This window comes from Crotalus tigris, unplaced genomic scaffold (assembly GCF_016545835.1).
Source record: "Crotalus tigris isolate CLP2741 ecotype Arizona unplaced genomic scaffold, ASM1654583v1 scf7180000018485.2372832, whole genome shotgun sequence".
NCBI classification, from domain to species: Eukaryota; Metazoa; Chordata; class Lepidosauria; order Squamata; family Viperidae; genus Crotalus; species Crotalus tigris.
The window spans coordinates 348,626-420,714 of NW_024097033.1; the positions used below are offsets into that span (position 1 = coordinate 348,626).

Consider the following 72,089-nt stretch of genomic DNA (forward strand, 5'->3'; position numbering starts at 1 on the left):
TTAGAAAAAAACGATGAGAATATTGCCATGTGCACAACCAGATAACATTGAATCCTGCTTAAACAGAGAAGTGGCATACATGAAACAATAATTTAGCCTCTTCCCTTCTCCCAAGCATCCAAGCTCTGTTATAATCAAGCCTTTTCATCGCTTCTTTCATTAGTAAATGTGAAAAGCCGTAATGGCAAATTTCAGCAACTACCCAGGTGTAGTGGAAATAAAGCTTGCTTGTATGGATGCTAGCCAACCGCACGTTAATATTATGCCAATATACAAGGCAGCATCCCACTCTGGTTTTGTTAGCGCTGCTGCTGCTGCAGTTGTGCTTAGGGGTTTTCTGTGCCCGTGTGCTGGGATGCAGTGCCAGTGCTAATTAAGCAGTCATGGTCATTAAAGCAACCATAAAGTAACAAACACATTGTTTAATCCTTTATTACCATTGCTATGACATCAGAGCAGAGTAAACTCAATCTGCAATCATATCCAAAACTCCAAATGCTTGATCATTCATTGCAATGGAAGACTGCTTTGGAATAAGCTTTAAGTGCATAATGAAAAAGCAACTTACTTAAAAGCTTGTTTCCCCAGTCACAAGTATTTGGGCAGGAGCTATTTATAATTCAGTTAATCATATAGAAATCATTTCAATCTGTATATAAATGTTTTATTTTAAGATATAGTTCCCATTGTGTATTAGCATTACAAAAGCAAAGCAAAGCAAAATCTGATGCTTTTCAAGTTAATGTTTGAATCTATTTTTAGATTTCCCTGGGTCAGTTAATACTATACCAATGTGTTGGGATGCCTTTCTTCAAGCTTTATTGACAATTGTGTGAAATCACAGTGGTTTGGCATGACAATCATTTTTAATTCCATTTGAGTTAACTCAGGGGTGGACAACTTGTGGTCCTTGGGCCAACTGTAGCACCTGTTTTTTTTTATTTATTTGCTTGTTTGTTTATTTATTTATTTATTCCCATTAAGAATTATTAGAGATTGTGCTATTGAAATTTAGTGGAAATAAGAAAAATTGTTCTTCATTTTTTTAATGGGAAATGTAAGAAATAAGGAGCACAAACTGTTTGCCATACCTAAATAAGAAAAAATACCCTTCCGGAAACTCCATTACTAATGTGACTTACTGTGCTTATAGTGCAGCCATTAGCCACAAAAATGTTAGGCACTTCCATTTAGCAGGTTGCTGTCTTTACATAATCCTTGCAATGTATTGAAGCTACTGTTTTACAGTGAATGAAAGAAGCAGTGGAAAGCCTGGAATGCAATTACTGATATTTCAGGTCAATAATCTCCAAAGTCAGCAGTGAATTTTATCTTTTCTTCCTGACCTGAAAAACACATTGGAATAAATTCTATATGTGATGTGCTCAAATCATCTTTTCCCCCCATATAAAATGGTCCTATAGAATATTTTATGTAATGCCACTTTGTGTTTAAGTATATTGGAGATTAAAATAAATAGGTGCTAGGTTTGGGTTTTGTTTTGGGAGAAGTGGTAACCACATAGATGGTGCCATTCAATATGGCTACAAAGGTTAGTCTGTTGTATTAAGTAAAATCTTTATGTAATTCACAAAACATTGTAATGTGCGATGTGATTTTTTTTTTAAAATCAGACCACACTGGTCCCCAATTATGTACATACGATAAAGCGTTGGGGTAACTTTTTGTTACACTAACAATTTCATAAGAAATATAATTTCTTTTCTAAATTTCTCCTCTGCTGTTCGGTTCTGTATAGATACATTTAAATACACAGATTATGTATAGACTATAAATGACCATACAAATGCAAAGCTCACAGAAATAAATTGTCATGTTTTCAGTGGACCTAGCCTTACATCATCAAACCTGCTAAGGTCTATACTTATTTTATAATCATTCATTTACAATATTTTGTAAAGAACACATGCAACTTAGGTTTTTTTTAAAACACGATATCATTGTAATGGTCTTCAACACAATAAAAAAATCATTTCAGTCACTATATTTTTGTTTCATTGATAGGATTCAACTTGACAGGAAATGTATGGAAATTTTATATTGCTTATATTGATATGCTGCATGATCCCATTGAATTCAACCAATTCTCAGAGAGGAAAGCTCCACTACGCAAATTAACAAGAATATATTCTAGGTGCATGTTAAAATAAATTACATAGAACTGGAGTTATACAAGATTTTCTTTACTATGCAATGATAGGTATTGCACAAACTTAAAATTCAAAGACAAATGTCTGAGGAACTTTACAAAATACTTGAATTATTTTTGATCTAAAAAGCTATCAGTCATTTTCTATTCATTGTTGCTTACGTTATCAATATTCATCTAAAATAGTAATTATTTTTAAGGTGCACAATTTAACAAACTTATTTTGTCTGAAGCTAATATTCATATCTTGTTGGCTGCAGATGAATGGGAATTCAGTTATTGTTTTGCATCTTAGTAAAGTAGTATTAAAGACATCATAAACATGGAAATCGGCTTCTGTATTTTTCTTTCCTGTGCTGTCATTAGATTAAATTTCACATCAGACCTAATTTTCAAGTAAAGGAAAGGTGTTTGGTATTTTTTTTTTATAGAATATTGGGAAAACAGTTTCCAAGTTCACTTTTGTTGCAAATGTGTAATGTTGAATGTGCTTGTGACTGAAAAAAAAAAACCCATTATGAATGTGCAGTTCAGCATACAGTACATGGACCATTACACATCAAATGAATGTCCTATGGATTAATAATACCTTTTGGGAGAATCTGAGGACTCGTAATGATTCAGCCCTTCCAGAAACTGTAATCCTACAACAGGATTATCTGGAAGTAGCCCCATTAAAAGCAATAGTTCTTTAAACGTAAAATATACAGATTGAAGTATGTTTTTAGAAATCAGAAAGGCCCATCTGTTCTGGCACAAATGGGATCATTTATTTGACTCTGCCTGACAGCCTCAGAACTTTTGTGTATGAAGTTGGGTATACATATTGCCACACTATGCTCTTCTTGACCTTTCAGCAGCCTTCGATGCCATCAACTATGATATCCTTTTGGGACATCTGTGGGGCTTGAGGCTGGAAATGCAGTGCAATCTTGCGCTGGTTTGGCTCCTTTCTCCAAGACCGGTCCCAGTTGGTGTTGATAGGGAGTGAGAGGTTCAGCTCACAGCCATCCCTTTGTGGCGTGCCACATGGCTCAGTATTCACTCCACTCCTTTTCAACATCTACATGAAGCTGCTGGGTGAGATCATTCGTCATCGTGGGTTGAGGTATCACCTGAATGCTGATGATACTCAACATCCCTCCTGCAGTGCTTGGAGTGGGGGCCTGGATGGAGACAACAGGATTTCAGCTGAACCTTAGCAAGATCCCATCAGTCACGGAATTTTGACTGGCAGAGACCAGGAGAAAAGCCTTCTCTGCTGTGGCTCCTGCCCTTTGATATATCTTACCCCATGAGGTGAGATAGGCTCCCACCCTTCTGACTTCCTGTAGTAGCCTTAAGACCTGGTCCTGCCAGATGGCTTGGGCCGCAAGGGGGTCACCCCACACTGTAAATGGTTGATTAAGAGCTAATCCCACTCCCTCCCCAGTGCATCCAGCTCCCTCCTCCTTCATTATTTGTTTCTACTGTCATTTTATAGTTGATAATTTTAATATTTTTTATAACTGTAAGCAGCCCAGAGTTGCTTTGAGATAAGATGGGCAGCAAATAAATTTAATAAATAAACAATAAATACCCTAGCTAATTCATAGTGCTAATGCATTGTGGTCGCCTCCTCAGCATTATTACACTGACATAAAAATGTCACCATTTTGACTACATCACTGATATGAGTTGCAGGGATGAAAGCTTTTGGTGAATCATATGGAGAAGGATGATGATGATGGCCAAGGTGATCTGGTGACTGAAGTGAAAAGCATTGTAATCAGGGTGGAATCAGTTATATGGTTACAACTGTAGCAAAACCATATTAGATACTTGTCTCCAGTAGCTGTGATTCTACTCACAAGTTATTCACTCAGCATTTTTGCAAAAGTGCACAGCTGTGCATTTGACTGCCTGATTTAATGCTTTATTGAGCAATATTTTTAAAAAAAACAATGAATCAGCTTTTTAAAAAGCACAGCCTTCCTGCCAAAAGAATGCTTATTTCTTTTTTCCTTCATCACGAGGATAGAAAGCTTAAGGATGCTTTTGGAGCATCTTTAATAGACTCCTTAATACATTTTACTTCTCCTTTGGGGTTTTAGGCTTCTGCCTGTAGATGCTCATAATGGGCTTGGTTATGCTCTGCTAAATATGAACATCAGAGAATGAACTGGAGCAACTTAGGAAATGGGAAACTCAACATTTTTTTTCTACCAGGGGGATATGGGCCAAGGAAATGAAAAAACTGTCCACATAATTTAATATATTGTGAGGAAGAACATTCAGCATAGATACAAAAGAGGTAAACCAGGCCCTTGAGAAATTTGAATGTCGTAAATTTAATTGTGATTCTTTAAAATGGAAGTGTTTCTCAGAAGAATCAATAGCATCCGGAAAGTCAGTGATAAGTAGATGAACAATGAACATAATGAACATGATGCACTTTGTTGTGAGACTCTGTAATAAGATATTGAACGTTAGAATGTATGCATATTAATTAGATGCTAAAGATATCACAACAGCTAGAATTTTAAGGAATGAAGTTGCCTTGATTGGATGTTCAGCTGCCTTCCGGAACGTTTCAGAACAGCAGAATGCTATGGACATGAGGGCATTGGAATTTGTAATTTGTCCAGGTATCCGGATATCCACATGCTTATACTCCAATACAGTTGGCTAAGTCTAAAATAATTCTGGTTGTTTGGCTTCTAATAAATCTACTGAAACAAGATGAATCATAACTTTCATGGAGATGTACTAGGAAATTGCTTGGAATGGAGAAAAATGGAAAAAAGCAGAACCCAATGACCTAATATCACCATTACATTTCCAGAAATTCATAACTAAACTAGTAGCAATAATGAAGTACATGTTCACTATGCAAATGACATTTGGAAGATCCTGAATTTCATTAAAATTAAGTATAAAGTCTCTTTTAAGATTACTGCAAATGGCCAGAATGAGATAATTGCCAGTATCTTTGTCATTATGCTATTTCTAGGAATCTTTGAAAGATGAGAACAGGCCTCATTTATACACAAAAGTTCTACAATCATGATTAGTTCAATTCTCACCAGATCAAGGTTGACTCAGTTTTCCATCCTTCCGATATCGGTAAAAGGGGGAACCTAATTGTTTGGGACAAGATGCTGACATTGTAAACAACTTAGAGAGGGATGTAAAGCACTATGGAGCAGTATATAAGTCTTAAGTGCTATTGTTATGTTTTTGATCGAGACAGTTCATGATTGCATATCACCATGACTAATCAGGTAATTCTGAAGGGAGGCAAAAGTGTATCATTTTCCATATTACATTCTTAAGGAAAGCAACTTTATTTCAATTTGATAACATTAACAGTTGCCTCAAGAATATTATGCAGTGTCTGCACTCTAGTTGAAAGACAAATTCAATAGAAAAACCTGAATACCCTTTTCATTTTGCGTTTAAAAAAATGTTTTCAGGATGCACTAAGCCAGTGCTTTTCAACCTTGACAATTTTAAGGCATGTGGACTTCAACTCCCAGAATTCCACAGCCAGCAATGCTGGCTGTGGAATTCTGGGAGTTGAAGTCCACATGCCTTAAAATTGTCAAGGTTGAGAAACACTGCACTAAGCTAAGAAGCCTGGTTCATGAGTACATTCTTCCATTTTAACCTCCACTCATATACATTTTTGGACCAGAGTCTTAGAAAAGTGTCTGATTGACTCAATTAGGTTTCAGAGAAAGCTTGGGAAATTCCCTGAGGTTCTGCTGCACAATTCATCTGAGGCCTCAGTCAGCCTTTGGCATAGGACAATGATAACGGTTTTGAATTGGAATATGGAAGAAACTGTTGAAAAAAAATCTTCATCGGGGTCCAGTTCAAGCTGGGAATAAACAAAATGGAGATTGCTTTAGAAAGAAGGTTGTAGTTTATTGAAGAGCAGAGCCAGACAGAAGCATGGCTCTGGGAAACCTGACCACATGTTGCTGGGAATTGTGGGTTTTTATACCTTCTGGGGCCCTTGAGGTTGTTTTCTGTTCCTGTTTGAGGCTTTGTATTTCCTGTGTCATGTACTTTGACCTGAGTCTGAGTGTGCCCTTTTGTTATTGATGGTTTAAAACTATTATGTCCCCAAAAGTCATGTCTTTTAAAGTTTGGATGGGGTATGAAGATTTTAGGAGTCTTTGTCTTCCTAATCTCATCAACCTCTAGCTTCCTGGCTCCAACCTTCCTGAATGGATTATTACATCTGCATTTCTAAAAGCTGATTTCTGGTGAGTTTCTGCTTGGGGCTATTAAGAAAAAATGGACTTGCTTTTCTGCCTTTAAGATCTTTTGGGGAAATATATTCTGCCTTTTTAATATTCCCCAAAATATTTCTTTCTCTGGATTTTTCCCACAAAACTAAACTAAGGACTACATCTACTAGAAGCTGTCCAGTTCCAAGTTTATAAGAGCTATTCTTGCAATTCTGAAATACATCATGTATGTTGCCTCGTGGTGAGTGGGCAGGCATATACAATATATTAAATCAATCTCTCTCTCTCTCCCTCCCACTTTCCCTCTCTTTCTCTCTCTCTCCCTCCCCCCCCCTCTCTTATCTACAAAGGCAAGTTAGGGTTTGGATTAAAGTTAACCCTAACCCAAGAGAATTGTGCAAGAAGCAGTATTTATCCCAAACCCAGCATGAAATGTAGGTCAATAATGACGTCAATGCTGACATTAAATATTTAGTATTAGGACAGCAGAATCAAACTTATTTTATTCTTGTAACCATGATTGTTATTGTATGCCATGATGTACAGACATTTAAAGTGCAAAATGATCAGACTGGCAAACTACCTTTTGTCATCATGAGTGGAGGAGAACTGTTAGCTGTGTGCTTCACAACTGCAATCATCCTTATGGACTTTTTTAAGGCAAAAACCCATATGCAAGTGAGATATAATAAACAATTATTTCAAACACATGCATTCCAGAGTGGCTTTGGGCCTCAGAAATATGCCTTACAGCAGAGGTCCTGAACCCCTGGGCCATGGCCCACTACCAGGTCTTGAGCCGTTTGAAACCAGGCCTTGGAAGTGGTGGGCAAGTGCATGCATATGCATCTGTACTTATGAGAGCAGTGGTGAGGGCATGCATACATGCTCCATTTGCACAGGTAGCAGGCGGCATGCCCATTGCTTGTGCAAATGGAGCTGAGCTGTGCACGCACATGCACTTGCCTGCTGCTCATGTGGAACCATCCCCTCTCCCCCACCCCGGTTGGGCTGCAAAGCTGGAAAGGTTAGGGAATTCTGACTTAGAGAAATGAATTAGATTTCACTGAAGACTTCTGGGTTAGACATCATGGCATGATGGGCACAGGAAAACAGGGCTCCATTTTCCACATCCGATTTTGTCCTGCTGGGGACCCTAAAAAGGGTCTAAAGTTGCCCTGGAGAGGTGACAAAAAGAAGGGGACCCTCGCTGATCACAGAGGGCAGTGGCCCTTCCATTTGATCTGAGGAAGCCCTTCAAACTGGCAGAAGAAAGACTGGCTGCATTTATGTAGCCAACCAGAAGCCACTGACAACCCAAGATAAGCACTAACTAGCAATCTCTGAACAACACGGATGGAACAGGGTGAGAATAATTCTCTCTTTATAATTTTAAAACCTCTTCCTGGGAAAAAGAATTCCCAAAGCAAAGAATCCCCCTGATGATAGAGAGAAGGGGAATTTCCACCCCCTCGGGGGGAAATTAGAAAAAACTACAAGATTAATTTGGGTTTAATACAGAGACATAGCTTTAACAAATTTGGGGACTAAAAGTATTTTTAAGACTTTCTTTTTGAAAAGATACTTGCAAAGTTGGTGAAATAGGTTTGGACTTAAAAGCTGGAATCTGGATGTTATTGACATCTAGTGGTGAACCTTGGCATTACAATTTATTATGCTTAAAGAAAATTTGGCACAAAGCCCGGACATAGATAAGGCTCTTTGTTATTCCTGGAAACTTTCGCTTTTGCAGACTGCAGCTGGGAAAAGGAGGAAAAAATTCCTTGGGCTGCTTTATCTGTATGAAGGAGACGATAAACCATTCTAAATAGGCCCATCTGGATTACAAATATTGACTGACTTTTAGTTTCAAGAATTATCAAGAAACATTGAGAAACAATGGGAAAGTGGCTCCTGGACTATTTCTCTTTGGAAGAAACATGGATAATCAACAAGAAAATGTAAATGGACTTCAGAAAGAAATTCTTTCCATGTTGAAATCAATTCAAGAGACGTTTTAAATTATGAGGAGACTAAAAATATCGGATGTTTGAATATCTAATGGATGTTTGAATATGATTAAAAGAATAGACAGTTGTTAGAAATAAAAGACCATTATAAATTAGAGCAGACATGTCAAACACAAGACCCGGGGGCTGGATGCGGCCTGCGAAGTGGTTTCATGTGGCCTGCGAAGCCTTGGCCCAGGCCAGCTGGGAGACAATGTACCATTTTGTGGTGGCTATCTATGCTGAAACTCATTCAGTCCATAAGCCCTCCCCCCACATGGCTGAATAGTGAGGTTCCTCCAGTGGACCATGCCTTGGCACTTGCCCTGGTCCAACCCCCTTCTACTAGAGACCCTCAGATCTATCCCACTCCTGCCCAGGCCCCCACAGGCACCCTTGATGTGAACGATGTAGGGCTGGCCACACCCACCCAGTAGACCACACCCACTCCATCCACGCCCACCCAGTAGGCCACACCCACCCTGGCCACACCCACCCAGCCCCTGAGGGCAACCACAATGCTGATGCGGCCCTCAGGGAAATTCAGTTTGACACCCCTGAATTAGAAGGATGCGATTTGTAATTAGGAAAACATAATTTTCTATAAGATGGGAATATGACAATACTAAGAGGGTCGGTATAAGGCAGTGGTGGCAAACCTATGGCACATGTGCCAGAGGTGGCATTCGAAGCCCTCTCTGTGGGCACACATGCTATTGCCCCAGCCCCACCTCCCCCCTGCAACCTCCTCACCAGCAGCCTGCCCAGAGGAGAGGCTCCCCCAGGCACAGCCCATGCGAGCAGTGCAGCCAAGCACATGGCAGCCAGGCAGCAGGGCAAGACTCTGCCCTTGAGCCCCATCACATGCAGATGATGCTGCGGGGCATGGGCAGAGGGCGTGGCCATGGCACTGCAAGGCTGCCTGGGTGATCTGTGTTGAGTGGCCCTGTGGGCAGGCGGAATGGGGAACAGAGTGGGGGCGGGCTGGGGGGGCAGGCCGGTTTTGAAGCACTCGGTCTCTAAAAGGTTCACCATCACTGGTATAAGGGAAGCTTTTAGTTACCCAAATGTAATTAATTATGCGAAAAATGATAATTGATGTTATTTTGAATATTGATGGGAATTAAAATTGAAAAAAGAGAAAAAAACAGGATACGGATTGAATAAGGGAATTCTGATTGCAAATACATTTGAGATATGTTTTGGCTAGAGAAGATATTAGAAACTGATATATTATTGACACTGTATAACATTAGAAATATGTGATGAAGATGTTTATATTTAATTGTATAAGTATTAATAGAAGTAAGAATTATACTTGCATAATGTGGAAAAATGATCATTATTGGAAGAAGAGACGACCAGGGAAATAGTGATGGTGTAGTATTGGATATTTTGAGTGAAAGTTAATATATACCACTGAATGATAAAGAAACCCAGACACCAAGTTGTTTATTAAGTACTTATGCTTGTAAAACCTGACATTAATAAAATATTTACAAAAAAAATTCATTGAGGGGCAACATAATGAAGAAAAAGTCACATCACTGAAGAAAGAATATTCAGTAGAGACATAGCCTTGCAATAAATAGTTTGCAAATAGATTTACTGGTTTTTTTAAAAATGGGGGTGTTGTATTGCAAGGGGCACAAATTAATATTGTAGCAATGTATTAATCAGAGGGAGACAACATGTGTATATGTATTGGGTTGGTTTCCCCTCCCTTTTTAATGCACTTTTTAAATGTCTTACATGCTTTGTGTCTTTTATTTTTTTTATTTTTTTTACATTTAACAGAAAAGAAAGGAAAAGATATGTCTCTATTAATAACATTTTACTAGAGTTTTCTGGCTGATTCAGCTTCCCAGTAGGAAGACCAGAGCAGAAAGCCAACCACAGGAAGACTAGAACAATGCCTTATTGCAATAGACGGCAGAATTATACACATCTGGATGAGTTTTTTATACCCCATCCGAACAATGTCTTATTTCCCAGGACATAAAAAATGTTTCAGTCCTCTTTGCATTTCTGTCAAAATCAACTCTTTTACTTTCTACAGTGTGCTCTCTGACATCCTGGGTGTTCAGACTAGTTTCACAGGGTGGGCATATATATGCCCTCCCTTATCTGTTCTAGACCCCAGTAGAAAGATGAACTCTGCCACATCTTTCAGACTCTGAAAACCACTCAGGAGGGGCTACAGTAGGGATCTGGGGAAAATGTGTTTTGGTACTTAAGGTGGCTACACACTGGAGGGACTAAATTCAGCTCCTGGGATATCTTCCTTCACATTCAGTTCAGGGGAGGATCCTGACAGCCCTCTGCTGGCTTTGTGAGAACAAGGATCAGACTCAGATCCAATCCGTTAAGAGCTTTTCTGGAGAAAGGAAAGGCTTGTCAATAGGAGGAAAGTTCAGAGCTATAGGAGATGATATTTTTGATCCAGTGGCAGTGGGGTGGGCGGGCTTCATTATACACTGAAAGTAGAGATGCATTATCAGGGCCATTGGAGTTTTATGCACTCCTGGCCTTTTTTCAAGATGTGATTAACAAAATTGTAATGTTCAGGATGACAGAGGGAAAATATTATTAAGAACATAAATGAAGCATGGAAAGAGCTTTGTAGAAACGATTCTTCCTCCCCCCCCCCTATTTCCTCAGCTACAAATTGCTACTTGCATATTTTAATCCTCCTTTAGACATTTTTAACTCATATCTGTTTGGATTATTTTAATAACAATAATAACAATAACAACAACTTTTTGTCACTTTGAATGTACACCAATTGGCATACCTCAAAATGAAATTTCGTTGCATACAGCTCTCAAAGGGCCACCACCTCCGATATACACTCCTTGTTTGTGGCCAGCTCAAGTTTCAGATCATCCATTTTAGTCTCTAGGGAGCGAATGATGGCAAACAGGACAGATGGAAACGGAGCTCCATGTGGATAAGCCCTCAAATTAGCTCGTATTCCTGCACAACAACCTTGCCTCCTTTCTTTTTTCTGATCCTGTCTCTTCCACCTTTTCCTTAAAGAGGCCTCACTCCTTTTTGCCCCTGGAGAATGCTGCAGCCACTACCCACTCCTCCAAAAGCCTCTCTCCCATCCTCTGGGCCTGCCGACAGCCTCATCCAGTTCCTTCGCTCCGTAAGCCCCAGCTCCTGGACCGCTCCTCCTCTGCCTCCTTTGGAAACAGCCCTGATTTGCAATAGAATCCATCGCTGGGCTAACAGTCAGATCTTGCTGCTGGCAGAACAATTTCAAACAGCTCCAACGACTTTTAACGGTCTCACCAACAGTTCTGAAACAGTTAGAAACTTGCCATGCCAGCAAAGATTGTCAGTTGTATGTTACCTTAGTTCCACCACGTTGCTCAAACACATCAAAACCTTATTGATCATGAAAAAGGAAACTTTTCACCTTCAAGAGCTAATGCAGCCGCAGCCAATCCAGGCGCCGCCATCATAGAAGATGGTTATTGTTATTATTACTAGTGAAACAAGTTCCATTGTGTTGGGACTCTCTCTTTTTTCTAAACAGCCCCCCCCATATTGCAATACACTGTATATAAGACAACCAGCCCGACATTTGCTCAACCTCTGCTGTGAATAGAGATCCTCATTTTTTCCATTCCTGCAAATCCTTCAATTCTTGTCTCCCCATCTTGGATGGAGGACAGAATTCCTCTTTTTCATGGCTGAGCCTGAACTGCCAAGAACCAGCTGCTCTGGATGCAGAAACCTTGGAAACTCCACTCAGAGGGCTTTTCAGCGGTTCCAAAAAGGCTCCACACCCATTTGCATCACTCATGTGACCTTGAAGATACAGTGTTGTGGCCTGTCGGCCGCTGGAAGACTCCACAGCCGATTCAAAGAAGGAAGCACAGGGATGGGCATCGGCCCCAGCATCAGAGTCATCTGAAAGCTCCGATGGGGATGAAGGAATGGAGCTGTCACAGTCAGGGACAGAGGTGGAGCCTGGGCCGTCCGCAAGCCCCCTGATGGAAAGGCTGAGACCTCCATGCCTTGAGGCAAGTGATTCAGGAGAAGAGGATCACATGGGGCCAGTGATTGATGTGTGGGCGCAACGGAAGCTGAGAAGAAGCCATGGGCCGGTCTTTGGGGCAGAACAATCACTGCTGCTAACAGAGCCCCACCCTCAGCTGTGGAAAAAGGCAGGAGCGGAGATGAATAGGTGTGGCGGATAACTATTTGTCTCCCTGCCACTCAACTACTTCTATTTGGAACTCCTGACTTTTGTTGGGAAACTTGCCGGAGTTTTTCTCGGATCCTGTGGTGCTGAGAGTTGGAGCGCCTTCTGAGCATATGTGTGTGTGTGTGTGTGTGTGTGCGCGCGCGTTATGTTGGAAAAAACCAGCTTGCCTGAAGGACTCTTGCTGCAAGCGTAGTGAGAGACTGAGATTAACTCTAGGTTTTGGGAGACCCCTGCAGGGGAAAAGAGAGCAAGCTCCGTTGTTTGGAAGCAACTAAAGACTTTGACAGTTGGCTGTGTGAAACTGCTGGCATTTCTGAATAAAAGGAACGTTGGAGATTTATTGATGCATCTGTTGTGTTCAGGGAGTCAGGTCAGAACACACAGGTATACCTTCAAATGGCCTCAATGACTCTCTAAAATAATGCAACTGACCAGCTGTCTGCAAGGAGTATAAATCCTTCCATTCCCCACCATCCAGTCAGAGCTGAAGCAGCTTCTTGGATGAGAAGCAAAATGTCTTCAAAGAAAAACAAGAAAGTCCCGTTGCCTCTTGAAAAAGCACCTTTGGAATTGGAGAGTCCTGCAGGCTGAGCGAGGGAGGTAGGGACAGCCAGCGGACCTGAGCAGACCCTCTTCCCAATGGCAGAGTACACAGAGCAGCTCCTTCCAGCCTCTCCGGCTCCTTTCCCTAGCCGGAGCAAAAGACCAAGGCTGGAAGAGGCCTTCAGGAGTTGCTGCTTTCCCCGAAAAAGAGGCATCTTCTGCTTGGCTCCTGAGTGCCACATTTGCCCACTTCACATTGGAGAACCGGGACCTCCACCCAGCGTGGCACAAGGATGGTCCAAAGCTGCAGCTGCGGCCGGCTCGGCTCCTCGAAGGACGGGGAGTGAAAGGCAGGCGGTGTGCTGCTGTCCCCCCTGCTCCCCCCCCAAGGCAAGGAAAGCTCTGAAGCACGCATCTTCATATTTAGGAGACAGAGACAAGCCTGTGTTAGAAAAGGAATCCAATCACATTCAAAATCAACAAATTCTGCATAGAGATCCATTTCACGTTTCTTGGAATTTCTTTCAGGCATGTATTCTAAACAGCATTTCTGAAGTTCTGAATACAACCAGCAGTTTTCTCTAGGATTAAAACACTGGTTTACCACGGACCTCCTTGTAGCTGCTATTCTACCAGAGCCTATCAAGAGATTTAAAAAGACTCCCAGTGGCTGGATCAAGTGTCACCACGCACTCGGTCCCAGATTGAGCCATCAAATATGGTCATGCACAGATCATATTCTAATTCAGACCATCCCAGAAATAACAATTTACAATATAAAATATGTTTGCCATCAGGGATTGAAACAGAGTATTGTATGCAAAATATGCATTTCTTAAAATATTCTGCTGTACACTCACTTTTCAGAGCAAGCACTCAAAACAATATTCTTTTACTATGCCCTGAAGCTAAACACTTTCCAAAATAAGGTTACAGTTAAATATGTAGGCTCCGATCAGCATTTTAGATCATTTTATAAGTGTATGATGCTCCCTCTCCCCCTTTGACAAAGTTGCTTTGTGAAAAGACCTTCAAAGTAGTCTTTTTTTTTTTTTTTGTCTCCATGTTTAAATAGGTTTTATTTCAAGAAGTCTGTAAATCAGACAACTCTGCTATTTTGATGTTTTGGCTGCAGATTAGGCTGCAGATTTTCACACGCTGTCCAAAATGGTGATGGGGACATGTTGGAAAAAGGAATGAGCCAGGATGTTTACTTTTTTCATGGCAACACAACGAGTTACATCTTTCTCTTAGAAGAGAAGGTAGGAGAAAGAAAAGATGAGAGCGGGAAGAGGAAGAGAAAGGGGAAAAATAGACAGTAGACATCACATTAGCTGTGGTGCAATACTGTATAACAACAAAAGAGAGTAGACAATGGAACCAAGTGTATGATTTTTAATAAGTATGTTGGAAACAAACTATATTCTATACAGAATATAGAATAACAGCATTGGAAGGGAGGCAAGCCATTCCAATGATTAATTGTTCTCAGTGTCAGAAAATGTCTCCTTATTTTAGTTTGGATATCTCTTTTGGATATCACCTTCTCTTCCCTATGACAGCCCCTCGAATATTGGCAGACAGCTATCATGTCACACCTAATCCTTTTTTTTTAGACTAGATGTATCTAATTCACTGAACCGATCGTCATATGACTTAGCCTTCCAGACTCCTAATCATCTTTGTTGCTCTTCTCTGAACTCCTTCTAGACTCTCAACATTTTTTTTAATCAGGGAGATCCAAACAATGTGATCTTTCTAGTGAAGTATAAAGTGTTACTAACACTTCACATGATCTTAATCGTATTTCTCTGTGAATGCTGCCTAGGACTGCATTGGCTTTTGGGGCAGTAGCAGCACACACCAGACTTAAGTGGTCGTCCATTAGGACATCTAGATTCCTGTCACAGTTACTGCTGTTGAACCAACTCCAACCTATTCTTTACTTGTTCATTTGGTTTTTCTTTCTAAATGTAACACTTTACTTTCTCACCACTGAATTGCATTTTGTTGGATAGGGCGCAGTGTTCAAGTCTGTCAAGATCCTTCTGTATCTCGAGTCTGTCTTCTAAACTGTTGGCTGTTCTCCCCAGCTTGGTGTTGTCTCCAAATGTGATGGGTTCCCTTTTATTCCCACTTCCAGATTATTTATGAAGATGTTAAAAGGTAACAAATCCATGTAGTTGTGAGGCTGTCTCTCCCACTACTTGAGGGGCTGACACAGAGAAGAGGAGGTCAAACTATTCTTCAAAGCACCCGAGGGCAGGACCAGAATATTTGTTTCAAATATTCTCTTTTTGTTGGGCTTGATACAGTTGTTATTTCTTTGTAAGGAGAAACATCTTTTCTTCCAGCTGTTGTTGAGCAAAGCTGCCTTTTGCAACTGACCAATCGTGATTTTGGCAATGCCAGTGGTGTCCAAGTGGTGCTCCAATTGTTTTGGGATTGCACCCAAGGTGTCTCTTACTACTGGTACTACCTTTGCCTTCTTTTCTCCAGTTGTTCTATTTCTATTTGCAGGTCTTTGTATTTTGTTATCTTCTTCTGTCTTTCTCTTCTCTTCTACTGTCTCCAGGGATTGCCCCATCAAATGTCTAGACTTTTTTGTCTTTCTTATTGATAATTGGCTTGTTATTGGCAGGTGCCTGTCTGTTGGAATTCTAACGTCCCAGAACACTTTAGCCTCTTTGTTTTCTATGTCTTTATTTTACGGTCCCCCAGTTATTGCTTGCAGGCAAATGGTATTTCTTGCAGATCTTGCAATGCACCTGTGTTGCTTCTTTATCATGCTAATGTTTGTAGTCTGTTTGTGCGATTTTCTTTGGTTGGGCTGTTTAATGTTGGGTTGTTTGGCAGTTCCTTGATTGGGGGGTGGTATTTACTTCTTGATTGTTGGTCTGATGTTAATCTTGGTGTTATGCTCAGTGTTGATTGCTTAGGTGTTTTGGTCTTTTTGTTCCCTTTTTGGCTTTTTGATTGTCTCTTTTGCACAGTAGGAAGATGTTTATGTCTACATGTCTTTTGGTGGCCAATTGGTAAGAGTGAAGAGTATAACCTACTTCCAGGAATTCTCTAGTGTTTTTGAGCTTGGCTTGATTTAAGACGGTCAATAACATAGAGGCATAAAGGTAACCCCTTCTCTGCCCAGTCAGGTTACACAACAGATGTCAATGATTGGCCAAAGTCTTTTTTTCAGATTTGTCATTGTCATTTTAGCGATTGTCTATCCACTGCAGGATGAAGGCCTCTTCCACATGTTTTCAGCGAATACGGTCTTGAGTTTTCTTTTGCCAATTGCTGTTGCCAGTGATCCATCTTGTTTTAGGTTTTTCGTGGACATTTTTATCAAGTGGTATCCATTCTATGACTGCCTTGATTCATAATATGCCACGCTGATTCCAGTGCGGGTGGGCAGATGCAATCGGTGTTTGTCTTGGTTATCCATCATGGCCTTTTCACCTTGGGTGACCATACTAGAAATATACATGTCTGATGACATAGTCCACAATTTCATTTACCCACACAAGCCCCTTTCATGGCTCCGATCATAGAAGGAGCTTTCATATTTGTTTTGAGGAAAGAAAAAAAGGTATTTCTGGAAAATTACATTCCAAAGCCTTTATTTAGATGTAGTGTTGAAGCGTCCCTGGTATAGATTTTTTTTCAGAATTTGAAATGTCAGCAAAAGAAAATCTGGAAAAATTCAGAGAGAACTTTTTTTGTTATTTTTGTTTTTGGCCTGACTCCTGTGAAACAACAGCCTCTTAGTGTGATTATTTCACGTTTGTCCAGTAAACGTGGCATCTCACCTTTGCCTATGTTGGTTAAATGTTCTGGATAGGTCTACCTTGGAGCACATCTCTTCGACTTCCCCCTCCATTTCTTCCAGCTGCCGTTGCAGATTCCGCTCTTCTACGGATTCTGTCTCATCTGTAGTTGGTTGGGCAAGCCCTGGCCAAAAAAAATAACAAAATAATTAGTACTTGTGAAGTTAAACTTCAATCAATCACTTTCATTTTTTACATGAAAATAATTAAAATGGGTTAAAAAAATACTCATTTTCTTCAATTTCCTGAAGTTTCTCCTTTAGTTTGCTATTTTCCTGAGCAACCCTTGCGATATTGCTGGCCAGTTTTTTATTTTCTTCTTCCAACTAAGATACAGACATTGTAAGAGGCATCCATTAGTCACAGAATAGAAATAAGCAGACAGAAAGAGAAGTTTAACGCAGGATTGTAAGGGAAATGAATTACTCACGGCTGCGATTCTGGCATTTTTTCCTGCCAGCTCGTCCTGATGTCTTGCCAGTAGTTCATTGATGTCCTCCTTCTTTTTTCTTTGTGCCTCTTTGTATTTCCGGAGACAGATCTAAAAATTTAAGTCAATGTAAGTCAATAATTAAATTAATAAATAAAATAGAGGCTCTCTTACCTCAAACAGGAGTTTCCCTGCATAATATAGGAATGTGTCCATCCTAAATGAAATGGACTATACTTAATCAAACTAAGCTAATCACAAACTAAATTAAACAAATATATTAAATATGATAAATAAACAGTGTATGTAAAGTAAACTGAGTAAATAAGTATGATATTAAATAGGATAAATAAATAAGCAAATATTATGTAAATACAGCTAAATTAAAAACAAAACCCGATCTAAGGAGAGGTGCACTCTGCGCCTTCACTGAGAAAAAGTTCTGAGTGAATAGGTTTCATTCAGCCAACTATCCAGTTTTATTTACTGCTGCTTTGGGAGCTCATGTACCTGCCGCTCTCTTATGACCTCACCAATGAAAAGCAAAGAAACTGATTGGCTGAATGAATACTACCCAGAGTTTTATCTATTTTTCAGTATTGGTAGAAACGGAAGTACAAAATCCTGTTGATGCATTTGGTGGAATCAGGAGATAAGCTAACAAGTAAAATGATATAGAAAAATTAGTGCTACTGAAGAAAGCAGGGGGATCTCTGGAGAAATAGGCACAATTTATACTGAAAAAGTGGTGCAGAAGTGAGTGAGCAGAACTGGAGAGATGTCTGTGCTTGGCAGAGTAAATTACCGTATGGTTCTTGCTTCACCATACTGTAGTTGCCCATTTCTCTTGAAAGAACTTCAAGATGGCTACGGATCTACATTTGGTGGGTTGCAGGACACCTGCCTTCTCAGTTGTGGCTCCTTCCCTACAGGATGTTCTTCCCAAAATTGCTTCGGCCCCATCCCTTTTGATTTTCAAAAAAGCCCTTGAGAATGGATTAGGTGACCACGACTGAGTCTGATGGAAGGTGTACCTGAAGGAGAGCGGGGGAGAGTTTGGACAAGACAGAGTTTTCCCAGAAAGAGACCTGGCTGAAGAGATTGCTGGATGGGAGAGCAGAGTAGGGTAGATTCTCTCAGGGTACATCTAATAGTAAGATTACAGCTTGAGGTTGGCAGGATTCTATCCATTAGATGTGGCAAATAAAAGATGGAGCTCGATTGGATTTTGGTTTTTTAAAAAAATCTATTTTGTGCTACCCAGAGTCACCTTGGGTGAGATGGGCAGCTATATAAATTTGATAATTAAGTAGGTAAATAAATAGTTTATGTCACTTGAAGTCCCATATAAGTTAAAACGTTTTGCTTTCCTTTGCCCTTTCCACTTGTGTTTTTTTTTTCTGATCTCATTATAGTATATTGTAAATCTGAGCGCCTCTTTTCTCTTTGATTTCGGTTTTTGCTTGTTTTGCTGTTGACTTTGAATAGCTCAGGAACAGATACTCTAAATATTAAGTCTGCCACGTAACAACTGGACAAAATGATGATAGATGACAATATATGCAGCTGAAAATTGAGCTGTGGAGTCCTTGGTGCTCTCTGAACGTGATTATTTGCTTACAGATGGTTACTTACAAATGGTAACTTCTTCATTGCTAGGAAAGAGTGGGGTTTTCGTTTTCTCCCTGTTTGCATACAACAGCTCACCCTGCCAGTGCTGGTGGGGCTGTAGTTTTGGCTTGGGTAGTTCTTTGATTAGGGAATTGTTTTCTACTTGGATGTTTGTCAAGCAAGGGTGTATGGTTAATAAATGCTACTAATTTGGAGCTCTTATAAAAAGGGGTTCCTTAAGGGGAAAAAACTCTACAAGATAATTCCTCTCATTTATAAATCATGCCAGGGAATAAATGGAATAATCTCAAAAAGAGACGATACAGGTCCTATTTCAATGTTGTGGGTCTGTGAAAAACTGTGGCATAGGTCATGATGCGTAACCACATGACATCCCTGAAGTCAAGCAACCCCCGAGGACCGCTTCCAATGGCCCAGTGGAGATCAGTATGGATCCTTTCGCTCAAAAGACGTCAGAGAAGTCTGTCATACCCAGTTGCAAGTGTGCATGCACAAAATTTCCTAGGCCTAACAAATACAATCCTCAGGCACTTGCGAGCCATTGTTATCACAAGCAAGATGATGGTGTCCATTGAGGGAGAAGCTGCTGGCATTCCCGGATTCTCAATGTCACTCAGGTTTCTGCCATGGTTTACCAGGGGCCTCTGTAATTTGCCCATCCTTCACTTACACTCAGATGTTGCCCTTTGGTCATGGCTGATGCTGCCTCATGGTACCGGTATTCATCAGGGTTGCAGCATGTGATAACTTGTCTGGTGTTAAGTACCAACAGCACATCAAGTAAAAATTTTCTTTTAATTTATAATTTAATGTATATTTTAATCCTTTATTCCACACATTTTCCCATTGTTCAATTATATTACAGGGGTGAACACCCAAGGGGTGGGGACAAGGGAATCTATTGTTTAACTAGGCAAGCTTTCACATGGGAAAAAACAGTGCTGGTTTTGCTTCTTCAGTTCCGAGATGGTGTATTCAATAAAGTTTTATCTTTTGGGATTTAATTGGCTTAAGGGTTCCTTTCATTGGGTTCGCTAGTCAGACCATTGACACTGGGATTTTGGCATGACATTCTCAATTCTGGCTATGCACTACTGCAATGCACTTGACTTCTTATAAAACTATACCTTTCTCAACAAATGGAGCCAAGGATCATTTCTATTTAGAGGTTTAAATTGCAGCAAGTCTGACACAGCATCTAATACATATTCATTGTGGCGAGACCTCACAATAAAATGTTGCCAAAGCAATACTAAATTACGGAAGTCTGGATGACCAAAGAGAGCCTGAACTGCTTTTTAAAAAAGGAATTAAATGCAATAAATAAATAAATAAAAACCCACCAAAAATTATAAAAGGGAGAAAAAAATAAAACAAAAATATACAAGATGCAAATTTATAGGCATACATATTTCAATTAATTGATGCCATAATTCATAGCAGACATTCATAGCTGATCTATAATAAACAACTCTATGAATTGTTTGGAGCCATGTGTTTGTCTTTCTGGTCCTGAATAGTAAGTCCATTTTCTTTGTCCAAAAGTCAAAGAAAAGGCTGTAATCCAACATCTCTTGATTTTTTAAAAAATAATTTATTTATTATCAGTTAAGTCATGTAAGGAAAGAAAAAAAGAAAAAAAAAGAATTGCATGTACATAGTTAAAGAATTTCTTTAAAAAATTAAATAAAACAAAAGGGAATTTTAAAAAATAATCATATACTTGATCTTAATTACACTCAAGATCATGATCTTATATACTTGATCTTAATTACACTCAAGAAAACCAAGATCATGGCATCTGGCCCTCTCAATTCCTGGCAAATAGATGGGGAAGAAATGGAGGTAGTGACAGATTTTATTTTCCTGGGCTCCAAGATCACTGCAGATGGGGACTGCAGCCAAGAAATTAAGAGTCGCTTGCTCCTGGGGAGGAAAACTATATGAAATTTAGACAGCATATTAAACACAGAGACATCACCCTGCCAACAAAAGTGTTTATAGTCAAGGCCATGGTTTTCCCAATTGCAATGTATGGCTGTGAAAGTTGGGCCATAAGAAAGGCTGAGCGCAAAAGAATTGAAGCCTTTGAACTAATGAGAAGGAAGGACCCACTGGAGAAGAGTCTAATGCTGGGAAAGATTGAGGGCAATAGAAGAAGGGGACGACAGAGAATGAGGTGGCTGGATGGAGTCACTAAAGCAGTAGGCGTGAGCTTAAATCAGTGGTTCTCAACCTGTGGGTCGGGACCCCATTTGGGGTGAAACAACCATTTAACGGGGGTCGCCAAACAATGCAGTCCGCCATTTTCTTCCCCTTTTCCTTAGCTGTGCTACTCCCTTTTATTCTATTGGCTTTTAAAAGCCAATAGAATAGACTCTCTTGAATAGAGTCTAATTCTATTGGCTTTCAAAAGCCAATAGGAATTGTCCAGGCTGTCTCTGCCCTGCAGAGCCTGCCAAAAGTCCCATTCTGCAAACAGTGCTGCACCAGTTGACTTATGACCAGTTGAGTAGTCCTTGACTTACGACTGGTTGGGGGTCGCGGCATTAAAAAGGTCGAGAACCACTGGCTTAAATGGACTCAAGAAGATGGTAGAGGACAGGAAGGCCTGGAGGAATGTTGTCCATGGGATTGCAATAGATCAGACACAACTTTGCAACGAACAACAATTATACTCAAATGTTGTTGGAATCAAATTTAGGTTTTTTATCGTGGCTGTTGCTGCTATTTCTTCAAATATTGTGCCTAGTATTCCATTCAAAGACCAAGTGTGGTCTATGGCTGAAAAAAAATCACAGCACTAATGTAATTCCCCAAGAAATCAATGCAGAAAATGCATTATTGGAAATTACTGCTACTCTCACCCATTGGTGAGAATATACATTCAAAATGCACCATTTTTAAAAGGATAGAATTAAATAGTTCTGCATTCATGCAGTTCAGGTTAGTGACTTTCTTCCATCACATTCCAGCTGCTATTAGGCCCTGTAGCTTGATTATCTGCAGCAGGTGCTAAAAAGGGTGGACTATCAGGTAGCTCTCTGACTTCAGGCAAATCTTCCTGAGTGGACTTTGCGGTGAGATATTTTTCTCAGTGTTTGCAGTGGGCCAGGAAATAGCCTGCTTCAGGGGCTAAAACTAAAGATGGTGGGAGTTTCCTCTTAGAGCTTTGATGCAAGAGAAAGAAATGTCACCCAGTCCCACATCTTTGTAAAGGGGGAAAAAATGGAGGTTCCAATATAGTCTTCAGATTCTAAGAAGAAAGAAAGTGGGATAAAAGTGCCATTCATTGCAGGAGCAATTCATTTCTGCTTTCCAAAAGGACTTCACTGGGTTGAGAGAGATAATTTTTTTTTGTTTTTGTTTTTGTTTTGTTTTTTGCTACAGAGTTTGGAGAGTGAATATAGTGAATACAATGTATAATCCAGGTGCTCCTGCCAGCTGCAGCACCATGGACAGTTCTGCAGTTGCTGAGACAAAAATAAAAATAAAAATTGCTGCTGAGCTTGGTGTTCTTTATACTGCTTGGACTTGGGCCTTCTTTTAGTAAGCGTAAAGTTTACTTGTTGTTTCCAAATATCCAAGGCAACAGATGAAGTGAAGGTCTGTTGAAATATAGCTCACATTTCTGTCTCCATCAAAACTTTTAAAATATTTGGAAAACTTAGGTCTTTTTAGAATCTCTAAAATGGCAGATTTTTTTGTTTCCCCTAGAACTCTGGGGAAAGTTATCTGTCATATTAATCATAACATTTCTTCCAGTCTTTGTGAACCCCCGCCCCCCATGACAAAATGTGGACCCTCATGGTGAATTACTGAGGCTATAGTATTATATGAACCAAGTTTTTTTTTTACAATACATAACAATCTTACAAATACTTCAGATAGAAAATAAAACAAATTGATACACACCACATTCAGTCTTGCCCGCCCATTTCCCCCCAAACTGCATCCCACCTCAAACCAACTTACTTCTTTCCCTCTTTTTCTTCACTCACCCCCTCTCCTCCTTCACCTCCACCTTCCTACTTACTTCTCACCTTCTTCTTCTCCCTCTTGATGCGGTCCAGGGGAAATGCCCGAGCAGTTCCTCTCTCAAAATTAAAACATTAATATTATATACAATAAGACTATTTCTACTTTATCTGAACTACTTAAACTTCAACCCATCCACCCCCCACCCCCCCTCCCCCCACGACTTCCCAGAGCAAAATACAGGATTATGCAAACATATTAAACATAATCTATTTAAGTTTACTAATTATACAATGAACAAAATCATAAAAACCCTTAACTCTCTTCAAACTTTAACATCATAAGTTTATAAACAAAATCATTACTCATAGAATAAGTGAAACTTTGTAGTTCCATATTTCTTCTGAACATATTCTATCCATCTTCTCCATATGTTAAAATATCTCTCTTGTGAATGGTCCTTTAAATAAGCAGAAATTTTAGCCATTTCTGCTAAATTAGAAACCTTAAATACCCATTCTTCTAAAGAAGGCAGAGTATCCTTCTTTCAATATTGACCCACCAGTAATCTTGCTGCTGTTATTAAATTCAACATTAAAATAGTTTCTTTAACATTAAAGTCCACAAAAATTCCCAAAAGAAACAGTTGGGGAGTAAACTTAATCTTCCTTTTAAAAATCTTTTGAATGTTCCACCAAATCATAATCCAGAAGGCTTTAATAACTTTACAAGTCCACCAAACATGAAAATAGGTTGCAACCAAGCAACCACATCTCCAACATTTAGGTTGCAGGTTCGGGTACATGAAGAACAACTTTTTAGGATCCAGATGCCATCTATAAAACATTTTATAAAAATTTTCCCTCAAATTCTGGGCCTGCATAAATTTAACATTTCTAGTCCAAATTACCTCCCATAAATCCAATGAGATGGGTTCTTGAATATTCTGGGCCCATTTAATCATACAATCTGTAACTAACTCTGTTTCTGAATCCAATTTTATTAACTCATTATAAATTCTTTTAATATGGGCACATTTCTGATCCTTGATCTGAATTACCAAATTTTCATCTACTAAAGTAATTCCCACTTTCTTATCCAAAGTCCATCTCTGCACGATTTGCAAATATTGAAACCACGATTGTAAAATGTTTTCTTGCCTTAACACATCAGAAGACTTTAATTGCCAATCAGTAGCCGACCAAATAAGTAACTCTTTATACAAAATGTTGTCAAAATTCACCCCCTTGGAAACTCCCTGGATTGCTTGTCCAGGGATCCCCCAAATAGGTATTTTATAATTTAATTATAATAATATTTTTTCCAAACTCGAAGTAAAGCATATCTTAAAATATGTGACTTAAAGACCGAATCTACTTTCTTATCAAAAATTAAATATGCATGCCAACCATATAATAAATCCCACCCTTCAAGAACAAGAGTATCTCTATTTGTTAAATTAAGCCAGTCACTTACTAAAGTTAAAGTGGCCGCATCATAATATAATTTCAAATTTGGTGCTTTAAGTCCACCTCTTTCTCGAGCATCTTGTAAAATCTTAAACTTTACCCTTGATTTCTTCCTGCCCCAAATAAATTTATTAATACCCTTCTGCCACTCATCCAAATTAGCATCCTTCTTTAAAATGGGTATCATCTGAAACAAAAAAAGAAACTTTGGTAGAACATTCATCTTCACTACTGAAATTCTCCCCAATAACAATAGTTGTAGCTTTTGCCAATCATTTAAATATTTTTGAACTTTAACCCGTAAGCGTTCATAATTATTCTTATACAATTTTCCATTAGATGTTGTAATATAAACTCCTAAAAACTTAACCTTATTGACTATTTCATAACCAGTTGTTTCAGCTAACATATCTTTTTCCTTCATAGACATATTTTTCGAAAGTATTTTAGTCTTATTATTGTTTACCTTCAAACCAGAAACTTTCCCATACTGGGTTATGATTTCCACCAAATCCCTTACCGAATCTATCGGTTGAGATAATGTCACAACCAAATCATCGACAAAAGCTCTCAACCTATAATCGTTCTGTTTTATTTTTATTCCCTTTATTGTAGTTGATTCACGAATTTTAATTAATAAAATATCCATTGTTAAAACAAATAGCAATGGAGATAGTGGACATCCTTGTCTAGTACCCTTTTCAATTTTAAATGTATCTGTTAATCCTCCATTAATTATAATTTGTGCCAATTGCTGTTGGTATATAGCCTTAAGAGCATACAAAAATTTATCTTCAAAATTCATTTTCTCTACAACTCTCCATAAAAATTGCCAATTTAATTGATCAAAAGCTTTCTCCGCATCCAAAAATATCAAAGCTGCAGGGATTTGATTATTCTTATCCAAATACTCAATTAGATTAACAATTTGTCTTACATTATATTTCATATACCTTCCAGTTGTGAATCCAGATTGATCACTATGGATCAATTGCTTCAAAATTTGCATTAACCTATTTGCCAATATTTTTGAAAAAATCTTATAATCTGTATTCAAAAGAGATATAGGTTTATAATTTTTAGGCTGGGTCAAATCTTGATCCTCCTTTGGGATCAACGATATGAAAGCCCTTCTCCAAGATGGAGGTACCTCTGCTCCCAACAAAATACTATTAAAAAGTTCCTTCAATGGTTCTATCATTTCTTCAGATAACATTTTGTAATAAATTGCTGTTAGTCCATCTGTACCTGGAGCCTTACCAACCTTTAATTGTTTGATTGCCCAAATGATTTCCTCAGAAGTAATTAAACAATTCATCTCATCTCGTTGATCGTTGGAAAGTCTAGGAAAGTGTGCTACCTGTAAATACTTTTCTATATCTAAAACTTGTATACTTTCACTAGCATATAACTTTGAATAAAAATCTAAAAAACTCCTTTTAATCAGATTCTGTTGATATACCTCTTTACCTTTATAATCTATTTTCTCTATAATCCTTGACTTCTGTTTCTTTCGTAATTGGTAAACCAACCACCTACCAGGTTTATTTGCATTACAAAACGTATTATGTTTCATGTACCGCAAATTAATTGTAATCTGGTCAGCCATTAACATATTAAATTGCTCCCTGATTGTCTCTTTTGCACAGTAGGAAGATGTTTATGTCTACATGTCTTTTGGTGGGCAATTGGTAAGAGTGAAGAGTATAACCTACTTCCAGGAATTCTCTAGTGTTTTTGAGCTTGGCTTGATTTAAGACGGTCAATAACATGGAGGCATAAAGGTCACCCATTCTCTGCCCAGTCAGGTTACACAACAGATGTCAATGGTTGGCCAAAGTCTTTTTTTCAGATTTGTCATTGTCATTTTAGCAATTGTCTATCCACTGCAGGATGAAGGCCTCTTCCGCATGTTTCCAGCCAATACGGTCTTGAGCTTTCTTTTGCCAATTGCTGTTGTCAATGATCCATCTTGTTTTAGGTTTTTCGTGAACATTTTTATCAAGTGGTATCCATTCTATGACTGCCTTGATCCATAATCTGCCACGCTGATTCCAGTGCGGGTGGGCAGATGCAATCGGTGTTTGTCTTGGTTATCCATCATGGCCTTTTCACCTTGGGTGACTCTACTAGAAATATACATGTCTGACAACATAGCCCACAATTTCATTTACCCACACAAGCCCTTTTCTCCTCATCAAGGCTCCGATCATAGAAGGAGCTTTCATATTTGTTTTGCGGAAAGAAAAAAAGGTATTTCTGGAAAATTACATTCCAAAGCTTTTATTAAGATGTAGTTTTGAAGCGTCCCTGGTATAGATTTTTTCAGCATTTGAAATCTTAGCAAAAGAAAATCTGGAAAAAATCAGAGAGAATTTTTTTTGTTATTTTTTTTTTTTGGCCTGACTCCTACAAAACAACAGCCTCTTAGTGTGATTATTTCACGTTTGTCCAGTAAACGTGGCATCTCATCTTTGCCTATGTTGATTAAATGTTCAGGATAGGTCTACCTTGGAGCACATCTCTTCGACTTCCCCCTCCATTTGTTCCAGCTGCCGTTGCAGATTCCGCTCTTCTGCGATTCTGTGTCATCTGTAGTTGGTTGGGCAAGCCCTGGCCAAAAAAAATAACAAAATAATTAAACTTCAATCAATCACTTTCATTTTTAAAATGAAAATAATTAAAATGGGTTAAAAAAAATACTCACTTTCTTCAATTTCCTGAAGTTTCTCCTTCAGTGTGCTGTTTTCCTGAGCAATTCTTGCAATATTGCTGGCCAGTTTTTTATTTTCTTCTTCCAACTAAGATACAGAAATTATAAGAGGCATCCATTAGTCACAGAATAGAAATAAGCAGACAGAAAAGAAGTTTAACGCAGAATTGTAAGGGAAATGAATTACTCACGGCTGCGATCTGGCATTTTTTCCTGCCAGCTCCTCCTGATGTCTTGCCAGTAGTTCACTGATGTCCTCCTTCGGTTTCCTTTGTGCCTCTTTGTATTTCCGGAGACAGATCTAAAAATTTAGATTTTCAGCAGTAAAATTAAACAGGCTGATTACAAATGAGGCTCCTGAGAATAATTATGTTGCTATCCTTCCCTCTATTTGTAAATATCTGTGAGGAATAAAAAATTAATCCTCTAGCTCTAAATAGCTTTTTAAAAGCAATATTAATCTTGCACGTAATCCATATAATTCTTCTAAGAATTTATGATATCTCAAAACTGTGGTCTGGAAGGAAATATATTAACATTTTATTTGAAATATGTATGTGTGTGTGTGTGTGTGTGTGTGTGTGTGTGTGTGTATTTCTGGAAATGTTGCTGCTTGGAAATAATCATAGCAGATCAACAAAAACTACTTGGATATACATTAGTGAAAAGGGTTGCTTTTTACTGACTTTCCTCTGCAACTAGCAGCCCATAATAGATTGTTTTCTGTAAAGTTAAATCAGGCCAATAGAATAGGAGATAAAACTGAATTTGCTTGGGATTTTATTTACTTCTTTCTGCATTTGGAGCAGTCGGTATAAATCAACTAGTTCATCCTCATGTTGCTCTAACCATAGCATGAAAACCCTCACTAGCCATTGTTAAGCAACAATCCTCATGACATCACCTGACTTTCGCCTCTAGCCATCTGCAGGGTGAGCTGAAGCTGCCTTTAGTTGCTCTGCTGTTAAAGTGATGTTTTAATAGCAGTCTTCTTACAATACAAATATAAGAATAATCGACAGTCAGTCAGTCTTGCCAGCCTAACAGCTCCCAAATATTAAAAAGATGAGCACCATCTTAATCAGCCTAATCAGCCCCATGACTACATACTTTTCTGTGCACCCCAAGCAAGGTCACAGAGTCATGTTTCCCAGCCATTCTGGATGTGGGTCCCGAGGACATGTTTAAATGGAACATATTAACAGAATTCACCAAGAAAGGGCCTGAAAGAAGATGTACAGATATTTTTTAAAATGTTCTTCAAAAGTTATTCTAAAAATTATTCTAAAGCAATTTTTGCTTGTTCCTAGATTCCTTTGATTCCTGTTTTATTTCATTATTATTATTTATGTCATGTTACCTGTCCTGTTATTTCTTTGAATCCTAAACTAATCCTAGACTCACACATGTAAGTCAATAATTAAATTAATAAATAAAATAGAGGATCTCTTACCTCAAACAGGAGTTTCCCTGCATAATACAGGAATGCGTCCATCAGAAATGAAATGTACTATACTTAAACTAAGCTAATCCCAAACTAAATTAAACAAATATATTAATATATGATAAATAAAAAGTATATATAAAGTAAAGTAAACTGAGTAAATAAGTATATTAAATAGGATAAATAAATAAGCAAATACTGTAAATAAATTAAACCAAAACTATGTAAATATAGCTAAAATAAAAACAAAACCAAATATAAGGAGAGGTGCACTCTGCGCCTTCACTGAGAAAAAGCTCTGAGTGAATAGGTTTCATTCAGCCAACTATCCAGTTTTATTTACTGCTGCTTTGTGAGCTCATGTACCTGCCACTCTCTTATGACTTCACCAATGAAAAGCAAAGAAACTGATAGGCTGAACGAATGCTACCCAGAGTTTTATCTATTTTTCAGTATTGGTAGAAACGTAAGTACAAAATCCTGTTGATGCATTTGGTGGAATCAAGAGATAAGCTAACAAGTAAAATGATATAGAAAAATTAGTGCTACTGAAGAAAGCAGAGGGATCTCTGGAGAAATAGGCACAATTTATATTGAAAAAGTGGTGCAGAAGTGAGTGAGCAGAACTGGAGAGATGTCTGTGCTTGGCAGAGTAAATTACCGTATGGTTCTTGCTTCACCATACTGTAGTTGCCCATTTCTCTTGAAAGAACTTCAAGATGGCTACGGATCTACATTTGGTGGGTTGCAGGACACCTGCCTTCTCAGTTGTGGCTCCTTCCCTACAGGATGTTCTTCCCAAAATTGCTTCGGCCCCATCCCTTTTGATTTTCAAAAAAGCCCTTGAGAATGGATTAGGTGACCACGACTGAGTCTGATGGAAGGTGTACCTGAAGGAGAGCGGGGGAGAGTTTGGACAAGACAGAGTTTTCCCAGAAAGAGACCTGGCTGAAGAGATTGCTGGATGGGAGAGCAGAGTAGGGTAGATTCTCTCAGGGTACATCTAATAGTAAGATTACAGCTTGAGGTTGGCAGGATTCTATCCATTAGATGTGGCAAATAAAAGATGGAGCTCGATTGGATTTTGGTTTTTTAAAAAAATCTATTTTGTGCTACCCAGAGTCACCTTGGGTGAGATGGGCAGCTATATAAATTTGATAATTAAGTAGGTAAATAAATAGTTTATGTCACTTGAAGTCCCATATAAGTTAAAACGTTTTGCTTTCCTTTGCCCTTTCCACTTGTGTTTTTTTTTTCTGATCTCATTATAGTATATTGTAAATCTGAGCGCCTCTTTTCTCTTTGATTTCGGTTTTTGCTTGTTTTGCTGTTGACTTTGAATAGCTCAGGAACAGATACTCTAAATATTAAGTCTGCCACGTAACAACTGGACAAAATGATGATAGATGACAATATATGCAGCTGAAAATTGAGCTGTGGAGTCCTTGGTGCTCTCTGAACGTGATTATTTGCTTACAGATGGTTACTTACAAATGGTAACTTCTTCATTGCTAGGAAAGAGTGGGGTTTTCGTTTTCTCCCTGTTTGCATACAACAGCTCACCCTGCCAGTGCTGGTGGGGCTGTAGTTTTGGCTTGGGTAGTTCTTTGATTAGGGAATTGTTTTCTACTTGGATGTTTGTCAACCAAGGGTGTATGGTTAATAAATGCTACTAATTTGGAGCTCTTATAAAAAGGGGTTCCTTAAGGGGAAAAAACTCTACAATAAATGCTACTAATTTGGAGCTCTTATAAAAAGGGGTTCCTTAAGGGGAAAAAACTCTACAAGATAATTCCTCTCATTTATAAATCATGCCAGGGAATAAATGGAATAATCTCAAAAAGAGACGATACAGGTCCTATTTCAATGTTGTGGGTCTGTGAAAAACTGTGGCATAGGTCATGATGCGTAACCACATGACATCCCTGAAGTCAAGCAACCCCCGAGGACCGCTTCCAATGGCCCAGTGGAGATCAGTATGGATCCTTTCGCTCAAAAGACGTCAGAGAAGTCTGTCATACCCAGTTGCAAGTGTGCATGCACAAAATTTCCTAGGCCTAACAAATACAATCCTCAGGCACTTGCGAGCCATTGTTATCACAAGCAAGATGATGGTGTCCATTGAGGGAGAAGCTGCTGGCATTCCCGGATTCTCAATGTCACTCAGGTTTCTGCCATGGTTTACCAGGGGCCTCTGTAATTTGCCCATCCTTCACTTACACTCAGATGTTGCCCTTTGGTCATGGCTGATGCTGCCTCATGGTACCGGTATTCATCAGGGTTGCAGCATGTGATAACTTGTCTGGTGTTAAGTACCAACAGCACATCAAGTAAAAATTTTCTTTTAATTTATAATTTAATGTATATTTTAATCCTTTATTCCACACATTTTCCCATTGTTCAATTATATTACAGGGGTGAACACCCAAGGGGTGGGGACAAGGGAATCTATTGTTTAACTAGGCAAGCTTTCACATGGGAAAAAACAGTGCTGGTTTTGCTTCTTCAGTTCCGAGATGGTGTATTCAATAAAGTTTTATCTTTTGGGATTTAATTGGCTTAAGGGTTCCTTTCATTGGGTTCGCTAGTCAGACCATTGACACTGGGATTTTGGCATGACATTCTCAATTCTGGCTATGCACTACTGCAATGCACTTGACTTCTTATAAAACTATACCTTTCTCAACAAATGGAGCCAAGGATCATTTCTATTTAGAGGTTTAAATTGCAGCAAGTCTGACACAGCATCTAATACATATTCATTGTGGCGAGACCTCACAATAAAATGTTGCCAAAGCAATACTAAATTACGGAAGTCTGGATGACCAAAGAGAGCCTGAACTGCTTTTTAAAAAAGGAATTAAATGCAATAAATAAATAAATAAAAACCCACCAAAAATTATAAAAGGGAGAAAAAAATAAAACAAAAATATACAAGATGCAAATTTATAGGCATACATATTTCAATTAATTGATGCCATAATTCATAGCAGACATTCATAGCTGATCTATAATAAACAACTCTATGAATTGTTTGGAGCCATGTGTTTGTCTTTCTGGTCCTGAATAGTAAGTCCATTTTCTTTGTCCAAAAGTCAAAGAAAAGGCTGTAATCCAACATCTCTTGATTTTTTAAAAAATAATTTATTTATTATCAGTTAAGTCATGTAAGGAAAGAAAAAAAGAAAAAAAAAAGAATTGCATGTACATAGTTAAAGAATTTCTTTAAAAAATTAAATAAAACAAAAGGGAATTTTAAAAAATAATCATATACTTGATCTTAATTACACTCAAGATCATGATCTTATATACTTGATCTTAATTACACTCAAGAAAACCAAGATCATGGCATCTGGCCCTCTCAATTCCTGGCAAATAGATGGGGAAGAAATGGAGGTAGTGACAGATTTTATTTTCCTGGGCTCCAAGATCACTGCAGATGGGGACTGCAGCCAAGAAATTAAGAGTCGCTTGCTCCTGGGGAGGAAAACTATATGAAATTTAGACAGCATATTAAACACAGAGACATCACCCTGCCAACAAAAGTGTTTATAGTCAAGGCCATGGTTTTCCCAATTGCAATGTATGGCTGTGAAAGTTGGGCCATAAGAAAGGCTGAGCGCAAAAGAATTGAAGCCTTTGAACTAATGAGAAGGAAGGACCCACTGGAGAAGAGTCTAATGCTGGGAAAGATTGAGGGCAATAGAAGAAGGGGACGACAGAGAATGAGGTGGCTGGATGGAGTCACTAAAGCAGTAGGCGTGAGCTTAAATCAGTGGTTCTCAACCTGTGGGTCGGGACCCCATTTGGGGTGAAACAACCATTTAACGGGGGTCGCCAAACAATGCAGTCCGCCATTTTCTTCCCCTTTTCCTTAGCTGTGCTACTCCCTTTTATTCTATTGGCTTTTAAAAGCCAATAGAATAGACTCTCTTGAATAGAGTCTAATTCTATTGGCTTTCAAAAGCCAATAGGAATTGTCCAGGCTGTCTCTGCCCTGCAGAGCCTGCCAAAAGTCCCATTCTGCAAACAGTGCTGCACCAGTTGACTTATGACCAGTTGAGTAGTCCTTGACTTACGACTGGTTGGGGGTCGCGGCATTAAAAAGGTCGAGAACCACTGGCTTAAATGGACTCAAGAAGATGGTAGAGGACAGGAAGGCCTGGAGGAATGTTGTCCATGGGATTGCAATAGATCAGACACAACTTTGCAACGAACAACAATTATACTCAAATGTTGTTGGAATCAAATTTAGGTTTTTTATCGTGGCTGTTGCTGCTATTTCTTCAAATATTGTGCCTAGTATTCCATTCAAAGACCAAGTGTGGTCTATGGCTGAAAAAAAATCACAGCACTAATGTAATTCCCCAAGAAATCAATGCAGAAAATGCATTATTGGAAATTACTGCTACTCTCACCCATTGGTGAGAATATACATTCAAAATGCACCATTTTTAAAAGGATAGAATTAAATAGTTCTGCATTCATGCAGTTCAGGTTAGTGACTTTCTTCCATCACATTCCAGCTGCTATTAGGCCCTGTAGCTTGATTATCTGCAGCAGGTGCTAAAAAGGGTGGACTATCAGGTAGCTCTCTGACTTCAGGCAAATCTTCCTGAGTGGACTTTGCGGTGAGATATTTTTCTCAGTGTTTGCAGTGGGCCAGGAAATAGCCTGCTTCAGGGGCTAAAACTAAAGATGGTGGGAGTTTCCTCTTAGAGCTTTGATGCAAGAGAAAGAAATGTCACCCAGTCCCACATCTTTGTAAAGGGGGAAAAAATGGAGGTTCCAATATAGTCTTCAGATTCTAAGAAGAAAGAAAGTGGGATAAAAGTGCCATTCATTGCAGGAGCAATTCATTTCTGCTTTCCAAAAGGACTTCACTGGGTTGAGAGAGATAATTTTTTTTTGTTTTTGTTTTTGTTTTGTTTTTTGCTACAGAGTTTGGAGAGTGAATATAGTGAATACAATGTATAATCCAGGTGCTCCTGCCAGCTGCAGCACCATGGACAGTTCTGCAGTTGCTGAGACAAAAATAAAAATAAAAATTGCTGCTGAGCTTGGTGTTCTTTATACTGCTTGGACTTGGGCCTTCTTTTAGTAAGCGTAAAGTTTACTTGTTGTTTCCAAATATCCAAGGCAACAGATGAAGTGAAGGTCTGTTGAAATATAGCTCACATTTCTGTCTCCATCAAAACTTTTAAAATATTTGGAAAACTTAGGTCTTTTTAGAATCTCTAAAATGGCAGATTTTTTTGTTTCCCCTAGAACTCTGGGGAAAGTTATCTGTCATATTAATCATAACATTTCTTCCAGTCTTTGTGAACCCCCGCCCCCCATGACAAAATGTGGACCCTCATGGTGAATTACTGAGGCTATAGTATTATATGAACCAAGTTTTTTTTTTACAATACATAACAATCTTACAAATACTTCAGATAGAAAATAAAACAAATTGATACACACCACATTCAGTCTTGCCCGCCCATTTCCCCCCAAACTGCATCCCACCTCAAACCAACTTACTTCTTTCCCTCTTTTTCTTCACTCACCCCCTCTCCTCCTTCACCTCCACCTTCCTACTTACTTCTCACCTTCTTCTTCTCCCTCTTGATGCGGTCCAGGGGAAATGCCCGAGCAGTTCCTCTCTCAAAATTAAAACATTAATATTATATACAATAAGACTATTTCTACTTTATCTGAACTACTTAAACTTCAACCCATCCACCCCCCACCCCCTCCCCCCACCCCCCTCCCCCCCGACTTCCCAGAGCAAAATACAGGATTATGCAAACATATTAAACATAATCTATTTAAGTTTACTAATTATACAATGAACAAAATCATAAAAACCCTTAACTCTCTTCAAACTTTAACATCATAAGTTTATAAACAAAATCATTACTCATAGAATAAGTGAAACTTTGTAGTTCCATATTTCTTCTGAACATATTCTATCCATCTTCTCCATACGTTAAAATATCTCTCTTGTGAATGGTCCTTTAAATAAGCAGAAATTTTAGCCATTTCTGCTAAATTAGAAACCTTAAATACCCATTCTTCTAAAGAAGGCAGAGTATCCTTCTTCCAATATTGACCCACCAGTAATCTTGCTGCTGTTATTAAATTCAACATTAAAATAGTTTCTTTAACATTAAAGTCCACAAAAATTCCCAAAAGAAACAGTTGGGGAGTAAACTTAATCTTCCTTTTAAAAACCTTTTGAATGTTCCACCAAATCATAATCCAGAAGGCTTTAATAACTTTACAAGTCCACCAAACATGAAAATAGGTTGCAACCAAGCAACCACATCTCCAACATTTAGGTTGCAGGTTCGGGTACATGAAGAACAACTTTTTAGGATCCAGATGCCATCTATAAAACATTTTATAAAAATTTTCCCTCAAATTCTGGGCCTGCATAAATTTAACATTTCTAGTCCAAATTACCTCCCATAAATCCAATGAGATGGGTTCTTGAATATTCTGGGCCCATTTAATCATACAATCTGTAACTAACTCTGTTTCTGAATCCAATTTTATTAACTCATTATAAATTCTTTTAATATGGGCACATTTCTGATCCTTGATCTGAATTACCAAATTTTCATCTACTAAAGTAATTCCCACTTTCTTATCCAAAGTCCATCTCTGCACGATTTGCAAATATTGAAACCACGATTGTAAAATGTTTTCTTGCCTTAACACATCAGAAGACTTTAATTGCCAATCAGTAGCCGACCAAATAAGTAACTCTTTATACAAAATGTTGTCAAAATTCACCCCCTTGGAAACTCCCTGGATTGCTTGTCCAGGGATCCCCCAAATAGGTATTTTATAATTTAATTATAATAATATTTTTTCCAAACTCGAAGTAAAGCATATCTTAAAATATGTGACTTAAAGACCGAATCTACTTTCTTATCAAAAATTAAATATGCATGCCAACCATATAATAAATCCCACCCTTCAAGAACAAGAGTATCTCTATTTGTTAAATTAAGCCAGTCACTTACTAAAGTTAAAGTGGCCGCATCATAATATAATTTCAAATTTGGTGCTTTAAGTCCACCTCTTTCTCGAGCATCTTGTAAAATCTTAAACTTTACCCTTGATTTCTTCCTGCCCCAAATAAATTTATTAATACCCTTCTGCCACTCATCCAAATTAGCATCCTTCTTTAAAATGGGTATCATCTGAAACAAAAAAAGAAACTTTGGTAGAACATTCATCTTCACTACTGAAATTCTCCCCAATAACAATAGTTGTAGCTTTTGCCAATCATTTAAATATTTTTGAACTTTAACCCGTAAGCGTTCATAATTATTCTTATACAATTTTCCATTAGATGTTGTAATATAAACTCCTAAAAACTTAACCTTATTGACTATTTCATAACCAGTTGTTTCAGCTAACATATCTTTTTCCTTCATAGACATATTTTTCGAAAGTATTTTAGTCTTATTATTGTTTACCTTCAAACCAGAAACTTTCCCATACTGGGTTATGATTTCCACCAAATCCCTTACCGAATCTATCGGTTGAGATAATGTCACAACCTAATCATCGACAAAAGCTCTCAACCTATAATCGTTCTGTTTTATTTTTATTCCCTTTATTGTAGTTGATTCACGAATTTTAATTAATAAAATATCCATTGTTAAAACAAATAGCAATGGAGATAGTGGACATCCTTGTCTAGTACCCTTTTCAATTTTAAATGTATCTGTTAATCCTCCATTAATTATAATTTGTGCCAATTGCTGTTGGTATATAGCCTTAAGAGCATACAAAAATTTATCTTCAAAATTCATTTTCTCTACAACTCTCCATAAAAATTGCCAATTTAATTGATCAAAAGCTTTCTCCGCATCCAAAAATATCAAAGCTGCAGGGATTTGATTATTCTTATCCAAATACTCAATTAGATTAACAATTTGTCTTACATTATATTTCATATACCTTCCAGTTGTGAATCCAGATTGATCACTATGGATCAATTGCTTCAAAATTTGCATTAACCTATTTGCCAATATTTTTGAAAAAATCTTATAATCTGTATTCAAAAGAGATATAGGTTTATAATTTTTAGGCTGGGTCAAATCTTGATCCTCCTTTGGGATCAACGATATGAAAGCCCTTCTCCAAGATGGAGGTACCTCTGCTCCCAACAAAATACTATTAAAAAGTTCCTTCAATGGTTCTATCATTTCTTCAGATAACATTTTGTAATAAATTGCTGTTAGTCCATCTGTACCTGGAGCCTTACCAACCTTTAATTGTTTGATTGCCCAAATGATTTCCTCAGAAGTAATTAAACAATTCATCTCATCTCGTTGATCGTTAGAAAGTCTAGGAAAGTGTGCTACCTGTAAATACTTTTCTATATCTAAAACTTGTATACTTTCACTAGCATATAACTTTGAATAAAAATCTAAAAAACTCCTTTTAATCAGATTCTGTTGATATACCTCTTTACCTTTATAATCTATTTTCTCTATAATCCTTGACTTCTGTTTCTTTCGTAATTGGTAAACCAACCACCTACCAGGTTTATTTGCATTACAAAACGTATTATGTTTCATGTACCGCAAATTAATTGTAATCTGGTCAGCCATTAACATATTAAATTGCTCCCTGATTGTCTCTTTTGCACAGTAGGAAGATGTTTATGTCTACATGTCTTTTGGTGGGCAATTGGTAAGAGTGAAGAGTATAACCTACTTCCAGGAATTCTCTAGTGTTTTTGAGCTTGGCTTGATTTAAGACGGTCAATAACATGGAGGCATAAAGGTCACCCATTCTCTGCCCAGTCAGGTTACACAACAGATGTCAATGGTTGGCCAAAGTCTTTTTTTCAGATTTGTCATTGTCATTTTAGCGATTGTCTATCCACTGCAGGATGAAGGCCTCTTCCGCATGTTTCCAGCCAATACGGTCTTGAGCTTTCTTTTGCCAATTGCTGTTGTCAATGATCCATCTTGTTTTAGGTTTTTCATGAACATTTTTATCAAGTGGTATCCATTCTATGACTGCCTTGATCCATAATCTGCCACGCTGATTCCAGTGCGGGTGGGCAGATGCAATCGGTGTTTGTCTTGGTTATCCATCATGGCCTTTTCACCTTGGGTGACTCTACTAGAAATATACATGTCTGACAACATAGCCCACAATTTCATTTACCCACACAAGCCCTTTTCTCCTCATCAAGGCTCCGATCATAGAAGGAGCTTTCATATTTGTTTTGCGGAAAGAAAAAAAGGTATTTCTGGAAAATTACATTCCAAAGCTTTTATTAAGATGTAGTTTTGAAGCGTCCCTGGTATAGATTGTTTTCAGCATTTGAAATCTTAGCAAAAGAAAATCTGGAAAAAATCAGAGAGAATTTTTTTTGTTATTTTTTTTTTTTTTGGCCTGACTCCTACGAAACAACAGCCTCTTAGTGTGATTATTTCACGTTTGTCCAGTAAACGTGGCATCTCATCTTTGCCTATGTTGATTAAATGTTCAGGATAGGTCTACCTTGGAGCACATCTCTTCGACTTCCCCCTCCATTTGTTCCAGCTGCCGTTGCAGATTCCGCTCTTCTGCGGATTCTGTGTCATCTGTAGTTGGTTGGGCAAGCCCTGGCCAAAAAAAATAACAAAATAATTAAACTTCAATCAATCACTTTCATTTTTAAAATGAAAATAATTACAATGGGTTAAAAAAAATACTCACTTTCTTCAATTTCCTGAAGTTTCTCCTTCAGTGTGCTGTTTTCCTGAGCAATTCTTGCAATATTGCTGGCCAGTTTTTTATTTTCTTCTTCCAACTAAGATACAGAAATTATAAGAGGCATCCATTAGTCACAGAATAGAAATAAGCAGACAGAAAGAGAAGTTTAACGCAGAATTGTAAGGGAAATGAATTACTCACGGCTGCGATTCTGGCATTTTTTCCTGCCAGCTCCTCCTGATGTCTTGCCAGTAGTTCACTGATGTCCTCCTTCGGTTTCCTTTGTGCCTCTTTGTATTTCCGGAGACAGATCTAAAAATTTAGATTTTCAGCAGTAAAATTAAACAGGCTGATTACAAATGAGGCTCCTGAGAATAATTATGTTGCTATCCTTCCCTCTATTTGTAAATATCTGTGAGGAATAAAAAATTAATCCTCTAGCTCTAAATAGCTTTTTAAAAGCAATATTAATCTTGCACGTAATCCATATAATTCTTCTAAGAATTTATGATATCTCAAAACTGTGGTCTGGAAGGAAATATATTAACATTTTATTTGAAATATGTATGTGTGTGTGTGTGTATGTGTGTGTGTGTGTGTGTGTGTGTATTTCTGGAAATGTTGCTGCTTGGAAATAATCATAGCAGATCAACAAAAACTACTTGGATATACATTAGTGAAAAGGGTTGCTTTTTACTGACTTTCCTCTGCAACTAGCAGCCCATAATAGATTGTTTTCTGTAAAGTTAAATCAGGCCAATAGAATAGGAGATAAAACTGAATTTGCTTGGGATTTTATTTACTTCTTTCTGCATTTGGAGCAGTCGGTATAAATCAACTAGTTCATCCTCATGTTGCTCTAACCATAGCATGAAAACCCTCACTAGCCATTGTTAAGCAACAATCCTCATGACATCACCTGACTTTCGCCTCTAGCCATCTGCAGGGTGAGCTGAAGCTGCCTTTAGTTGCTCTGCTGTTAAAGTGATGTTTTAATAGCAGTCTTCTTACAATACAAATATAAGAATAATCGACAGTCAGTCAGTCTTGCCAGCCTAACAGCTCCCAAATATTAAAAAGATGAGCACCATCTTAATCAGCCCCATGACTACATACTTTTCTGTGCACCCCAAGCAAGGCCACAGAGTCATGTTTCCCAGCCATTCTGGATGTGGGTCCCGAGGACATGTTTAAATGGAACATATTAACAGAATTCACCAAGAAAGGGCCTGAAAGAAGATGTACAGATCTTTTTAAAATGTTCTTCAAAAGTTATTCTAAAAATTATTCTAAAGCAATTTTTGCTTGTTCCTAGATTCCTTTGATTCCTGTTTTATTTCATTATTATTATTTATGTCATGTTACCTGTCCTGTTATTTCTTTGAATCCTAAACTAATCCTAGACTCACACATGTAAGTCAATAATTAAATTAATAAATAAAATAGAGGATCTCTTACCTCAAACATGAGTTTCCCTGCATAATACAGGAATGCGTCCATCAGAAATGAAATGTACTATACTTAAACTAAGCTAATCCCAAACTAAATTAAACAAATATATTATATATGATAAATAAATAGTATATATAAAGTAAAGTAAACTGAGTAAATAAGTATATTAAATAGGATAAATAAATAAGCAAACACTGTAAATAAATTAAACCAAAACTATGTAAATATAGCTAAAATAAAAACAAAACCAAATATAAGGAGAGGTGCACTCTGCGCCTTCACTGAGAAAAAGCTCTGAGTGAATAGGTTTCATTCAGCCAACTATCCAGTTTTATTTACTGCTGCTTTGTGAGCTCATGTACCTGCCACTCTCTTATGACTTCACCAATGAAAAGCAAAGAAACTGATAGGCTGAACGAATGCTACCCAGAGTTTTATCTATTTTTCAGTATTGGTAGAAACGTAAGTACAAAATCCTGTTGATGCATTTGGTGGAATCAAGAGATAAGCTAACAAGAAAAATGATATAGAAAAATTAGTGCTACTGAAGAAAGCAGAGGAATCTCTGGAGAAATAGGCACAATTTATATTGAAAAAGTGGTGCAGAAGTGAGTGAGCAGAACTGGAGAGATGTCTGTGCTTGGCAGAGTAAATTACCGTATGGTTCTTGCTTCACCATACTGTAGTTGCCCATTTCTCTTGAAAGAACTTCAAGATGGCTACGGATCTACATTTGGTGGGTTGCAGGACACCTGCCTTCTCAGTTGTGGCTCCTTCCCTACAGGATGTTCTTCCCAAAATTGCTTCGGCCCCATCCCTTTTGATTTTCAAAAAAGCCCTTGAGAATGGATTAGGTGACCACGACTGAGTCTGATGGAAGGTGTACCTGAAGGAGAGCGGGGGAGAGTTTGGACAAGACAGAGTTTTCCCAGAAAGAGACCTGGCTGAAGAGATTGCTGGATGGGAGAGCAGAGTAGGGTAGATTCTCTCAGGGTACATCTAATAGTAAGATTACAGCTTGAGGTTGGCAGGATTCTATCCATTAGATGTGGCAAATAAAAGATGGAACTCGATTGGATTTTGCTTTTTTAAAAAAAATCTATTGTGTGCTACCCAGAGTCACCTTGGGTGAGATGGGCAGCTATATAAATTTGATAATTAAGTAGGTAAATAAATAGTTTATGTCACTTGAAGTCCCATATAAGTTAAAACGTTTTGCTTTCCTTTGCCCTTTCCACTTGTGTTTTTTTTTTTCTGATCTCATTATAGTGTATTGTAAATCTGAGCGCCTCTTTTCTCTTTGATTTCGGTTTTTGCTTGTTTTGCTGTTGACTTTGAATAGCTCAGGAACAGATACTCTAAATATTAAGTCTGCCACGTAACAACTGGGCATAATGATGATAGATGACAATATATGCAGCTGAAAATTGAGCTGTGGAGTCCTTGGTGCTCTCTGAACGTGATTATTTGCTTACAGATGATTACTTACAAATGGTAACTTCTTCATTGCTAGGAAAGAGTGGGGTTTTCGTTTTCTCCCTGTTTGCATACAACAGCTCACCCTGCCAGTGCTGGTGGGGCTGTAGTTTTGGCTTGGGTAGTTCTTTGATTAGGGAATTGTTTTCTACTTGGATGTTTGTCAACCAAGGGTGTATGGTTAATAAATGCTACTAATTTGGAGCTCTTATAAAAAGGGGTTCCTTAAGGGGAAAAAACTCTACAAGATAATTCCTCTCATTTATAAATCATGCCAGGGAATAAATGGAATAATCTCAAAAAGAGACGATACAGGTCCTATTTCAATGTTGTGGGTCTGTGAAAAACTGTGGCATAGGTCATGATGCGTAACCACATGACATCCCTGAAGTCAAGCAACCCCCGAGGACCGCTTCCAATGGCCCAGTGGAGATCAGTATGGATCCTTTCGCTCAAAAGACGTCAGAGAAGTCTGTCATACCCAGTTGCAAGTGTGCATGCACAAAATTTCCTAGGCCTAACAAATACAATCCTCAGGCACTTGCGAGCCATTGTTATCACAAGCAAGATGATGGTGTCCATTGAGGGAGAAGCTGCTGGCATTCCCGGATTCTCAATGTCACTCAGGTTTCTGCCATGGTTTACCAGGGGCCTCTGTAATTTGCCCATCCTTCACTTACACTCAGATGTTGCCCTTTGGTCATGGCTGATGCTGCCTCATGGTACCGGTATTCATCAGGGTTGCAGCATGTGATAACTTGTCTGGTGTTAAGTACCAACAGCACATCAAGTAAAAATTTTCTTTTAATTTATAATTTAATGTATATTTTAATCCTTTATTCCACACATTTTCCCATTGTTCAATTATATTACAGGGGTGAACACCCAAGGGGTGGGGACAAGGGAATCTATTGTTTAACTAGGCAAGCTTTCACATGGGAAAAAACAGTGCTGGTTTTGCTTCTTCAGTTCCGAGATGGTGTATTCAATAAAGTTTTATCTTTTGGGATTTAATTGGCTTAAGGGTTCCTTTCATTGGGTTCGCTAGTCAGACCATTGACACTGGGATTTTGGCATGACATTCTCAATTCTGGCTATGCACTACTGCAATGCACTTGACTTCTTATAAAACTATACCTTTCTCAACAAATGGAGCCAAGGATCATTTCTATTTAGAGGTTTAAATTGCAGCAAGTCTGACACAGCATCTAATACATATTCATTGTGGCGAGACCTCACAATAAAATGTTGCCAAAGCAATACTAAATTACGGAAGTCTGGATGACCAAAGAGAGCCTGAACTGCTTTTTAAAAAAGGAATTAAATGCAATAAATAAATAAATAAAAACCCACCAAAAATTATAAAAGGGAGAAAAAAATAAAACAAAAATATACAAGATGCACATTTATAGGCATACATATTTCAATTAATTGATGCCATATTTCATAGCAGACATTCATAGTTGATCTATAATAATCAACTCTATGAATTGTTTGGAGCCATGTGTTTGTCTTTCTGGTCCTGAATAGTAAGTCCATTTTCTTTGTCCAAAAGTCAAAGAAAAGGCTGTAATCCAACATCTCTTGATTTTTTAAAAAATAATTTATTTATTATCAGTTAAGTCATGTAAGGAAAGAAAAAAAGAAAAAAAGAATTGCATGTACATAGTTAAAGAATCTCTTTAAAAAATTAAATAAAACAAAAGGGAATTTAAAAAAATAATCATATACTTGATCTTAATTACACTCAAGATCATGATCTTATATACTTGATCTTAATTACACTCAAGAAAACCAAGATCATGGCATCTGGCCCTCTCAATTCCTGGCAAATAGATGGGGAAGAAATGGAGGTAGTGACAAATTTTATTTTCCTGGGCTCCAAGATCACCGCAGATGGGGACTGCAGCCAAGAAATTAAGAGTCGCTTGCTCCTGGGGAGGAAAACTATGGCAAATTTAGACGGCATACTAAAAGCAGAGACATCATCCTGCCAACAAAAGTGTTTATAGTCAAGGCCATGGTTTTCCCAGTTGCAATGTATGGCTGTGAAAGTTGGGCCATAAGAAAGGCTGAGGGCAAAAGAATTGAGGCCTTTGAACTGTGGAGAAGACTCCTGCAATCTCCTAGAGGAGATCAACCCTGACTGTTCTTTAGAAGGACAGATCCTGAAGTTAAAACTCAAGTACTTTGGCCACCTAATGAGAAGGAAGGACTCACTGGAGAAGAGTCTAATGCTGGGAAAGATTGAGGGTAATAGAAGAAGGGGACGACAGAGAATGAGGTGGCTGGATGGAGTCACTGAAGCGTGAGCTTAAATGGACTAAAGAAGATGATAGAGGACAGGAAGGCCTGTAGGAACGTTATCCATGGGATTTCAATAGATCAGACACAACTTCGCAACTAACAACAATTACACTCAAATGTTTTTGGAATCAAATTTAGTTTTTTTTTTATCGTGGCTCTTGCTGCTATTTCTTCAAATATTGTGCCTAGTATTCCATTCCATTCCAAAGTGTGGTCTATGGCTGAAAAAAAATCACAACACTAATGTAATTCCCCAAGAAATCAATGCAGAAAATGCATTATTGGAAATTACTGCTGCTCTCACCCATTGGTGAGAATATACATTCAAAATGCACTATTTTTAAAAAGATAGAATTAAATAGTTCTGCATTCATGTGGTTCAGGTTAGTGACTTTCTTCCATCACATTCAAGCTGCTATTAGGTGCTCTAGCTTGATTATCTGCAGCAGGTGCTACAAAGGGAGGACTATCAGGTAGCTCTCTGGCTTCAGGCAAGTCTTCCTGAGTGGACTTTGTGGTGAGATATTTTTCTCAGTGTCTGCAAAACAAACCATAAACCATAGGTGGGCCAGGAAATAGCCTGCTTCAGGGGCTAAAACTAAAGATGGTGGGAGTTTCCTCTTAGAGCTTTGATGCAAGACAAAGAAATGTCACCCAGTCCCACATCTTTATAAAGGGGAAAGAAATGGAGGTTCCAATACAGTCTTCAGATTCTAAGAAGAAAGAAAGTGGGATAAAAGTGCCATTCATTGCAGGAGCAATTCATTTCAGCTTTCCAAAAGGACTTCACTGGGTTGAGAGAGGTAATTTTTGTTTGTTTGTTTGTTTTTGGGTTTTTTTTGCTACAGAGTTTGGAAAGTGAATATAGTGAATATAATGTATAATCCAGGTGCTCCTGCCAGCTGCAGCACCATGGACAGTTCTGCAGTCCATGCTGAGACAAAAATAAAAATAAAAATTGCTGCTGAGCTGGGTGTTCTTTATACTGCTTGGACTTGGGCCTTCTTTTAGTAAGCGTAAAGTTTACTTGTTGTTTCCAAATATCCAAGGCAACAGATGAAGTGAAGGTCTGTTGAAATATAGCTCACATTTCTGTCTCCATCAAAACTTTTAAAATATTTGGAAAACTTAGGCCTTTTTAGAATCTCTAAAATGGCAGATTTTTTTTGTTTCCCCTAGAACTCTGGGGAAAGTTATCTGTCATATTAATCATAACATTTTTTCCAGTCTTTGTGAACCCCTGCCCCCCATGATAATATGTGGACCCTCAGGGTGAATCACTGAGGCTACAGTATTATATGAACCAAGGTTTTTTTTTTTTGTAAAAATTTTTATTTTCAATTTTACAATACATAACAATCTTACAAATACTTCAGATAGAAAATAAAACAAATTGATACACACCACATTCGGTCTTGCTCGCCCATTTCACCCCAAACCGCATCCCACCTCAAACCAATTTACTTCTTTCCCTCTTTTTCTTCACTTTTCCTCTCTCCTCCTTCACCTCCACTTTCCTACTTATTTCTCACCTTCTTCTTCTCCCTCTTGATGCGGTCCAGGGGAAATGCCTGAGCAGTTCCTCTCTCAAAATTAAAACATTAATATTATATACAATAAGACTATTTCTACTTTATCTGAACTACTTAAACTTCAACCCATCCACCCCCCTTCCCCCCCTCCCCCCCCGACTTCCCAGAGCAAAATACAGGATTATGCAAACATATTAAACATAATCTGTTTAAGTTTACTAATTATACGATGAACAAAATCATAAAAACCCTTAACTCTCTTCAAACTTTAACATCATAAGTTTATAAACAAAATCATTACTCATAGAATAAGTGAAACTTTGTAGTTCCATATTTCTTCTGAACATATTCTATCCATCTTCTCCATATGTTAAAATAGCTCTCTTGTGAATGGTCCTTTAAATAAGCAGAAATTTTAGCCATTTCTGCTAAATTAGAAACCTTAAATACCCATTCTTTAGGTTGCAGGTTCGCGTACATAAAGAACAACTTTTTAGGATCCAGATGCCATCTATAAAACATTTTGTAAAAATTGTCCCTCAAATTCTGGGCCTGCGTAAATTTAACATTTCTAGTCCAAATTACCTCCCATAAATCCAATGAGATGGGTTCTTGAATATTCTGGGCCCATTTAATCATACAATCTGTAACTAACTCTGTTTCTGAATCCAATTTTATTAACTTATTATAAATTCTTTTAATATGGGCACATTTCTGCTCCTTGATCTGAATTACCAAATTTTCATCTACTAAAGTAATTCCCACTTTCTTATCCAAAGTCCATCTCTGCACGATTTGCAAATATTGAAACCACGATTGTAAAATGTTTTCTTGCCTTAACACATCAGAAGACTTTAATTGCCAATCAGTAGCCGACCAAATAAGTAACTCTTTATACAAAATGTTGTCAAAATTCACCCCCTTGGAAACCCCCTGGATTGCTTGTCCAGGGATCCCCCAAATAGGTATTTTATAATTTAATTATAATAATATTTTTTCCAAACTCGAAGTAAAGCATATCTTAAAATATGTGACTTAAAGACCGAATCTACTTTCTTATCAAAAATTAAATATGCATGCCAACCATATAATAAATCCCACCCTTCAAGAACAAGAATATCTCTATTTGTTAAATTAAGCCAGTCACTTACTAAAGTTAAAGTGGCCGCATCATAATATAATTTCAAATTTGGTGCTTTAAGTCCACCTCTTTCTCGAGCATCTTGTAAAATCTTAAACTTTACCCTTGATTTCTTCCCGCCCCAAATAAATTTATTAATACCCTTCTGCCACTCATCCAAATTAGCATCCTTCTTTAAAATGGGTATCATCTGAAACAAAAAAAGAAACTTTGGTAGAACATTCATCTTCACTACTGAAATTCTCCCCAATAACAATAGTTGTAGCTTTTGCCAATCATTTAAATATTTTTGAACTTTAACCCGTAAGCGTTCATAATTATTCTTATACAATTTTCCATTAGATGTTGTAATATAAACTCCTAAATACTTAACCTTATTAACTATTTCATAACCGGTTGTTTCAGCTATAAAATCTTTTCCCTTCCTAGACATATTTTTCAATAATATTTTAGTTTTATTCTTATTTACCTTAAAACCAGAGACATGTCCATACTGTGCTAAAATTTCAACCAAATCTTTGACTGAATCTGTTGGATGGGATAATGTCACAACCAAATCATCAGCAAAAGCTCTCAGCCTATAATCAATCTTACTTATTTTTATTCCTTTTAATCTAGATGAGTTTCAAATTTTAATAAGTAAAAACTCCATTGTTAATACAAATAGCAAGGGGGATAAAGGACAACCCTGTCTTGTACCTTTTCCTATTTTAAATACGTCTGTTAATCCCCCATTAACTATAATTTGTGCCGATTGTTGTTGATAAATGGCCTTGAGAGCAGACATGAATTTATCTCCAAAATTCATTTCCTCTACAACTTTCAATAGAAAATTCCAATCTAATTGATCAAAAGCTTTCTCAGCGTCTATAAATATTAAAGCAGCAGGGATTTGGTTGTTCTTATCCAAATACTCTATTAAATTAACAATTTGTCTTACATTGTTTTGCATATATCTCCCCATTATAAATCCAGATTGGTCAGTATGAATCAATTGTTTCAAAACCTGCATTAATCTATTTGCCAGTATCTTTGCAAAAATCTTATAATCTGTATTTAAAAGAGATATAGGCCTAAAATTTCTAGGTTGGGACAGATCCTGGTCATCCTTTGGAATTAATGATATGAAGGCCATTCTCCAAGATGGAGGTAATTCTGCTCCAGATAAAATATCATTAAAAAGTACCTTTAATGGTTCTATCATTTCTTCAGATAACATCTTGTAATAAATCGCTGTTAACCCATCAGTACCTGGAGTCTTACCAACCTTCAATTGTTTAATTGCAAAAATAATCTCTTCAGAAGTAATTAAACCATTAATCTCATCACATTGATCACTCGTAAGTCTAGGAAAATGTGCTCCCTGTAAATATTTTTCTATATCTGAAGTTTGTATACTTTCACTAGCATATAATTTAGAATAAAAATCTAAAAAAGACTTTTTAATCAAATTTTGTTGGTAGATTTCTTTATCTTTATAAATTATTTTATCTATAATCCTCAATTTCTGTTTCTTACGTAATTGATAAGCCAACCATCTACCAGGTTTATTTGCATTACAAAGTGTATTATGTCTCACATACCTCAAATTAGTTGCCATTTGATCTGCTAATAACATCTTAAATTGCTCCTTCAGCAAAGTAATAGAAACTTTTAACTTATTGTCCATTGGATTTGATATTAAAATCTTTTCCTTACATTTAATCTCATCTTCAAGATCTTTACGTTTCTGGGTCTGTTTACATCTGTGAGCATTATTCATAGAAATCAAACCCCCTCTCATATACGCTTTACAAGAATCCCATACCATTGGCATCAAAGTACCCTTATTCATATTCCAAGCAAAAAATTCCTTTAAATAACCTTTACATTGCTGTATATTCTCTTCATATCTAAATAAATTCTCATTCAACCTCCAAGACCTTCTAGTTCTTTCTTCCGATGAAATTTCCAACCATACCGGACCGTAGTCTGAAATTATTCTAGGAAATATCTTGATATTCTTCACCCTAGAAAGGAAATCACTAGTAACCAAGAAAAAATCAATTCTAGAATAAGATTGGTGTCTATCCGAAAAAAAAAGTAAAGTCTTTTTCCTTAGTATTCCGTTCTCTCCAAATATCTCTAAGTTCCAAATCATCCTTTAAGTCAAAAAAAAAAACTTTAGGGAGTCTTGCATGGTTAGAAACTTTAAAGAGACCCTTCTTATCTTTACTTGAGTCTAAAACACCATTCCAATCTCCCATCATAATAACTGACTTATAATCCAAAGAAGTTAATTTCTGGTGAATCAACTTATAAAAATGTTTTTGTTGTTGATTGGGAGCATATAAACCAACAAGAAGAGTTCTCTTATCATTTATTAGTAAATCAATAATAACATATCTTCCTTGTAAGTCAAAATCAATTAACTTCGGTGAAAGCTCCTTTCTCACATAGATAACTACTCCTCCTTTTTTCTGCAAAGCAGGAGCTATAAAATGTATCCCCAGCCGGGGATTAAACAAATATTTTTGATCTTTAGAAATAATATGAGTCTCTTGTAAACAAATAATATCATTTGTGTGTTGTTTCAAATAATGAAAGATTTTCTTTCTCTTCTGTGGTGAGTTAAGCCCATTAACATTCCAGGTTAGAAGCTTTCTAAAACTTCAACTGCCTCTCCAGTAACTCAGACTGTACAACAACCCAAACCTAAACCTTCTCCATTTTCGTCCCCACCTCAGGCACTTACACTTCAGGATTTACAAGATGCTTTAGATAAGACTTTGGAAAAATCACTAGAAAAAACAGCAGAGCTTCTGGCTCAAGAAAGTAATGAGCTCAGGAAAGATATTGTTTTGGACGTTTTGAATCCATTTAAAAAAAAGGGAGGGTTTCCCCCCTTCCCTTTTTCAAAAAATAGTAATATAAGAACAAAGGAGAAGAAAAAGCAATTCCCCCTTAAAAAAAAGGGAATAAGAATTTTTCCCCTTTAAAATGAACCAAGTCTATTACATTGTTAAAACTTTGTTGCCAGTTTAAAAATAGTAAGTAAAAAATAGAAAGTGAAAGTTCTCAAACAAAGAAAGTGACAAAGAAGGAGGATTCCTCCGCCATATTTCTTCACTCCAATTAGAATAGTAACAGGAGTAGATGTTAATTCAAACTGAGTTAGGTTTAAAGTAAAGTCATCAATTCTTCTCTTCCTGACCGCTCTGTCTGCTTTTGAGTTAACTTACTGTTCCCATCAGATAGCAGCAGTGGAGGCAGTGTCTAGCTTCGTTCTCTTCGGAGAACAAAGGCATCCAAGGAAATGGAGCAACACCCAGACTCTGAGGGAGCTCTCACTTCATCTCCCAGAAAAAAAAACTAGGGAAGTTGTGAGGCTCTACCTCTATCCAGGCAGAAGCTCACCTCCCTCCCTTCACCCGGGAGGAAAGTTTCAAGCCGCAAAACAGCTGATTGTTGCTGTTTTGCCAGCTTTTACGATTTCCCAGGATGGGCAGCTGTCAAACAGCGGCCATCGGCACTGGCACACATATATTAAGTTTCATGCACTTAATATATGTGCTTTTTAAAAAATATATGGAAAAAATATTTTTTTTTATTTTAAGAGAAACCAGAGTATGAATACTCAGAGAAAAAGCAGAAGAAAGAATAGCGGAATGTGAAAGTTCATACCAATTTCAATGTATGGACATTTTTAAAAAAACGGCTATAATGTACACGGTTATCTTTTTTTAACTTGGAAGATCAGACAGTCGGGAAAGGCTGTGACCACCAACTTCAGTTTTTCTGGCTGGTGAGGCCACTTGAGTAATGAGATTAGAGAAAGACTTGCAAAGACGCTCAGCACTGAGCAGCAATGCTTCAGAGGGATAACCTGAAAGAACAAAAACAACAACAAAAATATGTGGAATCAATGTAGGTTTGAACTGATAAACATTCTACCAGCTTGGCTCACAGAAAACAAAATAATTTCAGTCGAATAAAAAGTTGCATACAAGATTGTGATGAAAGTTATTTGATACAAACCTGAAAGCTGGCTTTGTGAGAACAAGGATCAGACTCAAATCCAATCCATTAAGAGCTTCTCTGCAGAAAGGAAAGGCTTGTCAATAGGAGGAAAGTTCAGAGCTGTTTACTCAGCTGCTGTATTTCTCTATGAATAAATGCAGCTGGAGTTGGGAAGATCTCACTTTTTTTCCCCTTAAATGTTTATTCATTTATTTGTCCTTTCTGACCTGCTGGGGAAAAAACTGCCAAAGGTATTTTTCTTAGAAGGGCTGCTAATTCATCCCTTCAACTAGAAGCAAATACATGAAGGTCTCTGCAGTTTCCTTCAATAGATGCCATGTGTCAAAGATGCCAGGTAAAGTATTAAGATTTCAGGGATGAGACCCTCCCAGGCCAAGCTATAGGGGATGATATTTTTGATCCAGTGGCGGCAGGGTGGGCGGGCTTCATTGTACACTGAAAGTAGAGATGCATTATCAGGGCCATTGGAGTTTTATGCACTCTTGGCCTTTTTTTAAAATGTGATTAACAAAATTGTAATGTTCAGGATGACAGAAGGAAAATATTATTAAGAACATAAATGAAGCATGGAAAGAGCTTTGTAGAAACGATTCTTCCTCTCCCCCCTTATTTCCTCAGCTACAAATTGCTACTTGCATATTTTAATCCTCCTTTAGACATTTTTAACTCATATCTGTTTGGATCATTTTAATAACAATAATAACAATAACAACAACTTTATTGTCACTTTGAATGTACACCAATTGGCATACCTCAAAATGAAATTTCGTTGCATACAGCTCTCAAAGGGCCACCACCTCCGATATACACTCCTTGTTTGTGGCCAGCTCAAGTTTCAGATCGTCAATTTTAGTCTCTAGGGAGCAAATGATGGCAAACAGGACAGATGGAAACGGAGCTCCATGTGGATTAGCCCTCAAATTAGCTCGTATTCCTGCACAACAACCTTGCCTCCTTTCTTTTTTTCTGATCCTGTCTCTTCCACCTTTTCCTTAAAGAGGCCTCACTCCTTTTTGCCCCTGGAGAACGCTGCGGCCACTACCCACTCCTCCAAAAGCCTCTCTCCCATCCTCTGGGCCTGCCGACAGCCTCATCCAGTTCCTTCGCTCCGTAAGCCCCAGCTCCTGGACCGCTCCTCCTCTGCCTCCTTTGGAAACAGACCTGATTTGCAGTAGCATCCATCGCTGGGCTAACAGTCAGATCTTGCTGCTGGCAGAACAATTTCAAACAGCTCCAACGACTTTTAACGGTCTCACCAACAGTTCTGAAACAGTTAGAAACTTGCCATGCCAGCAAAGATTGTCAGTTGTATGTTACCTTAGTTCCACCACGTTGCTCAAACACATCAAAACCTTCCTGATCATGTGGCCCATATCCCTTAATACCCCTCCCAAAACTTTTCACCTTCAAGAGCCAATGTAGCTGCAGCCGATCCAGTCGCTGCTGTCAGACCCAGCGTGATACCTACCTGCCAATATCCCTATGTCCAGCGTCGGCTGTTACGATGGGTGATCCAGGCACTCCCAGTCGATCTCAATGGCATTGTGAGCTGCACCGCCAATGCTGTTACAAGATTGTTGCTGGCACCTCTACAGCGGCAGGCGAGCGGACCATGTGACCACCTAACATGGATAGCAGACGTTCGGACAACCGCTATGCATTGCCGCGAGTGGGAGGGGCCGAATTAGGGAAGCGTAATATGTTATAGTTTTGGCTGGGACGCTGGGTCTGACAGGTTTGGACGCTGGGGTAGCAGGAGAACGGTGTGAATGCAACACTTGGACTCAATGTAATAATGGATTTACATGTTGGTTAGGCTGGGCGTGGTGTGGGTGGAGTTTTATCACGGGGGATGGCTCGGCATAGCACGGGTGGAATCTCGTTATGAGTGGTAATTGGGGTGTGTACTCTGGGCGTGGTGATGTGGTGTATTTAGAGTGCTGGAGCAAGGTCCCTCCCAGTGCTAACTTCGTTTTCAACATAGTGAATAAAACTTGTTGGATACTGCAACGTTCCTGTTTCTTGGCTTTCCTGAAGCACAGTTAGGACGTTCTGTCAGCTGCCATCTTAGAAGATGGTTATACAACAAATCACCAGGCCCAGATGGAATTCCGGTCGAGTTTTATAAAAATACACAAGAGTCACTACAATGGATAATGTTGGAGATTTACAATGAGGTGTTGGAAGAGGCGAAGATACCGACAACTTGGACTGAAGCAATCATCACTCTCATTCCTAAGGAAGACTCAGACCTACAACAAATTCAAAATTATAGACCAATTTCTTTACTGAATACAGATTATAAGACATTTACAACAATAATAGCAGAAAGGATAAAGAAAATTTTGAATAATTATATTCACCCAGATCAAAATGGATTTTTACCAGGACGACAAATAAAAAATAACATGAGGATAATACTGAATACTTTAGAATTTTACGAAGTTCATCCTGAAAGACAAGCTACGCTGGTTTTTCTTGATGCCCAGAAGGCATTTGATAATTTGAATTGGAATTTTATTATAACACAATTGTACTATATGGATTTTGGGACAAAATTTGGAAAGATGGTTGAGAAAATATATACTAAACAAACAGCTAGGGTAATTATAAATGAGGAAATGACAGAAAAAATTGATATAACCAAAGGAGTAAGACAAGGATGCCCACTTTCTCCTCTTCTATTTATTTTATCATTGGAAATACTTCTTACAAAAATCAGAGAGGACCAAGAAATAAAGGGTTTAAAAATTAAAAAGGAAGAATATAAGGTCCAGGCCTTTGCTGATGACTTGGTATTTATTTTGGAAGATCCATTAGAAACCGGCTTTAAATTGATTCAAAAAATAGAAGAATTGGGTGAGGTAGCCGGATTCCACTGGGAATCTGCTATTCTACCAGAGCCTATCAAGAGATTTAAAAAGACTCCCAGTGGCTGGATCAAGTGTCATCAAGTACTCGGTCCCAGATTGATCCATCAAATATGGTCATGCACAGATCATATTCTAATTCAGACCATCCCAGAAATAACAATTTATGATATAAAATATGTTTGTCATCAGGGATTGAAACAGAGTATTGTATGCAAAATATGCATTTCTTAAAATATTCTGCTGGACACTCACTTTTCAGAGCAAGCACTCAAAACAATATTCTTTTACTATGCCCTGAAGCTAAACACTTTCCAAAATAAGGTTACAGTTAAATATGTAGGCTCCGATCTGCATTTTAGATCATTTTATAAGTGTATGATGCTCCCTCTCCCCCTTTGACAAAGTTGCTTTGTGAAAAGACCTTCAAAGTAGTCTCTTTTTTTGTCTCCATGTTTAAATAGGTTTTATTTCAAGAAGTCTGTAAATCAGACAACTCTGCTATTTTGATGTTTTGGCTGCAGATTAGGCTGCAGATTTTCACATGCTGTCCAAAATGGTGATGGGGACATGTTGGGAAAAGGAATGAGCCAGGATGTTTACTTTTTTCATGGCAACACAAAAAGTTACATCTTTCTCTTTGGATTAAGATTTGGTGGAATATTCAAGAGATTTTTAAGAGAAAGATAAAGTTTACTCTGCAATTATTTTTGCTGGGTATTATTGTAGATTCTGATGTCAAAGAAATTGATTTGATGCTGAATCTTATAACAGCTGCAAGATTACTTGTGGGGCAATATTGGAAGAAAAACTCTTTGTCTACTATGGAAGAATGGATAGTTAAGGTGTCTAACTTAGCAGAAATGGCGAAAATCTCCGCCTATTTGAAGGATCATTCACAAGAAAAATATATTTTGGTTTGGAGAAGATGGATTGATTATATTCAAAAGAAATATGAGACTGAAAAGTATTATTTGGCTTATGAGTAGATTTTAGATTATTTTTAATAGTTCAATATGGTTGAATTTTTAGTATTATAGTTTAATTGTATTATTATTTTTGTTTTTAATTTGTTAATACTTGTTTTGAAAAGGAGTTAAAGTGTGTTATGGATTTGATTGATAGTATAGTCGGGTTATGTTAGTTAGATTATGTTTGTTTATTTTTTACCCTGTAATCAGCTCTGGGAAGTGGGGGAGGGGGGGAAGGGGTGGGAGGGGTTTGGGTTATAATGTATTAAATTTGTAAAACTTTTAATAATAATAATAAAAAGTTACATCTTTCTCTTAGAAGAGAAGGTAGGAGAAAGAAAAGATGAGAGCGGGAAGAGGAAGAGAAAGGGGAAAAATAGACAGTAGACATCACATTAGCTATGGTGCAATACTGTATAGCAACAAAAGACAATGGAACCAAGTGTATGATTTTTAATAAGTATGTTGGAAACAAAAAGACTTACAGAATATAGAATAACAGCATTGGAAGGGAGGCAAGCCATTCCAATGATTAATTGTTCTCAGTGTCAGAAAATGTCTCCTTAATTTTAGTTTGGATATCTCTTTTGGATATCACCTTCTCTTCCCTATGACAGCCCCTCGAATATTGGCAGACAGCTATCATGTCACACCTAATCCTTTTTTTTTAGACTAGATGTATCTAATTCACTGAACCGATCGTCATATGACTTAGCCTTCCAGACTCCTAATCATCTTTGTTGCTCTTCTCTGAACTCCTTCTAGACTCTCAACATTTTTTTTAATCAGGGAGATCCAAACAATGTGATCTTTCTAGTGAAGTATAAAGTGTTACTAACACTTCACATGATCTTAATCGTATTTCTCTGTGAATGCTGCCTAGGACTGCATTGGCTTTTGGGGCAGTAGCAGCACACACCAGACTTAAGTGGTCGTCCATTAGGACATCTAGATTCCTGTCACAGTTACTGCTGTTGAACCAACTCCAACCTATTCTTTACTTGTTCATTTGGTTTTTCTTTCTAAATGTAACACTTTACTTTCTCACCACTGAATTGCATTTTGTTGGATAGGGCGCAGTGTTCAAGTCTGTCAAGATCCTTCTGTATCTCGAGTCTGTCTTCTAAACTGTTGGCTGTTCTCCCCAGCTTGGTGTTGTCTCCAAATGTGATTGGTTCCCTTTTATTTCCACTTCTAAATTATTTATGAAGATGTTAAAAGGTAACAAATCCATGTAGTTGTGAGGCTGTCTCTCCTACTACTTGAGGGGCTGACACAGAGAAGAGGAGGTCAAACTATTCTTCAAAGCACCCGAGGGCAGGACCAGAATATTTGTTTCAAATATTCTCTTTTTGTTGGGCTTGATACAGTTGTTATTTCTTTGTAAGGGGAAACATCTTTTCTTCCAGCTGTTGTTGAGCAAAGCTGCCTTTTGCAACTGACCAATCGTGATTTTGGCAATGCCAATGGTGTCCAAGTGGTGCTTCAATTGTTTTGGGATTGCACCCAAGGTGTCTCTTACTACTGGTACTACCTTTGCCTTCTTTTCTCCAGTTGTTCTATTTCTATTTGCAGGTCTTTATATTTTGTTATCTTCTTCTATCTTTCTCTTCTCTTCTACTGTCTCCAGGTATTGCCCCATCAAATGTCTAGACTTTTTTGTCTTTCTTATTGATAATTGACTTGTTATTGGCAGGTGCCTGTCTGTTGGAATTCTAACATCCCAGAACACTTTAGCTTCTTCGTTTTCTATGTCTTTATTTTATGGTCCCACCAGTTTTTGCATGCAGGCAAATGGTATTTCTTGCAGATCTTGCAATGTACCTGTGTTGTTCCTTTGTCATATGCTAATGTTTGTAGTCCGTTTGTGCGATTTTCTTTGGTTGGGCTCTTTAATGTTGGGATGTTTGGCAGTTCCTTGATTGGGGTGGTGGTATTTACTTCTTGATTGTTGGTCTGATGTTAATCTTGGTGTTATGCTCAGTGTTGATTGCTGAGGTGTTTTGGTCTTTTTGTTCCCTTTTTGGCTTTTTGATTGTCTCTTTTGCACAGTGGGAAGATGTTTATGTCTACATGTCTATTGGTGGCCGATTGGTAAGAGTGAAGAGTATAGCCTACTTCCAGGAATTCTCTAGTGTTTTTGAGCTTGGCTTGATTTAAGACGGTTAATAACATGGAGGCATAAAGGTCACCCATTCTCTGCCCAGTCAGGTTACACAACAGATGTCAATGGTTGGCCAAAGTCTTTTTTTCAGATTTGTCATTGTCATTTTAGCGATTGTCTATCCACTGCAGGATGAAGGCCTCTTCCGCATGTTTCCAGCCAATACGGTCTTGAGCTTTCTTTTGCCAATTGCTGTTGTCTATGATCCATCTTGTTTTAGGTTTTTCGTGAACATTTTTATCAAGTGGTATCCATTCTATGACTGCCTTGATCCATAATCTGCCACGCTGATTCCAGTGCGGGTGGGCAGATGCAATCGGTGTTTGTCTTGGTTATCCATCATGGCCTTTTCACCTTGGGTGACTCTACTAGAAATATACATGTCTGACAACATAGCCCACAATTTCATTTACCCACACAAGCCCTTTTCTCCTCATCAAGGCTCCGATCATAGAAGGAGCTTTCATATTTGTTTTGCGGAAAGAAAAAAAGGTATTTCTGGAAAATTACATTCCAAAGCTTTTATTAAGATGTAGTTTTGAAGCGTCCCTGGTATAGATTTTTTCAGCATTTGAAATCTTAGCAAAAGAAAATCTGGAAAAAATCAGAGAGAATTTTTTTTGTTATTTTTTTTTTTTGGCCTGACTCCTACAAAACAACAGCCTCTTAGTGTGATTATTTCACGTTTGTCCAGTAAACGTGGCATCTCATCTTTGCCTATGTTGATTAAATGTTCAGGATAGGTCTACCTTGGAGCACATCTCTTCGACTTCCCCCTCCATTTGTTCCAGCTGCCGTTGCAGATTCCGCTCTTCTGCGGATTCTGTGTCATCTGTAGTTGGTTGGGCAAGCCCTGGCCAAAAAAAATAACAAAATAATTAAACTTCAATCAATCACTTTCATTTTTAAAATGAAAATAATTAAAATGGGTTAAAAAAAATACTCACTTTCTTCAATTTCCTGAAGTTTCTCCTTCAGTGTGCTGTTTTCCTGAGCAATTCTTGCAATATTGCTGGCCAGTTTTTTATTTTCTTCTTCCAACTAAGATACAGAAATTATAAGAGGCATCCATTAGTCACAGAATAGAAATAAGCAGACAGAAAGAGAAGTTTAACGCAGAATTGTAAGGGAAATGAATTACTCACGGCTGCGATTCTGGCATTTTTTCCTGCCAGCTCCTCCTGATGTCTTGCCAGTAGTTCACTGATGTCCTCCTTCGGTTTCCTTTGTGCCTCTTTGTATTTCCGGAGACAGATCTAAAAATTTAGATTTTCAGCAGTAAAATTAAACAGGCTGATTACAAATGAGGCTCCTGAGAATAATTATGTTGCTATCCTTCCCTCTATTTGTAAATATCTGTGAGGAATAAAAAATTAATCCTCTAGCTCTAAATAGCTTTTTAAAAGCAATATTAATCTTGCACGTAATCCATATAATTCTTCTAAGAATTTATGATATCTCAAAACTGTGGTCTGGAAGGAAATATATTAACATTTTATTTGAAATATGTATGTGTGTGTGTGTGTGTGTGTGTGTGTGTGTATTTCTGGAAATGTTGCTGCTTGGAAATAATCATAGCAGATCAACAAAAACTACTTGGATATACATTAGTGAAAAGGGTTGCTTTTTACTGACTCTCCTCTGCAACTAGCAGCCCATAATAGATTGTTTTCTGTAAAGTTAAATCAGGCCAATAGAATAGGAGATAAAACTGAATTTGCTTGGGATTTTATTTACTTCTTTCTGCATTTGGAGCAGTCGGTATAAATCAACTAGTTCATCCTCATGTTGCTCTAACCATAGCATGAAAACCCTCACTAGCCATTGTTAAGCAACAATCCTCATGACATCACCTGACTTTCGCCTCTAGCCATCTGCAGGGTGAGCTGAAGCTGCCTTTAGTTGCTCTGCTGTTAAAGTGATGTTTTAATAGCAGTCTTCTTACAATACAAATATAAGAATAATCGACAGTCAGTCAGTCTTGCCAGCCTAACAGCTCCCAAATATTAAAAAGATGAGCACCATCTTAATCAGCCCCATGACTACATACTTTTCTGTGCACCCCAAGCAAGGCCACAGAGTCATGTTTCCCAGCCATTCTGGATGTGGGTCCCGAGGACATGTTTAAATGGAACATATTAACAGAATTCACCAAGAAAGGGCCTGAAAGAAGATGTACAGATCTTTTTTAAAATGTTCTTCAAAAGTTATTCTAAAAATTATTCTAAAGCAATTTTTGCTTGTTCCTAGATTCCTTTGATTCCTGTTTTATTTCATTATTATTATTTATGTCATGTTACCTGTCCTGTTATTTCTTTGAATCCTAAACTAATCCTAGACTCACACATGTAAGTCAATAATTAAATTAATAAATAAAATAGAGGATCTCTTACCTCAAACAGGAGTTTCCCTGCATAATACAGGAATGCGTCCATCAGAAATGAAATGTACTATACTTAAACAAAGCTAATCCCAAACTAAATTAAACAAATATATTAAATATGATAAATAAAAAGTATATATAAAGTAAAGTAAACTGAGTAAATAAGTATATTAAATAGGATAAATAAATAAGCAAATACTGTAAATAAATTAAACCAAAACTATGTAAATATAGCTAAAATAAAAACAAAACCAAATATAAGGAGAGGTGCACTCTGCGCCTTCACTGAGAAAAAGCTCTGAGTGAATAGGTTTCATTCAGCCAACTATCCAGTTTTATTTACTGCTGCTTTGTGAGCTCATGTACCTGCCACTCTCTTATGACTTCACCAATGAAAAGCAAAGAAACTGATAGGCTGAACGAATGCTACCAAGAGTTTTATCTATTTTTCAGTATTGGTAGAAATGGAAGTACAAAATCCTGTTGATGCATTTGGTGGAATCAAGAGATAAGCTAACAAGTAAAATGATATAGAAAAATTAGTGCTACTGAAGAAAGCAGAGGGATCTCTGGAGAAATAGGCACAATTTATATTGAAAAGGTGGTGCAGAAGTGAGTGAGCAGAACTGGAGAGATGTCTGTGCTTGGCAGAGTAAATTACCGTATGGTTCTTGCTTCACCATACTGTAGTTGCCCATTTCTCTTGAAAGAACTTCAAGATGGCTACGGATCTACATTTGGTGGGTTGCAGGACACCTGCCTTCTCAGTTGTGGCTCCTTCCCTACAGGATGTTCTTCCCAAAATTGCTTCGGCCCCATCCCTTTTGATTTTCAAAAAAGCCCTTGAGAATGGATTAGGTGACCACGACTGAGTCTGATGGAAGGTGTACCTGAAGGAGAGCGGGGGAGAGTTTGGACAAGACAGAGTTTTCCCAGAAAGAGACCTGGCTGAAGAGATTGCTGGATGGGAGAGCAGAGTAGGGTAGATTCTCTCAGGGTACATCTAATAGTAAGATTACAGCTTGAGGTTGGCAGGATTCTATCCATTAGATGTGGCAAATAAAAGATGGAACTCGATTGGATTTTGCTTTTTTTTAAAAAATCTATTGTGTGCATGCACAAAATTTCCCAGGCCTAACAAATACAATCCTCAAGCATTTGCTAGCCATTGTTATCACAGGCAAAATGGTGGTGTCTAGAGAGGGAGAAGTTGCTGGCATTCCTGGATTCTCAATATCACCCAGGTTTCTGCCAAGGTTTACCAGGGGCTTCTGTAATTTACCCATCCTTCACTTTCACTCAGATGTTGCCCTTTGGTCATGGCTGATGCTGCCTCATGGTACCGGTATTCATTAGGGTTGCAGCATGTGATAACTTGTCTGGTGTTAAGGACATCATGTAAAAATTTTCTTTTAATTTATAATTTAATGTATATTTTAATCCTTTATTCCACACATTTTCCCATTGTTCAATTATATTATAGGGGTGAACACCCAAGGGGTGGGGACAAGGGAATCTATTGTTTAACTAGGCAAGCTTTCACATGGGAAAAAACAGTGCTGGTTTTGCTTCTTCAGTTCCGAGATGGTGTATTCAAAAGTTTACCTTTTGGGATTTAATTGGCTTAAGGGTTCCTTTCATTGGGTTCGCTAGTCAGACCATTGACCTTGGGATTTTGGCATGACATTCTCAGTTCTGGCTATGCACTACTGCAGTGCACTTGAGTTTTTATAAAACTATACCTTTCTCAACAAATGGAGCCAAGGATCATTTCTATTTAGAGGTTTAAATTGCAGCAAGTCTGACACAGCATCTAATACATATTCGTTGTGGCGAGACCTCACAATAAAATGTTGCCCAAGCAATACTAAATTAGGGAAGTCTGGATGACCAAAGAGAGCCTGAACTGCTTTTTAAAAAAGGAATTAAATGCAAAAAAAAAAAAAAAACCCACCAAAAATTATAAAAGGGAGAAAAAAGTAAAACAAAAATATACAAGATGCAAATTTATAGGCATACATATTTCAATTAATTGATGCCATAGTTCATAGCAGGCATTCATAGTTGATCTATAATAATCAACTCTATGAATTGTTTGGAGCCATGTGTTTGTCTTTCTGGTCCTGAATAGTAAGTCCATTTTCTTTGTCCAAAAGTCAAAGAAAAGGCTGTAATCCAACATCTCTTGATTTTTTAAAAATAATTTATTTATTATCAGTTAAGTCATGTAAGGAAAGAAAAAAAGAAAAAAAGAATTGCATGTACATAGTTAAAGAATCTCTTTAAAAAATTAAATAAAACAAAAGGGAATTTAAAAAAATAATCTTATACTTGATCTTAATTACACTCAAGATCATGATCTTATATACTTGATCTTAATTACACTCAAGAAAACCAAGATCATAGCATCCAGCCCTCTCAATTCCTGGCAAATAAATGGGGAAGAAATGGAGGTTGTGACAGATTTTATTTTCCTGGGCTCCAAGATCCCGGCAGATGGAGACTGCAGCTAAGAAATTAAGAGTCGCTTGCTCCTGGGGAGGAAAACTATGTCAAATTTAGAGAGCATACTAAAAGCAGAGACATCTTCATGCCAACAAAAGTGTGTATAGTCAAGGCCATGGTTTTCCCAGTTGCAATGTATGGCTGTTAAAGTTGGGCCATAAGAAAGGCTGAGCGCAAAAGAATTGAAGCCTTTGAACTAATGAGAAGGAAGGACTCACTGGAGAAGAATCTAATGCTGGGAAATATTGAGGGCAATAGAAGAAGGGGACGACAGAGAATGAGGTGGCTGGATGGAATCACTGAAGCAGTAGGCATGAGCTGAAATCAGTGGTTCTCAACCTGTGGGTCAGGACCCCATTTGGGGTCGAATGACCATTTCACGGGGGGCCCCAAACAATGCAGTCCGCCATTTTTTCCCCCTTTTCCTTAGCTGTGCTACTCCTTTTTATTCTATTGGCTTTCAAAAGCCAATAGGAATTGTCCAGACTGTCTCTGCCCTGCAGAGCCTGCCAAAAGTCCCATTCTGCAAACGGTGCTGCACCAGTTGAGTAATCCTTGACTTACGACCGGTTGAGTAGTCCTCAACGTACGACCGGTTGGGGGTCACAGCATTAAAAAGGTTGAGAACCACTGGCTTAAATGGACTCAAGAAGATGGTAGAGGACAGGAAGGCCTGGAGGAACATTGTCCATGGGATTGCAATAGATCAGACAGAACTTTGCAACGAACAACAATTATACTCAAATGTTGTTGGAATCAAATTTAGGTTTTTTATCGTGGCTGTTGCTGCTATTTCTTTTTTTTTTTTTTTGAGAATTTTTAAAAGTTTTTACAAATAACAAAAAAAGAACAATAAAAAACAAAAACAAAAACAAAACAACCCTCACCCAACCCCTCCCAAACCACCCCCTCCACCCCCCCTCGAGCTTCCCAGAGCTGAATATAGGCTTAATTAAAATTTTAAGAAACCTAAACAAGTTTTAACAACTTATAAAATAGTTAATAATAAAATATAAGTGACATAAACATTAAAAAGAAAAAATACTTAAAAAGGAAAAAAGAAAAGAAGAAAGAAAGAAAAAAAAAAAATAGGAAAAAGAAAAAAAAGAAAAAAAGAGAAAACAATCCATAAAATATCAAAAATTATATACAAGTTATAAAAAAGCTAAATGATATTTTTTATATCCAATTTATGTTGTATAAAATTTATCCATTTTTCCCATACAACAAAAAATTTCTCTTGCGATTGCTCCTTTAAAAAAGCCGAAATCTTTGCCATTTCCGCCAGATAGGAAACTTTAAAAAACCACTCTTGCAAGATAGGCAAAGATTCCTTCTTCCAATATTGCCCTACTAACAGCCTTGCGGCTGTAATCAAATTTAACATCAATATAACCTCCTTAGCATCACAATCAGTAACAATACCTAACAAAAATAATGCGGAGTAAATTTTACCCTCCTTCTAAAAATTCTTTGAATATTCCACCATATCTTAATCCAAAAAGCTTTTATATTTTTGCACGACCACCAAATATGATAATAGGTGGTGTCCAAACAGCCACATCTCCAACATTTAGGCTGTAAATCAGGATACATAAGAGACATTTTTTATGGATCAACGTGCCATCTATAAAACATTTTATAAAAATTCTCCCTTAAGTTCTGGGCTTGTGTAAATTTAACATTCCTCACCCAGATAATTTCCCAGGTATCCAGTGGGATTGGTTCACCAAAATTTTGTGCCCATTTAATCATACAATCTTTGATTAATTCAGATTCTGAATCCAATTCCACTAGAACCCCGTAGATCCTCTTAATGTGAGTTTGTCTTTGATCCTTTACTTGTTTAAAAAGATTTTCATCTTCTCTAAGCCAGCCCATATTACAATCCATCTTCCATCTGTCCACTAATTGTCTATATTGAAACCATGAATAGGTAATATTTTCATGTACTAAATCTTCCAAAGATTTTAACTGCCAATTTTGACCATCCCATCTAAGTAATTGTGTGTAAGAAACCCTATCCATTTTAACTCCTCTCCTTATCCCCTCTATCGCATGCCAAGGTATAGCCCATAAAGGTATTTTAAAATCACTCTTATAATACTTCCTCCAAACCCGAAGTAAAGAGATCCTTATAACATGTGATTTAAAAACTCGATCCACTTTTTTATTAAAAATTAAGTAGGCATGCCATCCAAAAAGTAAATCCCAACCCTCCAGATGGAGTATTTCTACATTTGTTAAGTTTACCCAATCACTAATCAATGTTAAGGCCACAGCATCATAATATAATTTCAAATTCGGCACCTTGAGTCCACCCCTCTCACGAAAATCTTGCATAATTTTAAGCTTTACCCTTGGTTTTTTCCCTGCCCAAATAAATTTATTAATGCCTTTCTGCCATTCATTTAAGTTAAGCTCATTCTTTAAAATAGGTAGCATTTGAAACAAAAAGAGAAATTTTGGTAGGACATTCATTTTAATCATTGCAATTCTACCCATAAGAGATAGCTGTAACTTATCCCAATTTTTCAAATCTTTCTGTACCCTGATCCACAACTTTTCATAATTATTCTTGTACAATTTTACATTAGAAACAGATAAAGTAACCCCCAAATATTTTACCTTATCAACACCTTCAAAATCTGTTAAATTAACCAAAATCTGCTTGTCCCGGTTAGTCATGTTTTTAGATAATATTTTAGTCTTATTATTGTTAATTTTAAAACCCGAAACACATCCATATTGATGAATCAATTGTAGTAACTTTACTACAGAATAAGTAGGCTGAGACAGAGTAACTACCAAGTCATCTCAAAAGCTCTTAACTTATATTCTTTTTTGTTAACTTCTATTCCTTTTATTTTCTGCGACTCTTGAATTTTAATCAACAAAATTTCCAATGTTAAGACAAACAATAACGGTGACAATGGACATCCCTGTCTTGTACCTTTTTCTATTGTAAAAGCCTCTGACAAACCCCCATTGACAATAAGTTGTGCCGTTTGTTTTTGATATATAGCACCTAGAGCTTGTGATATTTTTTCTCCAAAATTCATCTCCTCAATTAATCTTTTTTTTTTTAATTAAAAGTTTTATAAATTTTACAAAAAAGAAAAAAGAATACAAAACAAGAGACAACATATACAAAAAAATAAAACTAAACAATACATATATAAGAAAAAACCCCCATCCCCCACCCCTCCCCCCCCCAAAAAAAACCCTCCCTTCCCCCCCCCCTGAGCTTCCCAGAGCAGAATATAGGCTTAAGAAATAAAAATAAAAATTAAATTAAGAACTTTATATTTATATATATAAAAAGATTATCTATAATATATATAAAAATAAAACTTATGAAAAAACTATATAATATTTTTGTATACCCAATCTAAATTGTATAAATTTTATCCATTTATCCCAAACAGCAAAAAACTTCTCTTGCGTTTGTTGCTTTAAGAAAGCCGAAATCTTTGCCATTTCCGCCAAATGAGCTACTTTAAGAAACCATTCCTGCAATGTAGGCAAAGATTCCTTCTTCCAATATTGTCCTACTAACAGCCTGGCGGCTGTAATCAAATTTAACATCAATACAACCTCCTTTGTATCACAATCTGTAACAATACCTAACAAAAATAATTGCGGAGTAAATTTTACCCTCCTTCTAAAAATTCTCTGGATATTCCACCATATTTTGATCCAAAATGCTTTTATCTCTCTGCATGACCACCAAATATGATAATAGGAAGCCTCCTTATAACCACATCTCCAACATTTGGGTTGCACGTCAGGGTACATATAAGACATTTTTTGTGGATCAAGGTGCCATCTATAAAACATTTTATAAAAATTCTCCCTTAAGTTCTGTGCTTGTGTAAATTTGACATTTCTCACCCAAATATTTTCCCAGGTGTCGAATGAAACTGGCTCACCAAAATTCTGCGCCCATCTAATCATACAGTCTTTAATTAGTTCCGTTTCTGAATCCAATTCAACTAAAACCGCATAAATTCTCTTAATGTGGGTTTGTCTTGAATCCTTCACTTGCTTAATAAGATTTTCATCTTCTCTAAGAAAACCCACCTTACAATCCATCTTCCATCTGTCTAGTAATTGCCTATATTGGAACCAAGAATAAATAAAGTTTTCTTGTGCTAACTCTTCCCGTGATTTTAATTGCCAGTTTTGTCCATCCCATTTAAGTAACTGTCTGTAAGACACCATATCCATTTTAACCCCTCTTTTTATTGCTTCTATCGCATGCCAAGGTATAGCCCATAATGGTACTTTGAAATCACTTTTATAATATTTTCTCCAAATCCTAAGTAAAGAAATTCTTAAGATATGAGATTTAAAAGCCCAGTCCATTTTTTTATTGAATGTTAAATAGGCATGCCACCCATAAAGTAAATCCCATCCCTCTAGATAAAGTATCTCAGAATTTGTCAAATTTACCCAATCACTGATTAGTGTTAAAACCACCGCATCATAATATAATTTCAAATTTGGTACCTTAAGTCCACCCCTCTCACGGAAGTCTTGTATAATTTTAAACTTAACCCTTGGCTTTTTCCCTGCCCAGATAAATTTATTAAGACCCTTCTGCCACTCATTTAAATTAATCTCATTTTTCAAAATTGGTAACATTTGAAACAGAAAAAGAAACTTAGGTAAAATATTCATTTTTATCACTGCAATTCTTCCCATGAGGGATAATTGCAACTTTTCCCAGTTCTTCAAGTCGTTCTGTACCCTGACCCACAACCCTCAATTAATCTTAACATAAACTGCCAATTCAGTTGGTCAAAGGCTTTTTCAGCATCTAAAAATATCAGCCCTGCAGAGATTTGATTATTCTTATCTAAATATTCTAATAAGTTAATAATTTGTCTAACATTATTTTTCATATACCTTCCGGTTATAAAACCCGATTGATCCTTATGTATAAGCTGCTGCAAAACCCTCATAAACCTATTAGCTAAAATTTTTGCAAAAATTTTATAATCCACATTTAAGAGAGATATAGGCCTATAATTCTTTGGTAAGGTAAGATCTTGATCCTCTTTTGGAATTAAGGATATAAAAGCACTGCGCCATGATGGAGGAATCTCTGAACCCTGTAATATATTATTAAAAAGCTCACATAAAGGTTAAGTCATCTCTTCTACTAAGGTTTTATAGTAAATGGACGTCAAACCATCTGTACCCGGCGCTTTACCTAATTTTAATTGCTTAATAACTGTCACAATTTCCTCATTAGTAATTAAACCATTGATTTCTTGTTTCTGATCTTCTGTTAGTTTAGGAAAGTTAGCCTCACTTAATTAATTATTTATATCTAAAGTTTGTACATTAGTACTCTTATATAATTTCTGATAATAATCTAGAAAAGATTTCTTGATCAACTCTTTCTGATACACTAATTTACCGTTATAATTTATTTTATCTATAATTCTCTGTCTCTGTTTCTTTCTTAATTGATAGGCCAACCATCTCCCTGGTTTATTAGCGTTACAAAATGTATTTTGTTTCATAAACATTAGATTAGTTGCGGCTTGATCAGCCATCAACATATTAAATTGTGTTCTTAACAGCTTTATAGCTTCTTTATAGCTTCTTTAACCTTTTCATCTGAAGGATTTAAAATCAAAAACTTCTCTTTTAGTTTAATCTCATCTTCCAATTCTTTACGTTTCTGAATCTGCCTTTGTCTATAAACATTATTCATCTTTATCAAGATCCCACGCATGAAGGCTTTACCTGCATCCCATCCCATTGATATTGATGTACCCTTATACATATTTAAAGCAAAGTAATCCTTTAAACACTCCTTTAATTTTTGAACATTTTTTTCTTGTTTAAATAAGTTCTCATTCACCCTCCAGGATCTCCTCTCCTCTTTTTCGACAACCAATTCCATCCAAACTGGACTATGATCCGTCAGTGACCTAGGAAAAATTTTCACATTCTTTACCCTATTATATAGGTCTGTTGTAATCAAGAAAAAATCAATCCTTGAAAAAGATTGCTGCTATTTCTTCAAATATTGTGCCTAATATTCCATTCAAAGACCAAGTGTGGTCTATGGTTGAAAAAAAATCACTGCACTAATGTAACTCCCCAATAAATCAATGCAGCAGGTGCTAAAAAGGGAGGACTATCAGGTAGCTCTCTGACTTCAGGCAAGTCTTCCTGAGTGGACTTTGCGGTGAGATATTTTTCTCAGTGTCTGCAAAACAAACCATAAACCATAGGTGGGCCAGGAAATAGCCTGCTTCAGGGGCTAAAACTAAAGATGGTGGGCGTTTCCTCTTAGAGCTTTGATGCAAGAGAAAGAAATATCACCCAGTCCCACATCTTTATAAAGGGGAAAGAAATGGAGGTTCCAATACAGTCTTCAGATTCTAAGAAGAAAGAAAGTGGGATAAAAGTGCCATTCATTGCAGGAGCAATTCATTTCAGCTTTCCAAAAGGACTTCACTGGGTTGAGAGAGATTTTTTTTTTTTTTTTTTTTTTGCTACAGTGTTTGGAGAGTGAATATAATGAATACAATGTATAATCCAGGTGCTCCTGCCAGCTGCAGCACCATGGACAGTTCTGCAGTTGCTGAGACAAAAATAAAAATTGCTGCTGAGCTTGGTGTTCTTTATACTGCTTGGACTTGGGCCTTCTTTTAGTAAGCGTAAAGTTTACTTGTTGTTTCCAAATATCCAAGGCAACAGATGAAGTGAAGGTCTGTTGAAATATAGCTCACATTTCTGTCTCCATCAAAACTTTTAAAATATTTGGAAAACTTAGGCCTTTTTAGAATCTCTAAAATGGCAGATTTTTTTTGTTTCCCCTAAAACTCTGGGGGAAGTTATCTGTCATAATAATCAGTGCTTTCAATTTGTGTTTTGCTGCCTCAGCCATCTGGTCCAGACGAGGAGAGAATAGAGAGAATAAGCTGCAAAGTAAGAAAGTAAAGGGGAGAGTACATATGTTTCAGTGATTTACATAACTAAATCCCCTCCCCTAAAAATTATTTGCTGAGTTTTAGATGTTAAATAAAGGTGACATACTTTTCAACAATAATGTCAATATTATTGATATTATTGTTCAATTGTTGCTCCAAGGAGCTAATATAAGATACATTGTTTCTCTTCTGTTTATATAATCACAATAATTGTACAAGACAGGCAACATAGAATGCAGACAGAATCTAAAATCACAGTTTATTAACAGCCATGCTTATTCAGATCAGTTGGTTCTTCCTTTGAGCAATATAGCTAAGAAACTACCACTTACAATTGTTTGTCTGCAAGACACCTCTGGGGGCAAGTAATTTCGGAAAAGTTTATACTCTGTAATTAATAATAGAAATAGATATTCTATTTCTCAGAATAACACAACAAATAAGAAAAAAGTCCTATACATCGCAGAAAATAGTGAAGTATATAATTTTCTAATAAGAGACAAATCTATTGCTAAGAGCCCATTTTTTTCATGTTTTATTTTAGTTTATTGTTTTAATTGCATGTACTTAATTTCCTCTGTATGAAATGGTATAGGGTTTCCTGCCTGAGCAGGGGGTTGGACTAGATAACCTCCAAGGTCTCTTCCAACTTCTTCTCCTTCTCCTCCTCCTCCTCCTCCTCCTCCTCCTCCTCCTCCTCCTCCTTATTATTATTGATCATCGCACAGTCAGCCAGATGTTCAAACTGGATTTGGCATTTTGTCTACCTATCGAGTCCTTACCCAGGACCTGGGATAGGCGATGTGGATGTTCGATGGTATTACAGGTATCGTTGCAGGATGGAAGCAGTTCCTAGTAAGGCCGCCTTTTGCAATTGACTAATAGCGAATTTATTATTATTATTATTATTATTATTATTATTATTACTACTACTACTAGGTGCTTGTCCACTAGTAAGCCTTCACTGTTAATCAGGGTTTGGAATGTTTTCCTTTCATTTACTTTCAGAAAAGCTGATTTGCCACTCTCTGTTGCTGGTCTGTCTTTTTGACTTAATTTTAACTGAAAGTCAGTAAGCAAAGATGATTGTTTATATTTGTTTTAAACATTTTTAGTTCTAGAGGCCAGGAATTATAAATGCATAATATATAAATAACTGTTTTGGTTCTGCCTATGTAAGACAAATAATGATGGAGAAAAGAACATCTTCTGATTCTATAATGTCATCATCTTATCTTCAGTAAAACTACAATAATCAAACCATTGGACTATTCTCCTCAATAAATATTAACATTATGCATCTTGATCTCCCAAAAGATTTATTTGTATGACAGTGTGTACAGAGATGTGTCTTTTCTTTTTAAAGTGAATTTTTTGAGATAAGTATTCAATAAAACCATCTTAAAACTGGGTCAGCTTCTGTGATGTAAATCATGAGTTTCTCTAGAACTGTCTCAAAGTACAAATGAATTTGCTTCATATTTTCTTTTACACTAAATACATGTATTCAAACAAAACCACAGGGAGATCCATAAGCATTCTAATGTTAGGATGAGTTCCCATATTTCATTTCTATAGCTCAGCTACAGCAGTGGTTCTCAACCATTTCTTCACCATGGAACCTCTTTAAATACCTTTTATGGCCAGGGATCGTGGTTACAGAATCTTCAAGATTTGAATCATAACATTTCTTCCATTTCTTTGTGAACTTACGCCCCCCATGACAACATGTGGCCCCTCAGGGCAAATCACTGAGGCTACAGTATTATATGAACCAAGTTTCATGCACTTAATATATGTGCTTTTTAAAAAAATATATGGAAAAAAGCATTTTTTTTTATTTTAAGAGAAACCAGAGTATGAATACTCAGAGAAAAAGCAGAAGAAAGAATAGCGGAATGTGAAAGTTCATACCAATTTCAATGTATGGACATTTTTTAAAAAAACGGCTATAATGTACACGGTTATCTTTTTTTAACTTGGAAGATCAGACAGTCGGGAAAGGCTGTGACCACCAACTTCAGTTTTTCTGGCTGGTGAGGCCACTTGAGTAATGAGATTAGAGAAAGACTTGCAAAGACGCTCAGCACTGAGCAGCAATGCTTCAGAGGGATAACCTGAAAGAACAAAAACAAAAAAAAATATGGAATCAATATAGGGTTGAACTGATAAACATTCTACCAGCTTGGCTCACAGAAAGCAAAATATTTTCAGTTGAATAAAAAGTTGCATACAAGATTGTGATGAAAGTTATTTGATACAAATCTGAAAGCTCCTGAAACATAAAAGATTACTAGATGCAAGAAAGCAGAGGCTTCTAAACACTATTGCCTCTGTGTGCGTGGGCGTGGGCGTGTGTGTGTGCACGCGCACATGTGCGTGTGTGCACGTGTTCATTGAGAAAGCAGATTAAGACAGTTTACCTACTTCTTCAAAATGTAATTCATTAGAGCCTTTCTAATAGAAGATTTTATTTACTAGGGCCATAAGGACTTGTCAGCTATAATGGCATAAAATAGGTCTAGAGTCCCCTAGACCAGGGGTAGGCAACCTGGGCTCTTTTATGACTCATGGACTTCAACTCCCAGAATTCCTGAGCCAGTTATGCTGACTCAGGAATTCTGGAAGTTGAAGTCCACGAGTCATAAAAGAACCAAGGTTGCCTACCCCTGCCCTAGACATTCCCTGCACTTTGGCCCAATTACAATTGCCTGGATTTTGAAGGGAGAATCCCATGTGCAGGAATTCTGGGAGTTGAAGTCCACAAATCATACAAGAGCCAAGGTTGCCTACCCCTGGTCTAGCTTAACCATCATGCTGCAATTAATTCTTATAGTTTCAGTGATTTTACGCATTTAGCAGGTTCCAATCCAGTTATTTTTACTCCTGTTTTTTTGGTCTTCGTTAACTCTTCAACAATCAGCAGCCATGCATATCTGCTAAGTATTGTCATGGGAAGGGCAGGATCCTATTTAATTTTTCTAAATTCAGGGCATCCATAAGTCTTCTAATATCATCACTTGCACTATTTTGTGTCCTTGAAAATCCAAATCCAGAGAATGAATTTGCTATGGGTCTATAGCAAGAGACATGCAACTTTCTACGAAGTTCTACGAAAATATAATCAGTGTACTGAAAACCCTAAAAAGTAATGATATCACAATACTCATGGGGGACTTCAATGCAAAAGTGGGAGAAGGAAGTGATGCTCCTGTAGTTGGAAACTTTGGCTTAGGAACCAGAAATGGTAGAGGTGACAGATTTGTAGACCTCTGCAAGGAACATAGGTAATGTGTGATGAATAGTTTTTTCAAGTTGCCAAAAAGATGCCTCTACACTTGGAGATCACCAGCAGATACAGAAAATAATGTAGTAAGGAACCAAATTGACTATTTTACAATAAATAAAAGATTTAGAAACTCAGTAAAATCAGTAAAGACATACCCAGGTGCAGATGTACCATCCAATCATAATCTACTACTTGCTGAAGTCCAGCTGAAATTAAAAAGGATGAAAACCCTGAACCCTGCTAAACCAAGAATCGACAGAGGCTTCATCATTAAACATGGAGGTAAGATTAAAGAAGAACTAGAAAATCATTTAAAGGAAACCAACAACCTGAATGATGATGATGTAGAAGCGAACTGGAATAAATTTAAAAATGCAATAGTAAAGGTAACGAATTCAAAACAGAGAGAGCTGTACCACAAAAAATAACAGTGGATGATGGAGGAAATTCTTCATCTCATGGATGAAAGAAAATCTTATAAAAATAAAAACAAAGAAAAATACAGTGAATTGCAGAAAACAACTAGAAGAAAAATTCGACTGGCAAAAGAAAAGTGGTTTGCAAAGAGATGCAAGGAAATAGAAGAGACAGAACGTATACATGATAATTTCAATTTACACAAAAAAGTGAAAGA

General features: G+C 37.3%; 1 protein-coding gene and 1 long non-coding RNA gene across 6 annotated transcripts in view; one reads left to right on the forward strand and one right to left on the reverse strand.

The window, feature by feature from the left end:
* ADAM23 (ADAM metallopeptidase domain 23) overlaps positions 1-2,499 on the forward strand; it is a 77,930-nt gene extending 75,431 nt beyond the window's left edge. For all 4 annotated transcript variants that reach the window (XR_005557851.1, XM_039352865.1, XM_039352864.1 and 1 more), the window contains one exon: positions 1-2,499. This exon is cut by the window's left edge. The gene's annotated coding sequence lies outside the window, so the exon portion shown is untranslated.
* A 12,285-nt stretch (positions 2,500-14,784) lies between these two features.
* LOC120312312 lies at positions 14,785-50,368 on the reverse strand. 2 transcript variants are annotated; one of them, XR_005557854.1, is made up of 5 exons: positions 50,315-50,368; positions 49,961-50,162; positions 17,437-17,547; positions 16,989-17,130; positions 14,785-16,872 (listed from the first exon to the last, which is right to left on the reverse strand). It is a non-coding gene; the product is annotated as an uncharacterized LOC120312312 (long non-coding RNA). The 2 variants fall into 2 exon arrangements; XR_005557853.1 differs by having other exon boundaries at positions 16,989-17,332.
* Between the last annotated feature and the right edge of the window lie 21,721 nt (positions 50,369-72,089).